Source organism: Apium graveolens, chromosome 7 (genome assembly GCF_009905375.1).
Source record: "Apium graveolens cultivar Ventura chromosome 7, ASM990537v1, whole genome shotgun sequence".
In the NCBI taxonomy this organism is placed as follows: domain Eukaryota; kingdom Viridiplantae; phylum Streptophyta; class Magnoliopsida; order Apiales; family Apiaceae; genus Apium; species Apium graveolens.
The window spans coordinates 205,980,493-206,052,581 of record NC_133653.1 but is presented as its reverse complement, the minus strand read 5'-3'; the positions used below and the strand labels follow the sequence as shown (position 1 = coordinate 206,052,581).

Sequence of the window (72,089 nt, the reverse complement as noted above, 5' to 3'; positions counted from 1 at the left end):
ACTTTTTCAAAGACAGAGATCTTGATACTGCTACATTTCTACGCAGTCATACTTCCAAGATCTAATCTGTTTACTTTCAGATTTTGCTATGATACCACTTGGTAGGTATGAAGTGCAACACAGATGGGGAGGGTGAATGTTTTTTCTTAATTTTCTTGATTATCAAATAGTATTTTTTTGCTTTTGGAACTTAACAACCAGAAATTAATTTATAGTGATAAATGAATCAATGTAAAGACACAAGTAATTTATCAAAAGTCACTTAATTTTTATTAAATTAAATTTGTTGTGCTACAAATCTTTGTTCTTGAATGATAAGAACTTAGCTACTTCTCTTGAGAGAATACAAGATTTCTTGATTTGTTTTGTTACAACTAAACAAATGACGTGTGACATGTTTTATAACAACATGCATCACTAAAATGAACTAACACATATTCTAAAGTGTATTTGTCTACTTCCACCTTAAGTGCAGCAAATCTCCATACAATCTAACAGGTTTGTGACCCTCCTTTGTCCAGTTCATCTTGTTTCTTGATCTTGCATTCTTTAAGATGCATTTGTAGACTTTCCAATTTAATAATAGAATTGTTTGTTGACTGATAATCTTGGATCTCCAAGTTGTCTGTATTCTGAATTTTGAGGCTGTTGTCGAGATTTATTTTATTGTATAGAGAAGTCACATATCGATATGTAAAATGACTTATCAATATCTCTACTTCTTTATAAGTACTATAACTTATCGAGATCTTCAGTTCTCTACAAGTAGATTGACTTGTCGATATCTCGAGTTCTCTACATAGGCTTTTGACTTGTCGATATCTGCAGTTATCTACAAGTAGATTTTCACTTATCGATATCTCCAATTCTCTACATGGACTTTTTTTACTTGTCGATATCTTCACTACTCTACAAGCATATTGACTTGTCGATAACTCTTTGGACTTTTCTACAAGTCATTTTTGAATTCTCGACATATATCTCTATACTTCTTGATATGTGACTTGTCGATATGTGATTAGAACATTTTCCAAAAACAACATTATTCAATTTCAAGCTTCTACATTTCTCTTTAAGGCATGATCAGGATTGATCTTCTTCCAGTGTTTATTCCTTAGCTTGATGGTTGTTCATAGAAAAATCCTCAAGTCTAATCACCTTAACATTTTTACAGAATCAAGAAATACAAACACGAAATATAATAATATTATCATACAAATGATTCTCGGGATTGTCAGAGAGACTTAGTCTTGTTATGTACATGCATGTCTTGCACAACAATCTCCCCTAATTTATGATGTATGTATTATGATGTAGAATGGCTTGTCGATGTCTCCACGTCTCTACATGTATTTTGACTTGTCGATATCTCCACTTATCTATATGTGTAAATGACTTGTTGACTTGTCGATATCTTCACTTCTCTACATGTCAAACTGACTTGTCTACAAGTGAAGTGACTTCTCTACAAGTAAAGTCACTTACATACAAGTAAAGTGACTTCCCTATAGGCCCAAATTGACTTCTATACAATTAAAGTGACCTCTCTACAAGTAAAGTGACTTCTCTATAGGCCCAAATTGACTTCTCGAAATGACTTCTCGATATTTCTTGATCTATGACTTCTTGACATTTGACTTAGAGCATTTTTCAATCTACATTATTATTCTTCACCAAGATGTTTATCTTCATCTAGAGGTATGATCAGGCTTGATCTTCTTCCAGAGATTTATTATTAGCTTGTTGACTATTTACTGAAAAATACTTAAGTCTATTTTTTTTCAACATTTTTACAGAATCAAAAAATACCATTATAGATTTCATAAGATTACAAGTCAACTAAATTTTAAAATTGTTAATATGACTTAGTCTTTTTATGTTTAGGCATGTCTTCCACGACACAAATTACTTCTTTAACAATGTGTTTGTCCCTCGATCACATCGTAATTGCCCGACCATGTAAAAAGTGACATGTTTTATGTAATGCATGACCAATTCATAAACCCCTTTAAAATTGGTACCCAACTTTCTGAATTGATCTAAATGTTATCATCCCCAAAAATTTAACAATAAGACATGATCAAATATTGTTGTGCCAACACAACATAAAGGCACATTTTCGTGATTATATTTGATTGTTATTTGTAATATAATTTTGTAATCGAGATATGTGCGTGCTACAATACTTTTATTATAAAAGAGAATTTATTGTGTTTAGGTTAAAGAGAAGCTACCTGACAGGTAGTAAATTTCTCTATTCAAGCATATCAAAATCAGGGTTTTAACAATTTTCTCGTAAATCTAACTACACGAATAGAAATACTATGCAAAAACAAGCTGGTTTACAAAAAATTAAGATCTTTACCTCTAGAGAATCTTGTTATTTTAATTTTTTTAACATTGTAATTTATATATCATCTATTTTTTAATAATACCTTAGTTAATCATAATATTAAGTTAACCAATTACATCTTTTTTAATTCAATTTTAACCAATAGGAGACCGCACCAAAAAAAGAGAACAATTATATTATAAATATACTATTTCCATAAATATTCTTTATCTATTATAAAATTCGAGGCTAACTAGATTTGTAGGTGATCAATAAAAAAAATTGAATTATTTTAAAACAATAATATAGAACTCCTAAATTTTAAACCAATCAAGTTATATTAAAATATTTCCTTATTTACCATTCTCATCCAATTACACTAACCATAGTTAGTTAATAATTCTAACTAATATATCGGCTTTAATTAATTTAACATATTCATATATTTTATTTTAAAAATTGTTGGGTTATATAATTTTTTTTCCTTCTATATCTTAAATTCTAAAAATTAGATTTTGACGAATTTACAATCCATGCGAAACTCGTGAAATTACATTTATTTTTTAACTCAGCAATAATACTTGAGCTAACCAAATCATTGAGTTAAATAATTACATACTTTCTATTCAATTTTAACTAATAGGAGGCCCCACCCAAAAAATAGAACAATTAGGGTACAATCTACTTCTCCCATACATATCCTTCCTCTATTATAAGTGAGTCTAACTAGGTATGCAATCAACCGATCATAAAATTTTAAATTATTTTAGAACAATAAAAAAGTACTCCTAAATTTTAGAACAATCACACAATATTACAAATTTCTTTATTTGCCATTCTCATCCAATTATACTAACCATCGTTAGTTAATAATTCTAATTAAAAATACAGTAGTTACTTAATTTAATATATTCATATATTTTATTTTTTAACAATCGAGTTTCGTTTAACTTTATTTTCGCTCGATCTTACATTCGAAAAAATAGATTTTAACAAACTTGCGGTTAACGTGAATCTCACAAAATAAACTTTAATTAATAGATGATTTAAATAAATCAATTTAGAGCACCAAGAGAATGACTTAAAATCTTGACCAATCACATTATATTAAAAAAAATCAATTATTATTCTCATTATGTTGTACTGACCACTGTTCCTTAATAATAGTAATTACTCGATTTAACATATTCATATATTACATGTATTTTTTATATATATTATATATATTTTATATATTTTATATATTTATATTTATATTTAAAATATATATAAAAAATATTTCTTCTCACACTTTGATCTGCCGGCTTTCGCTTAATATTATTTTGGCTATATGATAAGTTATATAAATCATATTTTAACAAATTTACTGCCACACAAACCTCACAAGATAATTGTAACGGCCCGCACTTCCGAACTATTAAATCTAAATACAAAACTAAATTCTAATACAATTATTAATCCAAAATCCTATTACAAAAGCGCAGCTAACGGAAACGGTCCAAAAGTCAATCTACTCCAAAACTAAGGTCATCGAACTCCAATGCTATCCAACTCGAACTCTTAGGCGAAACCTGAAATTGTAAGAATGAGCTATACAGCCCAGCAAGAGACCAATCGATCCAAAATCCGAAATCCGATCGCATATCCGATTTGAAATCCGAAATCCGAAATCCGAAATCCTAATTAATGTTCATATAGATTGGGCGGTAATTCTCGATCCGAATAAATAAAGAACGAGATTTTTCTGGCAAACCTGTCCAAATAACTGTTGGGATCGATTTTTTATTTTTGAGTTTTTCAAATTTTTTTCTAAAATGAAATCTTCTATCTATCTCTTCTATATATTATAAGAGGACTAGGGCCTAATTGAGTCATTTTAATGGCTGTGAAATGACAAATTTGCCCTTTTATGTTAAAAAATTATTAAAATGCCATCCTTGCACAATTTTATTTAAAAATAAATATAATCAATGTATCCACTAGGAATTGAACCCCTTACCTCCTTCTTATCTATTTTATGTAGCTACCATACATGCTACAAAACATTTTGAGTTCATTTTAAAATTTTTATTAGATAAGCCATATTCTCTCTTTTTATCAAACACAATTTTAGTTAAACATAAATGAAATTATTGTATCCACTAGGGATCAAACCATTTACCTCCTTATTATCAATTTTATGTAGCTACTGATGCATAACATTTTGGATTCATTTTAAAATTCTTGTTAGGTAAGTCATATTATCTCTCTTTTTATGAATTTAATTTTTGAGTAAATAAATACTAATTTATATATTTTATTGACGTCACTTCCTTTTTTTAATTTAGTTATTATAGTCTCCTTCCATATATTAAAAGAGGGTTATGGGCAAATTAAGTCATTTTAATGACTCCCAAATTACAATTTTGTCCTTTTATGTTGGAAAATTATAAAAATGTCATCGTAACACAATTTTTGTTAAACATAGGTATAGTATTCTATCTACTAAGAATCGAAAGCCAAACTTCGTACTAAAATATTTTATATCACAACCATGGTGTTACATTCTTGAGTTTACTTTAAATATTTTATTAGATAAGTCACATTCTCTCTTTTTATGAAATTGTGTGTGTTACTTTAATGTTTGAGTAAATAAAATGTTGGTTTCTATTATTTATGCGCCTCCTTTTTATTTAGTTTTTGTAGTTTTATTATAAAATTTTAAAAATAAAACCACCTCGTATTTGTTTCACTCACCTCATATTCATTTCCAATTTGTTTGACTCACTTCACATTAATAAATTCTCTTAATTAACCCCGATTTATATATATATATATATATATATATATATACCGGAATGAGATATATATTTTTATATATTTATTAAATAAAGTTTTATAAAAATAGTATTTAAAAAATTATAATAATTTTAATATAATCTATAATTATATTAATCAATTTTTTTACATAATAATATAATATATATTTTTAATTTGTCATTTATTTACATTACATACCACTTTTAATATGATTTGACTTTAAAAATATGAGATATTATCAATGTTTTTATATATTACAAATTAGTAGATTGTTTTTTATTTAAAAAAATATACTAAAATACAAAATTATTATTTTTAATTATTCTCCGCATCCAAGTGGGAATCCCCGTTCCAGCGGAGATCGGTAGTAAAAAGAATCCATGTTTCGGATTCATGGTGTCTTCGGGAATCAGGAGCGTGGATAGTAATTAGGGCTGTCAAACGGATAATTCGGATACAGATCTGTCTATATCCGTATTCGAATCCGAATCCGAAAATTCGTATCCGAATCTAGAAATATTTAAAGAATAATATCTGAATTCGGATTCGATGGATACTATCCGGATACGGATAATATTCGGATCTGAATCCGATTTTCAATCAGAATTTTTAATTTTATATTAAAAATTCAAAAAAATTGAAAAAATACAGTAAAAATTAAAAATTTAATTTTAAAAATTGAAATTAGAGTTAAAGCGATTTAATACTATTTTAATTTATTCATAAATTAATTTTTATTTATATTTTCAATATAATTTTTATCTTTAAATTGTTGAACTCGAATAATTTTTAATATATGTCAATACGGTTTTTACAATTATATAAAATTTATATAAATATAATATTTAAATATATATATATATATATGTATGTGTGTATTTATATACACATGCACACATACACTATAAATTTAATATAATAAATTTTCAATTATATAAATATTTAAATATAATATATTTATTCGGATTCAGATATTATCGGATACATATATGCCTATATCCGTATCCGTATCCGCAATTGTCGGATTCGAACATGAATAATATCCGTTTTGTTTCGGATACGGATAATATCCGCTTTATTTCGGATACAAATGCGAATTTTTCGGACGAATATCGGATTTTTCAAATTTTTTTGACAACCCTAATAATAATCCCGGACCCCAAAGTGACCCGATGCATATCCCTGCAAACAATTTCAAATGTATTTGTTATAATGATATAGTTTTGATGTTTTTTTATTAATTAAGATCATATAGCTTTAATAAATATCTAATCTCAAAATTTTCGGGGTAAGTTAAAATCGAACTATACGATAAAAAAATAAGCTTTCATCACTAAAGTTATCTAATATCGCTCTAATAGTATGTATGAAAAAGAAAAGACGTAAAACAATCCAGTAAAAAGTTAAAATAATCATTTATCGTATTCAAAAATTATTTCTATATAAATACTAATTCATTCGAGATAATATTTCAATATATAAGGAGGCCCATGGCTCGCACGGGTTTTTACGCTAGTCTCTTACTATATATTATCTGTCAACTAAGGGTAAAACGAGCCATTTTAATGGCCGTGAAATCACATTTTTTCCCTTTTATTTTGAAAAATTATAAAAATGCCTTTATTACACAATTTTTGTTAAAAATGAGTAGAATTGTCGTATTCAATAGGAATCGAACTCATTATCTCTTACTTACAAATTTCATGTTATTACCATCAACCTACATAACTTTTTGAGTCAAAATTAAATTTTTTATTAGATTAGCCATATGCTCTCCTTTTATCAAATTTTATTTTTTATTATTTTAACTTTTGAGTGAATAAAATGTTAGTTTATACAATTATCTAGCTGTGATGTAAATTTTGTAGTTAGACAAACACACACACATATATATATATATATCAATTACCTCTTACTTACAAATTTCATGTCATTACCATCAAGCTACATAACTTTTTGAGTCCAAATTAAATTTTTTATTAGATTAGCCATATGCTCTCCTTTTATCAAATTCTATTTTTTATTATTTTAACTTTTGAGTGAATAAAATGTTAGTTTATACAATTATACTAGTATAAAAGCCCGTGCGAGGCACGGGCCTCCATATATATTGAAATATTATCTCGAACGAGTTTGCATTTATACAAAAATAATTTTTTAATACGATAATTGATCATTTTAACTTTTCATTGGATTGTCTTACTTCTTTTTTTTCATACATTCTATTAAAACAGTATTAGCTAATTTTAGCGGTGAAAACTTATTTTTTATTGTACAATTCGATTTTAACTTACCCTGATAATCTTGAGATCTGATATTTATTGAAAGGGGTTAAATATCGATATGGTCACTTAACTCAAGCCCATGTATCAAAAACACACTCTATTTATCGGGGCCTCACTTGCATCACTCTAGTTGACGATAATGGAAGGCCCGTTAATCAGAGCTGTTGACCTGACGGGAATATGACGTGGCAGTGAGTAGTTGGACAGAGTGGACATAACGGTCCGATTTTTGCTACGTGGATATGTAACCTCTGTATAACGGCTATATAAGATATACAACCTCTATATGCATGTATAAATTAGGGTTCATCAACTTAAATTAGTAGAAATGTAAGTCCATCATATATTAATTTAATTCATTGCACAAAATTGAAGGTAACATGTCGACAATCAGAAGCCCCATGGGTAGAAGCAACGATAGTTCATCTTCGGTGAAAAAGGAAGAGCACCAAATATGTTTATGTGGGAGACGAGCTAGAATCTGTGTATCATGGACCTTAAAAAATCCTGGAATGCGTTTTTACACTTGTGCAATTCCTAAGGTAATTGTTTATTTTTTTTAACTTAAGATTTATGTAGTTGTAAAAAGCAATTTATTTTTTGTATATGTAGGCAGAAGAAGGATGCCATTTCTTTCAGTGGTTTGAAGAAGATTTTTGTCCCAGGGCAATGGAAATGATTACTCACTTAAATCACAGGAGAATCTATCTAGAGGAGAAGTTGAAACTTGTTGAAGATGATCTAGCAGAAAGTGTTGAAAAAAGAAAGATTTTGAAGGAGGAAATGCGGTTGTTAGTTGATGCAAGAATTCAGTTGGAGGCTGACAAATCAAACCTGAAAAAAAATTGAAGATCTGCATTGTCTTAGCTGTGATAGGGGTTGCATTTGTGTTAATGCTGATGTAGTTGTAGTGTAGTAATTGTTGATGTACCATGGTAGGTAGTAGTAGTGAATGGTAATTAGTAGTGGTTGGTAACAGTCAATGTATGGTATATTTTGCAATGAATGAAAAGGTCATGTAGACCTAATTTTGGTCTTTGCGTAAATAGCCAAAGTATAATGTTTACTAAAAAATTAATGGTAATGGAAACAAATTCATTCAACTGCATTTAACCATCAATACCAAATAGCAAAAGTGATACCATGTCTTACAATCAGATGGTAAATAGATATGTCTTACAATACCAAAAAACAAAATACATAAGTCTTGGAGAGGAACTTAACATTACATATTTAGAAGTCTGGAAATAGATCCTTCATAATCATTAGATAGATAATCCAGTCTGCTAGGTTAACTGGATCTTCTGGAGTGTTCTTGAATCCACTCAACCTTTTGAGCTTAGTACTCAATCTGAGTCCATACTTGTTGCTGGGAGGAGGAGGAGGTGGTGGAGGGTTTTGCTGAGGTAGAGGATTCCCCATCATCCTTCTAGTGCTTCTTTGTTGTGCATTTCTGGCTGAGTTGTTGCTGGTTCCAGGTCTGACTGGGGGAGTTGATACTGGTGGTGTGCCCCTTGGAGGATTGAAAGGAATTAGGCCTGGTGTAGGCATGAAAAAAGCCTTAGTGCCTATAGTCCCCCTTAGTTTGTCACTAAAATCTACATAGTCTTTTCCACTTTTCTTCCATTCATTTGCATTTTGACCCTTCACCAATGGCATTTTCTTCCTAGGAACTTTTTTGAAAAATGCTAATGGCTCATCATCTTTTAGTTCATCTGCTACCAATGGTTCATCTGTCTCTTTCTCCTCTACCAATGCTTTTCCTTGTTCATCTTCATGCCCAAAATAATCATCTTCAAATAGTCTCCACACCTCATGCTCACTGTGATCTGATTCATTTTCTGATTCAGATTCTGGTGCTAGTGCCTTGCCTTTACCAGTATAAGATGCTTCATTGACCTTGCTCTTCCCGGTTTGTGAAGATTGTGTTTGTGGTTCATTGATTTTAATCCCTTTCACTAGCCTTCTCACAGTGAGTTTCTGTCTTTTTAGTTCCTTGGCTGCTTTCTTCTTTGGAGTAGTGTTTGTGGACTTCCTTTTACTGGCAGATTTTTGCTTTTCATTTTCTGCAGTTTCATTGTTTTCAGCTGTGTCCCTAGCTTCATCTTTCCCTGGGCATTTTGACACTCTATGGCCTTCTTGTCTGCAGTTGCTGCAACACATCACCCTTTTGTTGGAAAACCTTTGTAAGATAACACCTTGAGATGGTGTTGCTTGACTCCTTAACCCTCCTTCCCATGCCTCTCTCCTTCTCAACTTTTTAGGCCTCCTCTAAGCTTTTTAGGTATGTCTGGAGGCAACAACTCCTCAGTAGCTTGAAAGTCCCAGTATTCCTCCCCCTTCATAGCTTCAAGTGAGTATTGATATGTTTCCAAGTATTTTTCCCTCTTATAGTACTCTGAAACATAATCAACAGGTTGGTGCCTCCTTGAATGAATTGCTGCAATGGCATGATGGCAAGGAATGCCAGTTAAGTCAAACATCCTACAATCACAGCTTCTTGCATCCAGGTCCACTGTCACTGATCTTGTGTCTAACTTAACTTGAAACTTTTTATGCCCATCCCATGCAGTAGATCACTTCCTTGACTCAGTGATCAAGATGTCCAAATATTTTTTTAATTTTAGGACAAATCTGAAGGTCAGATTTCATCATGTCATCCATTTTTGCCTCATTCTTGTCATCAACTTGTAGTGTATTTCTTGTAACATAGTTAACAATGGCATAAACCTACAATTTATTAGAGATAATAAAATACAATATAGAATACATGAAATACATAATAAAATGCATGAAACAGATGGTAAAATACAAAATAGAATGCATGAAATACATATTAAATTTCAATTTACCTTTCATTGATTATCCATGAATTGAAACTCTCTGATCATGTTGTTGTCTGTGTTATCAACCAAGGAATGAGTGGAAAAAAATGCCTTACACCACTGTTTTGGATCCAGTTTAGATAAATGTGCATAAACAGCCTTTGAGTGCTTCTCCAATTCTTTCATTGATCTGGTATATGCCACCTTGTGTGTAGCCCAAACAATATTCCAAAAAATCCTCTTCAACAAAGAGCTAGGGAACCTGCACAAAATATCAAATGGTCAGTTATATAAAATATCACAAAGTAGAAAAATAAAATAAAAAATGGTGAGTTTTACCTTTTTGTGAAATTGGAACACAGATGCCTTGTGCAAAATCTGTGTTCTACCCTAGGTAGAAGCTCCTTCACAGCATTTTCAAGCCCTTTTTGCTGGTCACTGATAATAGTCAAGCCCCTGCCCTCATTCAAGTCTAAGTCATCACTCATCAAACCAATGAACAATCTCCATGAATCTGTATTTTCTGATTCTACAACAGCATAACATATTGGGAACATTTAATTGTTCCCATCTCTCCCTACAGCTGCTAGTAGCTGCCCACCAATGATTGTTTTGAGAAAATAACCATCTAAACCAATAACTGGTCTACACCCTTCCTTCCATCCAGCCTTCAATGCAAAATAACACACATATATTTTCTTAAATTTGATAGGGTCATCTGGATTAAGCCTTGTAGTTGAAATCTTCACAGTGTTTTTGGGGTTACTTAGCAAAACCTCATGGCCAAAGTCCCTAACCCTAGAGTAATGTTGCTTAAGACTCTCTGCAACTCCTTCAAGTGCAGCTTTCCTTAACCTGAGAATCTTAATTCTAGGCACTTCAATTTCCAATTCATTCTTGATAGTTTCTGCCATCTCCTTACAACTCCATTATGGATTTTTCCTAATTCTGTCCCCAAATACCTCCACTAAGTACTGAACATTTGCCATTTTGTTATTGTATGGCTAGTGCACAAGTGTGTGTCCACCAGTGTTTTAATTGTGCAAGCATGACCATCCTTGTCCCTGCTACAACATATATAGAAGGGGCACTTAGCCTCACAACTTACTTGACACCTATGTGCATCATTAGCTATAAACTACACAGCTCTTCTTTCACTAACTCCATATGTTCTCACTTGGTCCCTAAACTCTGCCATGTTAACAAATTTTTGACCAACCTCCCATCTTGGAACACTACCAATACTTTTCCTGCTTCTCAACTTTTTCCTTCTTTTTGGATTAGGTGGACCTACATAACCAATCTTAGCATTCTCATCCTCACTTGAAGAAGAGAGGGACCTCATAATTTGAGAATCAAACTCAGACTCCTCACTAGGGGACTTGGTGGGTATATTCATAGCATTATACATACTATCCTTAAATTCCTTAGCATTTTTCTTTATAACTTGTTCTTCCTCATCACTCACATAATCATCAGGAACTAAGCTCTCTTCTTCAGAATCTTCACTGTCACTCATGTTTTTAAAGTCTGGATCATCAGGGTCCTCTGAATCATCACTCAAGTAGACACCATCACTCTCATTATCTGGCTCACTCTGATTATTTCCCGTAACTATTTCAATTTCTAACATTTTATCTACAGGGGGCCAGTCTTTCAAATCAAGAACATATTTATCATCATAAACCAACCTAGTACCATTCTTCAAATGAAGACCATCACACTTGAAATAGACCAAAGCATTAACATCATATGAATATTTTTCAGCAAATTCTTCAAGATCACGAAATGACATAGTATCACAATCAAAATCTTTTATAACCTCTGTTCTTCCACCAACATACTTAATATTAGGAGGTGGTGTAAAATCACCGTGATGGTGAAGGTACACAGTAGTAGGCATGCTGTAAATACATACAAAAAGCATAAATTACATTAATCTAAACATATCAACATACATACACAAACACAAAATCGACCCTTTTTCTTCTCAGTAATAGGTGGGTTTTTCGAATATACCTCTAATTGAAGACAAACAAAAGCACTCTTCACAATGTATGCAGAATCTCCCAATCAATTGAACGATATCGCCTTTTAGGGTTTTTTCGCCCAAATCGCCTCTAGAACCCTAATTTGCTCCAAATGCCCCGATGTGAATATATTAAACCGTTTTTTTATATTTTACCCGTGTTATAATTTAATTCAGCTTAGTTGTATGCCACGTAATATGTCACATGGCGCCACGTCTAAACTGATGTGCATTCCGTTAAAATTTAAACGATTCCCGTCAGGTCAACGGCTCTGACTAATAGGCCTTCCATTACCGTCAACTAGAGTGATGCAAGTGAGGCCCCGATAACTAGAGTGTGTTTTTTGATACATGGGCTTGAGTTAAGTGACCATATCGATATTTAACCCTTATTGGAAGGTATGTGATTCTAATTAATAAAAAAAATTAAAACTATATCATCATAACAAAAATATTTGAAATTGTTCGTAGGGATATGCGGGTCACTTCGGGGTCGGGGATTACTATCTCTGCTGCTGATCCCCGAACACACCTTGAATTCGAAACGGGGATTCTTTTCGTTACCGGTCTCCGCCAGAACGGAGATTCCCACGGGGATGCGGAGAATAATTAAAAATAATAATTTTGTATATTTTGTATATTTTTTAAATAAAAAATTATCTACTAATTCGTAACACATAAATTTTTTGATAATATCTCATATTTTTAATATTAAATCATATTAAAACTGATTTATAATCTAAATAAATGATAAATTAAAAATATATATAATATATAATGTAAAAAATAGATCAATAAAATTATAGACTATTTTAAAATTATTATAATTTTTTAAATACTGTTTTTATAAAACTTTATTAAATAAAATATATAAAAAAATATATACCTCATCCTGATATATATATATATATTTAAACAAATCGGGGTTGATTAAGAAAATTTATAAATGTGAAGTGAATGAAACAAATTGGAAATAAATATGAGGTGAGTGAAACAAATATGAGGTGGTGTCATTTTTAAAATTTTATAATAAAACTACAAAAACTAAATAAGAAGGAGGCAAGTAAATAATATATACCAACATTTTATATACTCAAAAATTAAAGTAATAAAAATGAACTTGATAAAAACAGAGGATGTAGCTTATCTAATAAAAAATTTAAAGTTAACTAAAGAAGTGATGTATCGCAATGGTAGTGACATGAAATATTTGAGTATGAGGTCTGGTGTTTGATTCTTAGGAGACATAATATTATACTTATTTTTAACATAAACTATATGAAGATGGCATTTTTAAAATTTTTCAACATAAAAGGGCAAAATTGTAATTTGACAGCCATTAAAATGGCTCAATTTGCCCCTTGTCCTCTATAATAAAATTGCAAAAACTAAACAAAATGGAGGCACGTAAATAATATATACCAACATTTTATATACTCAAAAATTAAAGTAATAAAAACAAAATTGATAAAAAAAGAGGATGTAGATTATCTAATAAAAAATTTAAATTTAACTCAAGAAGTGATGTAGCGCAATGGTAGTGACATGAAATGTTTGAGTAGGAGGTCTTGTGTTCGATTCTTAGGAGATATAATGTTATACTTATTTTTAATATAAACTATATATGAGGATTACATTTTTATAATTTTTCAACATAAAAGGGCAAAATTGTAATTTGACAGCCATTAAAATGGCTCAATTTGCCCCTTGTCCTCTTATAATATATAGAAGGAGATAACTGTGATGTAAATTTTGTAGTTAGACAAACACACAAACGCGCACACACATATATATATATCAATTATATTGTAATTGTTATGATATATATTTCATAAAATTAATTTTTTTTTAACTTTTTTTTGGATTTTTTTCAAAAAATCATAATTTTTTAATTCAGTTTGACTTGTGTTTATCGAGTCAAAAGTATTCGGTTTAATCCGGAAATACTTGGAATTAGTAATAGATAAAAAAAATCAAATATACGAGAATCGAACTTGTGACTAAATTTTATCTTGGAACCATGGTGCTATAATAAACTTTGATTTTATTTTAAAAGTTTTGTTTAAAAAAATTATATTTTCTCCTTTTTCTAATTTTAACTTTTGAGTAAATAAAATGATAGTTTATATAATTATATAGTTACAATTTAAATTTTGTAGTTAGACACACACACATATCAATTATATTTTAAAATATATTTTATAAATTAAACATTTTTTATACTTTTTTTGGATTTATTTTCAAAAAATCATAATTCTGTTTTATTCAGTTTGACTTTTGTGATTGTCGAGTCAAAAGTATTTGGTTTAATACGGGAGTACTTGGATCTAAAAAAAATCAAATATACTAAAATTTTAACTTTAAAAACTAATTCATTAGGTCATCTCCAAGCATTGCTCTATTTTAAAATAACTTTATCTTCAGATTTCACTTTTTTTTACTTATATTACCATTTCATCTCCAATCAATCCTTTAAATTTTACTTTAAATCTACATAATCACTATGTACAATAATTAAATAATTTTAAAATACACAAAGAGTTGGGCCTACGTGATATAGAAACATGTGAGAGGGTTTATTATAAAACCAATATCTTCATATTTATAGTGTAACTCCAAATTTGAAGTTGCACGGTACTTTCCTTTATTTATAAAGACAGGGTAATCATCGCTGTAGCCCCGTAACTTCATATATAGAGTAAGAAATGAAGTAATATGGCATATAAAGATGTGATTGGAGATACCCTTATTATAGATATGTATCATCTAAAAAATTATATATATATATATATATATATATATATATATATATATTACTTTTAAAGATGAAACCAATCGAAAATATATGAATTACTCTTATTCTTATCATTATTATATACATACTCATGCATAACAAAAAAGATATTAATTATAATTCATTACGGAGGTAAAAATGTTAATTTTGTACAAAATCAGACATATATAGATTACACAACGAGATGAGTAAGTAAATTTTGTAAGACTCTAAAATAATTAGGTAATTGTGTTTGTTCAATATTTTTCTTACCCTCTATTTATTTTTAGACTTCTTAATATTTAATCCGAGTAGAAATAAGTTTGACCCGAGTTAGACTCAAAATCAGGTTTTATTAGACTAAAGAAAAATCAGCTCGTGAATAAGTTCAATTATGTGTACTCGGTCGATATCTTGGCTAAAATGTTCGAGTTTTAGAACAATGAATTGGGTTAGTCGAGCAGTGACACAGAAAAATAAAATACTAAAATTTGATATAATATAAATAATATATTAAATTTAGTGCATTTCATTACTTATATTAAGTATATTTGTAAAATAATAAAATTAGTGCTGAAAGTTTTATTAAATTAGACAACATTCATTTTTACACCCTCATTTTGGAAAATTTATTTTTTATCATGATATTTTTCTGAGTGTACTTCATTTGTTATTATCTTCTAATAGAGAATATTAGTTTTTTATTAGTTTTAAAATGTTTTACACTCTTATTCATTTACGCGCTCAGTCAGCCTAAGTGTTAACAATGGAGAATTGAGATGAATTAGTAATGAATCTGCTTTCTTTTTTCACTATTCATTTTTTTAATCTCAATGAAATAAATAGGAATGGCAATCAACGTCGTCCCTCCTGACCCTGATCGATTCCAGCCCGTTCGGGTCAGGGATTTCGAGAAGTTTTCGGGGACAGGCCTAGCAACGAGGAAGGTTTTATAAAATTTCAGGGATCGGGTGGAGTTTAGGATTAGTATCTCCCCGACCCCGATTATATGTATATATATACATAAGAACATATTTATATATTATATTAATTATTATAAAAATATTAATAAAATATTATTTTATTCTTAAATTAATCTAAAATTATGTTGATCATTTTTTTACATTATAATTTAAAATATTTGTCTGAATTTTAATTTATCATTTCTTTATATTGTAAATCAATTTTAATATGATTTGATTTAAAAAATATGAGATATCACTAATGGATTTGTATAATACGAATTAATAGATTTAAAAAAAATAAAAAAAATACATTATTATTATTTTTAATTATATCCAGAATTGTTGGATATATAAGGAGTTGAAGATTAAAGATAGATTCATCTATGACAACAATGCAGAGGATGATAACTCAACATAGAAAGGACTTGCAAATAATCCTATATCCATTGAAAGCAGTACGAAGATACAAGACTTGACATATACACAATGATTTGGAAAGCTACAGTGAAGAAGTCGTCAACAGAAGTTCGAAGGAAGTTCATTAATATGTTCATTCATCGAAGGAATAAGGTTGAAGATATTTGAAGTAGCAATCTAGATTGATGTGAAGGTCATAAGGGTTTCAGTGCAGCTGATTTGATATGGTAGAAGACTTGACAGTGATTTGTATAGTCTATAGTACGAAGGCCTGAGAGCGGAACTAGTCGCTTGTGAACCAGACCATTGCACTAGGCGTCAGTGATTCGTGAAAGGAAACTAAGTTCTAACATTCGAAAGACTGTCAAGTGAGATTCGTATTCAAGAAAACTGTTCGAAGATTGAAGACGAAGCTCAGAAGACAGGAAGACATGAAGTGGTATGAATCAGGGATTGCATAGATCAAGTTTAAGAATGTAAAAGAGTTTAAGTACAAGCTCAAAAGGAATTCAAGTCAACTTCTATGAGTTACAGGACAACCAAATGGAAGTGCATAGCAAGGAGGAAGATTTGTCTAAGGATGGAAAAGTTTCTAAGGCAAAGAAATTATAGAAATCGACTACTAGAAGTTGAAAATCGACTTCTGACAAATCCTAGCAAGCTACTAGTCGATTTCTATAGCTACTAGTCGAATTGTACAAATCAGAAATGTTTCTAAGGCAAGATTCAAGCAAAATCGACTTATGGAATCTACTAGTCGATTTTGGACTTCAAGAAAATCGACTAGTGTGGAGTTGTCTGTAGAAACTAAGTCAAAGTTCCCTTGGCAATGGAAATCAACTTCTGCACTATTCAACTTCTAGAAAATCGACTTGTGGAGTAACTTGAAAGCTACTAGTCGATTTCCTTGAGTAAAAATCGACTAGTAGAGTGTTTGAGTAGAAATTCTAGTCAACTCTCCTCTTGGAACATGATTCGACTTCCAGTAATTCAAGGCAACTCTAATTCGACTTTTGGATTTCGACTACTGCACATGTTCAGATCTATTTACTTGGATGAGAGCTTGCCACGTCTCCCAGTCTATTCACCTACCTATATCTATCAGTTCAACAGTGAATTGAATAATCAATCACAATCAAAAACAGTAGCGTTGCTCTCGCTTTTTGGAGATTCGTTCTATCAAATCATCAATTTGCGAAGTGAAGTGTTGCTAAATTTTATACAGAATTCTAGTCTTACATAGGAACACTCAAAAGCATTAAAGCCTTGTATTGATAGCTTGTATCCGATATGTTATATTGCTTTTTAGAGTGATAGCGATACACACATTTGATAAGTTATCTTTTGTAGTGTGTAGAGTTATTATTGCTTTGTTTACGTTTGTAACAAAGTTTGTAAGCAACCCACTCGGAGATTTTTCTTAATGATATAAGATCAATCCCCCGAAGCTCCTGTGTTTGTGTTTGTTTTTTATAGTGTCTTTATCCGCTGCGAATTTATTTGAAAAACGAACGATAATACATTCAACCCCCCTCCCCTCTGTATTAACCTAGTGGACCTAATAATTGGTATCAGAGCTTGTTGATCGATATACGGATCAGATCCTTTAGGTTAGCAAGTTTTTTGTTAGATTTTGGTTGAACGGAGACTGGGATAGCTTCTGGTTGTGTATATTGGGTTTATGTTGATTGGTTGTGTTGTGTGACTGATTGGATAGTTGCAGTTTGAGATCTCGTATTGCGAAAATTTTACAGATCTGTAAGAATGAGTTCTCAAAAGATTGGCGGTCTTAAGGTTCCGAAATTCGATAAGGCAAACTACAATCTATGGAAGAAGAAGATGCTTCTTTATCTCAGAGCTGCAAATCACAAATACATTAAGGTCATCGAGAAAGGACCATTTGTATTTGAGATAGAGGATCCAAATGATGATGAGAAGAGAATTCCTAAGAATCCAGATGACTACACTGAGAAGGATATTGAATTGGATAGTCTGGATGCCAAGGTACAACACTTGTTGATGGAATCCATGGATGATGACATGAGCCATCAAATTGTTGTGTGTGAAAATGCTAAGCATATGTGGCAAACCATAGAGTTGTTAATGGAAGGAACGGAAGATGTCAGAGAAAACAGGCTTGATATTCTAACTACCCAGTACGAGGCATTCATATCTCTCCCAGGTGAAAACATAACTTCGGTCTTTGAAAGATTGAACAAGTTGATAAATGAACTGAGCATCTATGGGAAGAGATATGAACAGAAAGGGATAAACATGAATTTTATGTTGACATTGCCCACTCATCTCATAAGTAAAGGAGATTCAGTTCGTGAGCGCTTGGACTTCAAGACTATGTCTCTGGACAAGTTATATGGGAAGATGAAGACTCATGAAATGGAATTGGAACAGAAAAAGATTATATATGGAAGTGGTGCAGTGGACGTGAAGAATGCTGAGTTACTGAAGACAACTGCTCTTGTAGCTAGTAAACACAAGGACTTAGACATAACTGCTGAAAAGCCAAAGACAAATGATCAAGTGCTTTGTGATGCTGAAGTTGATGATGGAAATCTCTCTAGAGACTCAAGGGATTATTATACAATGGAAGAGTTGCAAGATATGAAGGATCCCACCATGGCCAACATGGCAGCTATGTTTGGAAACCTGAGATTCAGGAGGAAACAAGCCTTTAGGGGATCTGGTAGCAGCAACCGGGGTCAGAAATCTCCATCATATTCAGACTCAGGCTACAAGACAGGGATGGTGGATAGAAAGAATGTCAAGTGTTTCAACTGTGGAGAAATGGGACACTTTGCCACTGAATGTAGAAGGAGTCAACATGCAAGAGACAAAGGAAAGGCTTATCAAAGGAAAGATTCTGGAGGTTCGAAGAAGTATCCAGTGAAGTCTTACATAGCTGAGGGTAGAAGCTGGGACGATACTGATAATGAGGAAGGGCAGTTTGGAAATCTGGCACTCATGGCTGACACTCCATACTCTTCAAGACAGGTAATCCTTTGCTCCTACTCACCTCCATTTCATACTGAAAACCTATGTGAGAATGAACACTGCCTTGCTTTTAGAAAGTCTATCACTATACCTGCTGCATCTTTATTTGATAGTATAAAAGTTGAATGCACTGAGAAAGCATGCATTGATAGATATAATTCCATAAATCTGAGCTATTATCACTGTATAGTCTCCTTGAAGAATGCTAATGGTACTGTAGGTGACTGGAAAGAAAAGGTAAAGAAACTACAGGAAGAACTTGATAAGTTAGTTCTTGAGAAAGTTAATATTGAAGACATTAGGAAAAAACATCACTATCTAGAACTTAAGGCTAATAATCATGTTGAGACCATTGCTCAGAGAGATGATAAGATAAAGGAATTAGAAGCTAAGTTACAAGCTTATGCCAATTCTGCTAATCTTGCGAAGGAACTCATATCTAGCCAGGTTGTAAGTGGTAAACTTGGAATTGGGCTAGATTATGATGAGCTTAGAAAGTCAAGTAAGAAACGTGTGGTGGAAAATGAAAAGTTGAAAAAGTAGATAATCCACCTGATACACCACACATTCTGAAAAGTGCTAAGAAACCTTTGTACAAGAAAGCATCTTCTGATCCCTTTGATGAGGATAGACTATTCATTGAACATGAGTTGCTTGTTGAGGACTTAAATGAATTAAAAGATAAAAAGGCAAAGGAACCTAGTAAGTCAGCTGACTCAGATACTGAAACATCTAAGGCTGGACTAGGTTTTAGTTCCAAAACTAAAAGAAGCAGAAATAGAAATGGCAGGATAGGAGGCAATGGCCCTAGAAAGTTATGCAACAATTGTGGATCTGCTGGTCATCTTATTCATGCTTGTAGGAAGGCTAAGGTAGATAATGTTAAGAATGTTAATATGCATAAAATGTCTAGCATGCCTAAATCTCCTAAGTGCAATAATTGTGTTTGCATGCCACGTGTTGTTAATTTCATGAACAATTATCTTGATTCCACACACTCACACACTTCATCGCATAATCATGATAAGCATGTACACACACACACTGGTAGGTCTAAGACTGTCAGCCCTCCTAAGGTTAGGAAAGAGGCACCTGTCACCAAGCCCGGAAGCAAGTCTGCTGGTGCTTCTGTAAGTGACACAGGGACAGTCAAAGACAATGCACATCATACTACGCCTGTCAATTCTGTGAAGCAGAATGTTAAATATTCAAATGCTTCTAAGTCCCCTGGACCCAACTTAGTTTGGGTACCAAAGAAAACTTAATCTCCTTTGTTTTCAGGGCATTAAGCAGAAGAAGGTCATTTGGATTCTGGACAGTGGATGTTCGAGACATATGATTGGAGATAGAGCCCTGCTATCAAAGGTGGTTGAGAAAGCTGGCCCGGAAGTTACCTTTGGAGATGACAGCAAAGGTTATACAACAGGATATGGCTGTTTGAAAATTGGAAATGTCATCATTGAAGATATTTCTCTGGTTGAAGGTTTGATGCATAATCTCCTCAGCATAAGCCAATTCTGTGATAAAGGCTGTGAAGTTTTGTTCAAGAAGGAGAGGTGTTTGATCTCTAATCAGAAGAATGAGAAGCTTACTCTCAATGGAGTGAGAAAAGGTGATTTGTTTGTAGCTAACTGGAATTCTGCTGGAGATGGTCAAGTTCTGTGCTTCTATAGTAAAGCTTCTCCAGACGACAGTTGGTTATGGCATAAGAAGCTCTCCCACTTAAACTTCAAGACCATGAATTCTTTGGTTAAGAGGGAATTCGTGAGAGGTCTGTCCGAGATGGAATTTTGTCCTGAAGGACTTTGTGAAGCATGTGAGAAGGGAAAGTCAAAGAGAGCATCACATAAGAAGAAGACAGTTTCTGACATTGCTGAGCCCTTACAACTTCTGCATATGAATTTGTTCGGACAAGTCAATGTAATGTCTACGTCGAGAAAGAAATATTGCTTAGTGATTTTTGATGACTATTCCAGATACACGCGGGTGTTATTCTTACATTCAAAGGATGAAGCAGCTGAAATGATCATTGATCACATCAACAAGATTAAGTTAGAAGCTGGCGTGCCTGTAAGATGCATAAGATCAGATAATGGCACAGAATTCAGAAATGCAAAGTTGAATGATTTTTATGTGGAGAAAGGCATCTCGAGACAATATTCAGCACCAAGGACTCCTCAATAGAATGGAGTGGTAGAAAGAAATAATCGTACGTTGGTTGAGGCTGCAAGGACAATGTTGAATGAAGCCAATCTTCCTACGTATTTATGGGCTGAAGCTGTTAGCACTGCGTGTTATACTCAGAATCAAACCCTGATCAACAAGATGTTTGAAAAGACACCATATGAGTTAATGTCCAACAAGAAACCATCCGTGAGTTACTTTCATGTGTTTGGAGGAAAATGCTACGTGCTAACGGGCGATGAGCATCTTGGTAAATTTGATGCCAAAGCTGAAGAAGGTATTTTCCTAGGCTATTCATTGGAGTCTAAGGCATACAGGGTGTTTGTGATTGATGACAACAAAGTTGTGGAAAGCCTTAATGTAACTTTTGATGACACCAAGCTCCCGAGTATTCAGAAGGAAGATATTAATGATCACTTAAGTGTGGAAGATCTTTCTGATGATGAAGACGAACATGAGTTTGTTCCAAATAAAGATAGCAATGGAGATGATCATCACAATAATCATAATGGTGATTCAGATTCTGATGAAAATGGTGGAGATGGTTCAGATATGAATGGCAACAGTGGTAACACAATTGTGCATAGTGAGACAGTTTCCGGAACCAGTCCTCAAGTGTCAGATTCTACAGATCAAGATGGCAGCAACTCAGGGGGAGAAGAACAATAAAGAGGATCTGCTAGTCGAACTCAACATAATGTTAATCAAGCTTAATCATCAAGGGCAAATCTGCCTAGAGCTGTAAAGTGGAGTAGATCTCATCCTGAAGATCTCATTATTGGTGATGCTGGAGCAAGAGTTCAGATGAGAAGAGCTACTGCTAATTAATGTCTATTTTTTGGGTTTCTTTCTCAAATGGAACCATAGATAGTAGATGAAGCTCTTGGAGATCCTGATTGGGAGATTTCTATGAAAGATGAGCTCAATCAATTTGAAAGACAGAAAGTGTGGAAGCTTGTACCCAGACCAAAAGATAAATCTGTTATTGGCACTAAGTGGGTATTCAGGAACAAGCTGGATGAAGATGGAATTGTAACAAGGAACAAGGCGAGACTGGCTGCTAAGGGTTATTTTCAAGAAGAAGGCATTGGCTATGTTGAGACCTTTGCACCAGTGGCTAGACTTGAAGCCATCAGAATGTTCTTAGCATTTGCTGCACATTCAAACTTCAAGGTTTATCAGATGGATGTGAAAAGTGCTTTTCTGAATGGTGAGCTTGAAGAAGAGGTCTATGTGGAGCAACCTCCTGGTTTCACAGACCCTGAGTTTGAAGATTTTGTGTATCTTCTCTTCAAGGCTCTTTATGGTCTAAAGCAAGCGCCTAGAACATGGTATAACACTCTCTCTGAATTTCTACTTGAGAATGGTTTCGCTAGAGGTGTCATAGATAAGACTCTATTTCATAAAAAGCATAAAAATGATACCATACTTGTGCAAGTTTATGTTGATGATATTATATTTGGGTCTACGAATGATGCACTTTGTGCAAGGTTTGCTAAACTTATGCAGAGTATGTATGAGATGAGCATGATGGGTGAGTTGAATTTCTTCCTTGGACTTCAAGTAAGCCAGAAGCCAGTTGGTATCTTCATTTGTCAAACGAAGTATATCAGGGATCTTCTGAAGAAATATCAGATGGAAGATTCAACACCTGTCAAGACTCCTATGACAACTGCCACAAAACTTGATCAAGATGAGTCTGGTAAAAAGGTGGACATCACTCACTATATAGGCATGATTGGATCTCTTCTCTACTTGACTGCAAGTCATCCAGATATAATGTTTGCAACATGCTTGTGTGCGAGGTTCCAAGCTGATCCGAAAGAGTCACATCTGATAGCTGTCAAGAGGATCTTTAGGTATTTGAAGGGTACACCGAATCTGGGTATCCGGTATCCTAAAGACACGGGCTTTGATCTCATTGGCTATACGGATTCTGACTATGCTGGTTGTAAGATTGATCGGAAGAGTACTTCAGGAAGCTGTCAGTTTCTTGGAAGAAGATTGGTTTCTTGGTTTAACAAGAAGCAGCATTCGGTTTCTACATCTACTGCTGAGGCTGAGTATATTGCTGCTGGAAGTTGTTGTTCTCAAATTCTATGGATGAGAAGCCAACTCCGAGACTATGGACTTGAGTTGAATCATATTCCTATCTACTGCGACAACACAAGTGCCATAGCAATCTCAAACAATCATGTTCAGCACTCGAGGACCAAACATATTGATATAAAATATCATTTCATTAGAGAGCACATAGTGAATGGTACTGTGGAACTAATTTTTGTTCCCACAGCTGATCAAATTGCAGACATTTTCACTAAGCCACTTGATGAAGCTACTTTTAGCAAGTTGGTTAGTGAACTTGGCATGTTAAACTTGTCCACTTAAAAATGGAAGTTAACATATTATGTAATTTGATTGGGATAAATTTTACAAATCCTATGATGATGCTTTAAGGCCTTGTAAAGTTTATTTACCTATATTCATTATCCATGGATTGAAGCAAATTGATTATCACATATTTTGTACGTTTGTATGCTTAGTGATAATTGGATTTGAGATTTTGATGCTAATTGATTACCATGATCTTATATGTTACATATTATGTGGTAATTGAGTTAGTTTATCTGGAGCTTTGTATATACTTGAGATAGGTTAGTACCCCTTTTCTGTATTGGACCTAACACTCTATCTCAGATAAATTTATTCCTAGCATGAATTGTGTTTAATTGTTTTAAAATCATAATGTCTATTTGACCTGTATGTATGCACGCTCTTGCTCTGATACATAAAATATTTATGCATGTGTACATACTTGACAAAATACTTGAAAAATATGATTGCTATATGCTAGATAACCTTTTATATTGGTTTAGAACTAAAATGAGTAGATTATATCTTCCATCTTTATCACATGTTTCATCCATGTGGCTCTGATATATTCTCTAAAAAGAATTATTCTACTTACTCAATTCTAAATCAATACATGATGCTATTTACCATTGCTACTAACTCTGTTGCTACTTAAGTCTTGCGTTGAATATCCAAGCACAGAAAGCAGCTAAGGTAAAGTTCAGGTATGACCAATCTTTCAGAATGTACTTCAAATTGAAACACCACACAATCACACACTGAATGATCTCTGGTAGTAGATTATGTCATGTGTTCTCTGTGGTTACTTCTAAGGTATCATTCCTTGATCCTTAAGCATTCTGAAACTTTATGGTTTATTCCTAAGGCCCAGTCCTAGTATTCTGAAACTTATAACTGCCCCCAGTGGCTTAGGAAGCTGACTATGAGCCTATCAAACCAATAGGTTCTGACCAAAGTCATAGAACCAAACACTCCTCAAACAGAATTTATCCAAAGCTTTTGCTCTGATACATGAAAACCACATGATCAGTTGCATTCTGAACCTTGATAATTGGAGTTGAGTTGAGTGAGGGAGATAGTTCCAAGCAGCACCACATAAGGAAGGAAAGGTCAACCGTACAACTCTGTCTCTCACAAAGTAGTGGAGTATTCAAATCCTGAGACAACTGTAAAGCCCATTTATATTCTCTCAAAAGAATGTAAAGCTGAAAAAGGCACTGAAACTGCTACTAGAAGCATTCTCTCAACAGGTTGTATTTCTATTGAAAATTTGCCTGTCAGCCAGGGCATCTGAATGAGAGTCACTACCTTACCTCAAATATTTCAATGCACGTGTGAGTTTCACACACAAGGAAGGTTTTGACGGAGCAAGTTTATCAAACCATCTCAAGGTCACTGATAGAACTTGAGATTTAATTTTGATTAAATCTGAGATCCATATGGATTCTAACTCTGATGAGATTCTGGTACTCTGGTTTATCCTAAGACCATTATCTCTGATTCATGTCTAAGTGACATAAGAAGAAATCATTGATCCCTAATGGCATATCATTGATCATTGGTTATCTTCCCAGAATTCAAATCTCGATATGATTTTGACGAAGTCAAAATAGAAACTTGTAAATGAGGACTCAGATATCAACTGGCGAGTTTATAAGGTATGCTTCTTCATACAAGTTGAGGGATATCAGGAATTCTGCCACTTTATAGAATCCTAATTTCCCCTCTCAGAAGGAATATTTCTAAATCTCTTGACTGAGAGTTTTCATCCTTGAAGATGGAAGGCAACTTTTCTATGAAAAGGATTTTCTTGCAGGTACATTCATTGTTGGACTTCTGGAGCTCTAAGTGGAGTGAAACACTTGTGAGGATGAGTTCAAATACTTGAGTGTAGAGTGGAGTGAAACACACTGTGAGGACACTAAACAGAAATCACACACTTGCACTGTGAGGAAATTTGTAGCACATGTTCTTATTCTAGATTGGTTTTATTTGTAATATTCTCAAGAATGCTGTGATGATCTGGGGTTGAAGACTTTTTCTGTATGAGGTTCTCTCCTGTTCTAGTTATGGAATTCTGTTTCTTGAGAGATATAAGGAAGCTGGAAGGGAATTTTTGGTGATATAAGGGTAGTTCTTTTCTTGAGTTGAGAATCCTGGAACTTCTTTTCTCTCTGAATTGTACTTGGTGGGAGATTTAGTTTCTGTAGTCTACATTTGAAGGATTACTCAACTAAGGGGGAGAATACATATGACATAACACAAAAACATTTTTCCCAGTATTGGACAAAGGGGGAGAAATGTGGAACAAAAAACTGGTGGATATCCTTATTTAACTAAGGGGGAGCAACCTTATTCAACTTAGAAGAAGACTGGATAGGTCACCTAAGATATTTTTCCTGCCTACTCATGTTGATTATCTAAGGGGGAGAAATATGGAGATTTTGAAGACGTATCTTTTGCATTTCTACTAAAGGGAGAGAAGATGTTATTCTCTGCTGGAGCTGAATGAGTATGAGTGTAGAAGATATAAGATAGTATTATTTCCAAGTCCAGGACATCAATGTTGAAAGCTGATTGAAGATTTTTGGTTATGGTTAGTTGAGTTATCCTCCAAATTGATACTTCTCTAGTATAAATTTGACTGTCATGTTTAATAGCCAAATAGGGGGAGATTATTGGATATAGAAGGAGTTGAAGATTAAAGATAGATTCATCTATGACAACAATGCAGGGGATGATAACTCAACATAGACAGGACTTGCAAATAATCCTATATCCATTGAAACCAGTACGAAGATAGAAGACTTGACATATACACAATGATTTGGAAAGCTACAGTGAAGAAGTCATCAACAGAAGTTCGAAGGAAGTTCATTAATATGTTCATTCATCGAAGGAATAAGGTTGAAGATATTCAAAGTAGCAATCTGGATTGGTGTGAAGGTCATAAGGGTTTCAGTGAAGCTGATTTGATATGGTAGAAGACTTGACAGTGATTTGTATAGTCTATAGTACGAAGGCCTGAGAGCGGAACTAGTCGTTTGTGAACCAGACCATTGCACTAGGCGTCAGTGATCCGTGAAAGGAAACTAAGTTCTATCATTCGAAAGACTGTCAAGTGAGATTCGTATTCAAGAAAACTGTTCGAAGATTGAAGACGAAGCTCAGAAGACAGGAAGACATGAAGTGGTATGACTCAGGGATTGCATAGATCAAGTTTAAGAATGTAAAAGAGTTTAATTACAAGCTCAAATAGAATTCAAGTCAACTTCTATGAGTTGCAGGACAACCAAATGGAAGTGCATAGCAAGGAGGAAGATTTGTCTAAGGATGGAAAAGTTTCTAAGGCAAAGAAATTATAAAAATCGACTACTAGAAGTTGAAAATCGACTTCTGGCAAATCCTAGCAAGCTACTAGTCGATTTCTATAGCTACTAGTCGAATTGTGCAAATTAGAAATGTTTCTAAGGCAAGATTCAAGCAAAATCGACTTATGGAATCTACTAGTCGATTTTGGACTTCAAGAAAATCGACTAGTGTGGAGTTGTCTGTAGAAACTAAGTCAAAATTCCCTTGGCAATGGAAATCAACTTCTGCACTATTCAACTTCTAGAAAATCGACTTGTGGAGTAACTTGAAAGCTACTAGTCGATTTCCTTGAGTAAAAATTGACTAGTAGAGTGTTTGAGTAGAAATTCTAGTCAACTCTCCTCTTGGAACATGATTCGACTTCCAGTAATTCAAGGCAACTCTAATTCGACTTGTGGATTTCGACTACTGCACATGTTCAGATCTATTTACTAGGATGAGAGCTTGCCACGTCTCCCAGTCTATTCACCTACCTATATCTATCAGTTCAACAGTGAATTGAATAATCAATCACAATCAGAAACAGTAGCATTGCTCTCGCTCTTTGGAGATTCGTTCTATCAAATCATCAATTTGCCAAGTGAAGTGCTGCTAAATTTTGTACAGAATTCTAGTCTTACATAGGAACACTCAAAAGAATTAAAGCCTTGTATTGATAGCTTGTATCTGATAGGTTATATTGCTTTTTAGAGTGATAGCGATACACACATTTGATAAGTTATCTTTTGTAGTGTGTAGAGTTATTGTTGCTTTGTTTACGTTTGTAACAAAGTTTGTAAGCAACCCACTCAGAGATTTTTCTTAATAATATAAGATCAATCCCCCGAAGCTCCTGTGTTTGTGTTTGTTTTTTATAGTGTCTTTATCCGCTGCGAATTTATTTGAAAAATGAACGATAATACATTCACCCCCTCTGTATTAACCTAGTGGACCTAACAAGAATTCTCGTAGGATTTCCCATTCGGGTGAAGACTGGAAAGGAATAAAATCTCCGTTCGGGGTGTAGGGTGGGTTTGGGGATCGGATATCACTTCCGGATCCCGAAATGACCCAATACATATCCCTATAAAAAAACTACAAGTATTTTTGTTATAATAGTATAGTTTGAATTTTTTTTAGTAATTAGGTTTATCTATCTTAAACTAAGTATCCAATATCAAAATTATCGGGGGTGAGCGAGAATCGAACTTTACGACAAAAATAAGTTTTCAGCACTTAAGTTGTCTATATGTTCGAAAAGGAAAAAAAAAGAAAATACAGTGATGACTTTTATGTCATCTCATTTTCATTGCATATTTATTTATTTAATTTTTTATGAAATGTAATTAAACTTATAAGAATATATTATTCATTATTACGTAATTGATGTATGGATATAAAATAGAGTTAAAATAATCATTTACTGTATTTAAAAATTAATTTCTTATAGACATAAATTCATTCGAGATAATATTTCCATATAAATACAGGCCCGTGCCTCGCACGGGCTTTTACGCTAGCTACTATATATTAAATGGCAACACAAGGGTAAAAAGAGCCATTTTAATGGTTGTGAAATTATGATTTTACCCTTTTATATTGAAAAAATATAAAAATGCCATTTTTATAAAATTATTGTTAAAATTAAGTACTATTTTTGGATTCATTCGGAGTCAAACCCCACACCTCCTACTTACAAATTTCATGTCTCTACCAAATGTGCTACATAATTTTTTAGTTCACTTTGAAATTCTTATTTGATAAGGTACATTCTCCTTTTTTATCAAATTATTTTTTTTAACTTTAAATTTTGAGTGAATAAAATGGTGGCTTCTATCTATTATCTATTACTATTACTACTATACATTAAATGGCAACACGGGGTAAAAATAGTCATTTTAATGGCTGTAAAATTATGATTTTACCCTTTTATATTGAAAAATTATAAAATGTCATTCTTACAAAATTATTGTTAAAATTAAGTACTATTTTTATATTCAATAGGAATCAAACCCCACGCCTCCTACTTACAAACTTCAAGTCTCTACCACATGTGCTATATAGTTTTATTAAAAATCAATTTTAATATGATTTGATGTTAAAAAATTGAGCTATTATTAGTGTTTTTTTATATAATAAGAATTAGTAGATTGTTTTAATCATAAAAACTTATTAAAATTACTAGATTATTATTATTAATTATGGGTCTTACTCCAATGAGAACCCCATTATTGTGAGATATGCGATCTAATCCTATATATTCATTTAAATACATCAATTTGATCTTCACCATTCATTTGATATTTAATATTTAATTTTAATATTTTATTATCTTTTATCTGCTTCAACCCCCTATTAACCACCATCACTTCCGGCGTCCACCATTTCCGGCCACCACCAACTCCGGCGACCACCAGAAAATAATCATTGTCAAACATAAAATCACCACTGTCAAATCAAAAATCACCACCTGAAAATGTAATATCACCACCTGCACACTAAAAATCACCAACGAACAGTAAAAATCACCACATCCTACCATAGTTTTCGGCCACCAGATCTAGCCACTGCTTCAATTCATAACTCCGATCACCAAATTCATAACAAAAATCACCTGATTATATGCGTGTACCACCACTATCATCGTAAACATCAACGAAGCAACATCACTACTATCCCATACAACACCACCACACAATCACTATCGCATCACCACCAACACTACCATCTACAGATCGTCAATATATAACGAATCACCAACTACAACCCAAAATCACTAAAAAATAAAAATTAATCAATAAATATTGAGAAAACATACCAAATTTTATTAAAAATTATTGGCAGAAATTAATGGTATTTTTGTAAATAATTACAATTTCGGTACCCAAATATTATACACAAATATACACCTCTGTTAAGTGGCATTTATATCCACTTAGAATGCTTCATTAAGGCTTGAATTGATGTTTTATACTCGAGTTGTTTGTGTTTTTTATTATTTATTCAGTTTTATAAAGACCTGGTTTATTATACCATGCTTCATCGGAACCCACGATGATGATGCGTTCGGTTATGAACTAATCGTTATCGTGGAGTTCTAAAGAATTTACTTATGGATTTCAATAGTTAATTTGTTTCGATATCTTAGTGTGTGGTGATTGTATGATATCCTAGTATTGGTTGTGCTTATTCGTCTTATGAGCGTCGCGAACTTATAAGATAGCGTGTTAATCTGTATTGAAGCGACAGTGAATATAGGGGTTTGGAACTTGCCATGCTAGCATAGGTTCATGTATTTGTTGTGCATGATTCGTAGGTAATTTTAAGCATCTTACTTGCCCTCTGTAATCACGATTAGTAACTTGTGCATTAAACCTTTATGTTGTCAAATTCTATAGACATATAGGGTCTCAACATACTTAGTGTTTATTCAGCTTCTATCTCTTTTGTGGATATCTGGTAGTAGGATAATCGTACAACGAAAGTTGGCGTTTACTAGTTTCGTGTTGTCTGATTAGTTGTCATCACCATTGCATGCTAAGGTTAAGAATAATGACTTTGAATGAAGTAGTAATGAAGTTAGAATCCCATGTTTGTCTCATATAGTAAATCAACCTCAGTTCTCTTAGTTAATTTTTTGTTAGTTAATATCTTAGTTATAAATAATTTCAAATTGTTATTTGTCTTAGCATTGAATAATAACCATACCATCGTTGCATAAAGTGCATTAATTGAAGTTAACCTAAACCAGTCTCTGTGGGAACAAACTAGAAAGAATTCTATATTACTTGTGAACGCATATACTTGCGTGAATATTAGCGCATGTTTTCGTCCTAACAACCTCCTACCCCAAAGGTGGAAAGTAACCAAAGCTTCATTTCATATGATCAGAATCGACTTCATACAATGGTTTCATAACCCCTTCGAGGTAGAGCAGATTGTCGGAGAATAAGCAAGGCTTAGGGCGAATGATCTCATTGCAGGGCTTGGCCGCTCATGCTCATCTCGATAAGAAGACCAGACTCCGCTGAGGTGATAGCTATCTTAGGTTTCAGTAGTCCATTCGCAGTCGCTTACTTCAGCGACAGAGTCTTTATTTACGCTATTCTTCGCATCTCGAGAGTTCGAGCAATTGTACTGATTATAGTTGGGGTTCTTTGGAGATCCGCTTTCCTTCATATAAACGATCTCCATCCCCTTTTATGATGGGGAGTGATGGTGAAGGTTGTGAGGGATGAGTTGCTTTCTTTCTGAAATTATTTCCCCGTTTACCTTATTTGAGTCGAGCTTCCGCTACATTTATTGAACGGTCACAGCCCGCGGGAGCGCCTAGCACCCAGAGGAGCAAAGCTCATTTTCCTTTCAGGGTAAAGCGGTGCATAAACATAAAAAAGGGCTGGCCCGTCAAAAGTCCGGTTCAAAAAGAAAGAAGCTAGGAGAGGCTCTGAGGTCCTATTTTGAGCTCGGACTGTCTCCGGACGCCTTTAGGATGGAATAGGTAACGGGGAGTGACGATGCCGCCCGTTTTCATTTCGTGGAAGTCCCCGACAGAGCCTCCAACTCAAGCACGAAATAAATGTTGAGTCAACAATCAATCATCGAGAGGGGCACCAACCATCAAGCGAGATCGATCCCCACCCTTACACATTTCATTCATCCCCCCAACCCAACACCACCAGATCCATCTCCCCCAACCTGCACCTCATCCCCTCGCCTCCTTCCTCCGTCGCGGCACAACCTTCTCCCACCCCCTTCCACCGCAAACCAAGCCCCACCGCTGCCGCACCAATTTCGAGCACCAGATCTCTCTCTCTCTCTCTCTCTACCACACCCCTGCTCCCCCTACTTATCACTTAAATTTGCCGTCTCCTTTCATCTCCTTAGCCCACTCAAACTTCCAATCTATCCACTACCCCTCCCTTACCCCCATCACCTCCGCCCCGCCGCCTCGCCGATTACGAATTTGTTCATCTCTTTTCTCTCTTTTACCAAACCAGATCCAAAATAAAGTTTAGATCTATTATTAATAAAAACTCCACCCTATGCAGATTTTATTGTGTACATAAAAATGATTTCTAATAATTGTGTTGGTGAAAACATGTTGGTGATGACGATACGGGGCGATGCTAATTTTACTATGCCGAATTTCATTCCAAATTGGCGTATTTTTTAAAATATGGCGATTTTTATTATAATGTTGGTGGTCGGAATTAATGAATGGAGCTGATGACCACATTTGGTGGCCAGAAATAATGGCTGAATGTGTTGATTTTTGTTTCATGTTGGTGATTTTTTGTATTTCGGTGGCAGGATATGATGATATTTATTTTTCGATTGTGATTTTTTATTTTTCAGATGTGATGATTTTTTGTTTGTAATATAATTTTTCGGGACATGACAGTGGCTCTTTGCTGACGTGACAGTGGTCTTTGTTGACATGGCAGTGAATAAAATATAAAATTGAAAATTTTTTGTATGAACTAGGGGCATAATGTAAATTTTAAAAATAAAAGAAGCATAATGTAAATTTTTTAAGTTATTTTCTAGTTTTCATTTTAAACTTTATTTTTATTTGAACATATTACCTATATACACACACATGTATGCACATGTATACAGGCTGGGTTTTTACTCTAGTTATATTATAAAAATATAAAAGTTTATATTTTTGCATATATCTGTATCGAGCGCTATTAAGCTCATCTCAGCTCCGTACTTCGAAATCTAAAACCCTAACTTTCAATTTCTAGGGTTCCAAATTCCCAATGACGAAAGTGTACGGAACCGGAACTCTCGATTTCAAGCGCCACCGAGTCGCCGAGTATCCACTCACTGAGTCAAAGCCTGGTACTAATGTACCGAGTTCAATCACTCTTCTCGAGATTCAAAGAGATAAGCTGACTAAAATCGCCGAGGAGAATTGGGCGAAAAGTGAGGGTAGAAATTTGAAGGAGTTTAGTGAAGAGCTTGTTAAGGAGATTTATCATACTGAGTTGTTGGTGAAGAGTGGGAGGAAAACGGTGCCGTTACAGCGAGTTATGATTTTGGAAGTGAGTCAGTATTTGGAGAATTATTTGTGGCCGAATTTCGATCCCGAGACGGCGAGTTTCGAGCATGTTATGTCGATGATTCTTATGATTAATGAGAAGGTAGTTTTCGGTTTCGTGCTGTTGAGTTTGTTGTCTTGAGTTGCTTTTTATTTGTTTGTTAAGTTATGTGTTTTGCGTGTAGTGAATTGTATGCTCGTCATGATGTTATAAAGTGTATGATTGGTTGCGGAGAGTAGAATGTTGAATGAGATGAAAATTTGTTAGTGTAATTAGAGATTGAAGATAAGGATATGAGAGAGATAGGGAGAGAGGGAGAGAGAGAGAGATTTATGTAACTTATATGGTGAGTGGAGATAGTTGCACTAAAAAAAGCAATTGAACCTATGTGCCTTAAAGTTATAAGTATCAGCAATTGATTTAGATGATGATATTAGGAAAGTTGCTTAAGTAGTCATTTAATGAGTTTGAGTTTAGAATTAATAATTAATAATGAAATGAAGTTAAGAATACTAATTTACATGGTTATGTAATTATGTGTGTTTATACACACACGATGTTAGTATACACCTTAAAACTTGAATTATGATACCAAAAATCCGCACAGATTGTTGAGACTTGGGAGACAACAGTGAAATTTGTAGTAGTTATGATACAAAAACTCTGCACTCAAGGGATAGGTATATATTGCAGGTTGTATGAGGTGATATTGCTGTTATTATCAGATGAAAACCAATATTATACAGCCAAATAGTACATGTTCAGCTTTGTTTTTTTCCAAATCCAAGTATGCTGGTACAATGTTTACTATACTCTATGTAATAAGCCCAAGAGGGATCTTATCTAAGATGGTCTGGTGAATGATACTTACCAGTAAAAGGCTGTTTTTTTTTTGGGGGGGGGTTTATAATAAGAACATGTGAGGCTGTTTATTGAGAAGGGTTCTGTATATGTCATGTTTTTAGATACTTATATCATGATTTTAGCATGCAACTAACCATTCATCTTCCGGATTTTGTAAAATTGGCAGTTTCGGGAGAATGTTGCTGCTTGGATGTGCTTTTACGATAATAAAGATCTATTCAACTCATTTCTCGAGAAGGTTCTGCATTTGAAGGAGGTAAGATTACAGTACTTGGGTGATTAGTATCCAGTGTATTATTTGTATCTTGCTATATCCTCTCTCTCAACATAATTAGTTACAGTTCATTACTTCATTGCAAAAAATAAAAAAATGTCTAATATTGTCAAATTTGACATCTCAATGAAAATTTGAGATGTGATGTTAAATGGCTAATCATCTTTGAGCCCCAGTAAGATGTCCTTTGTCCTGATTAACGCGTTTAGATACTTATATGACCATACTCTCTTGTCCTTATATTATCTTTGGTTTTACTTTTTCCGATTGCATCATGGTTTGTTCCATGAGCAGTTTTGCCATTTGTGAATCTAAATTGTTTGTTACAGAGTCCAATCTCCCTTGTAGAGACTCATACAAGATATGCAAGATAGCTAATACTTTTGTGCATATAGACCAAATACGTGATATATTTCAAACAGGTCCCTGATCCCCTTGAAAGAATTTTGAGGGATGGTGTCAAAGTCAACATATTTCAATTTATTTATCAATACTTGATGTACTGATTTTATCCATGTAACAACTAAGGAGGCCTGCAATGTCAGTTCTGGAGAAGGATAAACTTAGAAACATGACGTGGCAGTCCTACATTAAAACTGAGACATCATGTACTGTAGAGGTGATCTGTAGCATATGAATAATGCACAAGTATAAAATGCTTATAAGTTGTGACGTGTGACATTCTTGAATTTAGTGTCCTTCTAAGCAGGTTAACACCGAATATATATTATGCCTAGTAGTTTTATCCTTACCACATTCGTTCCATCATTATATTTATATACATGCCCGCTGGTTTGCACTTTCCATAGCTGTCACTAGAAGGATTATAATCCGGTATTTGGGTAGCCAGTCCTTCAAAGATCAAGCTCTGCAGATTTTTATTACCCATTTGGCTTACCTTAAGAATAGTCACATGTTACTTGCAGTTCTATTATGACGTGAAGTAGAAGTATTTTTCTTGCTTATAATGTACTCCCTCTGTCCCGTTCAATTCTATACGGTTTCCTTTTTGGGGCGTCCCTCGCAATTGTATATGTTTCAAAAATAGGAAAGTTTTATAATATAATAAATAACTATACCCACTTACATTAACTACTTTATTCCACCACACTTACTTTATATGTTAAATATTTCCCACCAGATACATTTTTTCTTAACCTCCGTGCCACATCTCCCATGTATACTAATCAACGGGACGGAGGGAGTAACTCCTAAAAGCAAGTCCAATAGACTAGCTATTCTTGCTCTTAAATCAAAATTTAACGAATTGGAGAAAAATTTGTGCTCCAACAATGTCTTAGTGGCTACTTAAACCACTAATATTTTAGTTCCACTCTTTAGTTTTAAGAACTCATTCCCTCTTTTAAGGGATGTCTTAACCTATATTTTATAATATAATATGGACCCAATTTTTTTCTCTCTTTTTATGTTATTTTAGTTTGAGATGAGCATTTTCAGTAATATAATATTAAATAAGGATTGAGTATGAGGAACATTGTTGGAGATAATGTTACTTATCCATGTCCTAAACTACTAAGAGCTAGTTTTCCTTATTATATATAAGGAATGACTTAAAAGTCTGTTGGACTTTCTCTAAGAAGTGAAAAAATATTCTGTTAATACTCGAAGTTACATTTAGAGAGGATAAGGTTAATTTTTCAAGTCAGTTTAAAAACTTTAATGTAACAGAAGTATGCTTACAAAATTTGTCTTATAATGTACATACTTCTTACACAAATGGACCAAATAAGATAATTGTAACTTATAAATCAGTTCTAACTTGTAAGGGATTTACGCAGACAAGCCCATGTTCATATCATCTTTGCACCCCTAGACTTGCACTATTTTTGACTAGCACATAATGTATTTATAATTATGATATCTGAGATCTTGAATATGATTGTAGGGAAGAAGCTTGAGTATCGCTGAAAAGACTAATTACCTCCTTTTCATGATTAATGCCTTCCAGGTACGAAAACAATGTTTAATATAATAGCTATGTTTTGATTAATTTGTTGGAATTACAATTTGTATATGATCTTTTATTGATCTTATGATATTTTGGTTGATAGAGCTTGGAAGATGAGGTGGTGAGCAAAACGTTTCTAAGATTAACAAGTTTGCAGTGTTGGCATAGTCTATCATATGGCCGTTTTCAGGTAATTTTATTGTCATTAATTTTTCTTCTGTTTTCATGCTACCCCATTCCTTTGAACAGTATTTGTAGGTTGTTTATATTGCTTCTGCCTTCCGCTGTAGATTGAGCTGTGCCTTAATCCAGATCTGATTAAGAAATGGAAAAAGGTAGCTAAAAAAGCCAAGGAGGCTCAAAAACGAGACAATTCGTTTGATCTGTCGACTGTTCTGGAAGTAAAATTCTTGAGGAGTATTGTTGAAGAGTTTCTAGAGGTGTGTTTTTTAAGCAGTCTGGTTTCTGAATATGCAACTCGATTTTTTAAGTAGTCTGCTTTTTAATACGCAACTCAATTGTATGTATTGAAAAGATCTCATCTTGCATCTTACTACAGGTACTTGATCGTGAGGTTGTTGATGAATCTGGACAAGTTCATGAATCGTCCATCTTGTATTGTGAGAGATTTGTAGAATTTCTTATCGACCTCCTGAGCCAGCTGCCGACGAGGAGGTATGTTTGTGTTGATTGTCAGTTTTTTTATATTATAGTAAAATGTCTGATTGGATTCTATATCTATTTTAACTGATACAGTATACTAGTATAGCGATTCAATAGAATATATATAGTAAATTTACTTTCTAAAGAGTTCCATTACAAGTTTATAAATATATAAATGTTTTGATAATACTTGTAGTACTTAAATTATAAATTTAGACGAGTTTGTAAATATTAAAGATTTTCCATATATCTAGTTTATATCTGTCGGTTATATTGAGCTTGCTGTATAAATACATGTTGCATGTGAAAGAATTGCAGCACCATAATCTCAAAAATTCAAAATGCTATTTACATATTTATATCAATCTTAGAATAGTTCTCTTAGTTTTGAAGGACAACCTTTAGTTATATCTGTGGATTGTATTTAATTGACTTTACCATGTATATTTCATAAGGTCTTAAAAGCGAAGTATAAGATCTTTAGAGCTAAAGTTTTGTGACAAGACATTTTTTTATGGATTTATAAATTAGATTATCGTTTAGTTATCATTACTAGAAGTATATGGAGGAGTGCCCTACTTCCTCCAAATATCAATGAGCGCCAATTCGACATTTATTTACAAGTACTTCCGTGGAAAGTTCAAGGCACTAGATTTATCTGAATCCATGAAATATGTTGGATCGTGGATGTATAATGATCTAGAATTTCTATTTATTTGAAAGAGCCCTTTATTAATGCACAAACACACACAGGCACCCCAACTGGGTTTTGCAAGTCTGAACTATAATATCTATGATTGAGCCTGCTACGAATTTCATGCAAGTGCTTGATAACTGCAAAGTCTACAAGATTGTGCGAACGGCTTTACATTTTTGTTGTTGCAGATTCTTTAGGCCTTTGGTTGCTGATGTAGCAGTAGTTGCCAAATGTCATTTAAGTTATCTGTACAAACATGAAAAAGGGAAGCTCTTTTCGCAATTGGTTGACTTGCTACAGTATTACGAGAACTTTGAGATTGATGACCGTTCAGGGAGGCAGATGACTGATGATGAGGTGCTTCAGACTCATTATGAACGAGTTCACTCTTTTCAACTTTTAGCATTTAAGAAAGTTCCAAAGGTTAACTTTCTCTTCCAATGTATATTTGCTATCTGAAATTTGAGAAAGTTATGTGGTCAATAAATCACAATCTTATTTTCCTGCACGCAGCTGCGAGAACTTGCACTGGCAAATGTCGGATCAATTCATAGGCGTGCCGATCTTTCAAATAAGCTTTCTAAACTTACCGAACAAGAGCTTAGAGATCTAGTCTGTAGTAAGGTTAGTCAGATAATAGACTATTTATATATCATATACAGTGAGTTGGTGATTTCGAATGAATTTATGACTTTCTGTTGACAAATGTATATGACACATAAGCTAATCCTGATATCGAACAGTCTTGGCATCTAAGAGTCAAGATTTGCTTCTATCATGTCTCATATTCCTGTCTTTGTTGGATGCAAATCTGATATTATATAATTTGAACGGGTATAAGATATCATGCTGATGCCACATGCATGCTCACTTGTTCAGATAACCGTGTCTTTAGTACACTTCCTTCGTGCATACATCAACTCCATCCTTTTCTTTTAGTTGCGCCCCGGATTATCTGTCTTTATGGCTTATTATAGAAATACTCCACCTCAGTATATCTATGCATTGAAAATTTGCCGTTCTAGATTCATTAACTTCTTATAGTAAAATATTTACAGCACTTATAATAATTATAGAAACTCATGTAGTGGACTGGAGGTGTAGATTAATTGTGCTGGTGCATTGAACTGATCAAGCAGGCACTTAAAATTCTGTCATTTGCAAGATTATTGAGTAAATTTATTAAAAGCTTATGTTGGGGTTGCAATCACTTCATATATTATTTCTTTTCTTGAATGTATATTTGTTGGCTAACATCTCTTTTTTTTTGTTAGCTTAAACTGGTGTCAAAGAATGATCCGTGGTCAGAAAGGGAAGAATTTCTTATTGAAGTGATGGTATCTTATTTTGAAAAAAAGCAATCTCAGAAAGAAGCAATAAATGCTCTACCGCTTTACCCAAATGAACAGATAATGTGGGATGAAAGCCTTGTACCAAGCATCAATTACTCTGGGGAAGGATGTCTGGCACTTCCAAAGCTTAATCTGCAATTTTTAACCCTTCATGATTACCTTCTTAGAAATTTCAACCTCTTTCGTCTCGAATCAACATATGAAATCCGAGAGGACATCCAAGAGGCAGTACCGCACTTACTTGCCTATGTCAATAATGAAGGAGAAACTGCTTTTCGTGGTTGGTCAAGAATGGGAGTGCCGATAAAAGATTTTAAGATCCGGTCTGTAAAGCAACCAAAAATTGGAGAAGTCAAACCATCATCCGTGACAGCAGAAGTTACTTTCAGCATATCCAGTTACAAGGCACAAGTAAGATCAGAGTGGAATTCACTGAAAGAGCACGATGTTTTATTCTTACTTTCTATTCGCCCGTTGTTTGAGCCGTTAAGTGCTGAAGAGGCAGAAAGTGCCACCGTACCACAAAAGCTTGGTCTTCAGTATGTACGTGGGTGTGAAGTTATTGAGATGCGTGACGAGGAGGGAACTCTTATGAATGATTTCACTGGTCGAATCAAACGAGATGAATGGAAGCCTCCAAAAGGAGAACTGAGAACTGTAACTGTTGCTCTTGATACGGCACAATATCATATGGATGTTACTGATATTGCAGAAAAAGGCGGAGATGACGTTTACGGTACATTTAATGTATTGATGAGGAGAAAGCCCAAGGAAAACAATTTTAAAGCAATTTTAGAATCAATAAGAGATCTGATGAATGAAACCTGTATTGTTCCTGACTGGTTGCATGATATATTTTTGGGTTACGGGAATCCGTCTGCAGCACAGTGGACTAATATGCCCGATCTTCTGGATACAGTAGATTTTAAAGATACTTTCCTTGACGCTGATCATGTTTTACAGTGTTTTCCAGATTATCAGGTATGTTTACTTCTGTTGGTGTTTTGACTGCTTGTACTTTAGTGTTCCGAAATAATATCTTGTAATCACTGTTTATAACTTCTCTGCAGGTTTCTTTTTTGAACACAGATGGCACAGAGAACTCTTTACCAAGGCCTCCCTTTCGTATCAAACTTCCTAGAAATCTAAAAGGCAATGTTCATGCTCTTCCTGGAAATGAGAAGTCTGCTGTAGCATCAGTCGACGCTGTTGACAACGCAGACAATGGTTCTGAGAAAGATACACTGATTGTTGAGGCTTATATCCCTCCTGATCCAGGTCCATATCCCCAAGATCAGCCAAAGCAGAACTCAGTTAGATTCACCCCGACACAGGTTTTAATCGCTTCCCACTTATAGTGGTGTATAATCTATGTATGATATTCCTTGCATGATATATTGATATATCCTTTAATGTTATATAGGTTCTGGCTTGTCCCACTTCATACTAATGGATGTTTCCGATATAATCCTTTTTTTTATTTTGTCACTCTTTTTCATTTTTATATTTTTTTCCTTGATATCTAGTACAATATGTGTTATAACTGCCTTTCATAGTATGACCTCTATTATCTACATAACTCATGTCTTGTTTTCTGATTTTGTCATTAATGGATGCTTTTAATTATACAACCCCTCTCTCATATAATCTTTTTTCCCTTTTTGATATTTTTATGAGATCCTGCTTGTATTTAGAAGAAATTATCTTTTCCTTCTCCGTATATGCTTTAATTTCACAATGAGGAATGATTGGATCATGTAAATTTACTGGGTAATAGTTTTGGTTGTTATACTCGACAAGAAAGATGAGCATTTAAACAAACTACACACTCCCCTGCCAATTTTCATTAAGAAAACATAACCTAGCCTCCCCTTTGCTCTAAACTAAAATGCACTGACCTTACTCATTCGAGTTATGTAATCAGTCCCTTAAACTGGTTGTCTTTTTGCACTCCTCTGTCACCCAGTTCCAGATCCTTCAGAGGCTGACCTAGGCGACAAATTGAAAAAATCTCGAGGAGTGATGCTTATTTTTTTTCGAAAATTAATTTTAATTTCTTATGTGTAATTTCAGTGATTAGGTGTTTGATCATGGGCTTTTTATCTTCCACAAGATTTTTCAATTATTTATATGCTTTTATGTATTAAATACTCTTGGAGACATGTTCTTTTCTTTTGGTCTATAAATTAAATTATAGCTTTTATATATTCCTCTATCCTGGGTTTGTAGATTGGAGCTATCATATCAGGTATTCAGCCCGGGCTAACTATGGTCGTTGGTCCACCTGGTACTGGAAAGACTGATACTGCTGTGCAGATCTTGAATGTCCTTTATCACAACTGTCCTTCACAAAGAACATTGATAATTACTCATTCAAATCAAGCGTTGAATGATCTCTTTGAGAAGATAATGCAGGTTTGATTTAAATTTCTGCAACTTGCCATCTAGTTTGAGCATTATATATGTCTGTTTTCCCCTTTACTTGCAAGTGCCTGAGTATTATATTTCCTAAAAGTATTATGCTGCTTTAATATCTTGTAGTTTCATTTGACAAAGCATATGATATTCATATGACAGAGGGACGTGCCTGCTCGCTATCTTCTACGTCTTGGTCAAGGTGAACAGGAATTAGCTACAGATCTTGACTTCAGTCGCCAAGGCCGGGTCAATGCAATGCTCGTTAGACGGTTAGAATTACTTGCTGAAGTAGAGAGGCTTGCGAAATCTCTGCAACTGCCCGAGGATGTTGGTTATACATGTGAAACAGCCGGATACTTCTGGTTGCTTCATGTGTATTCTCGTTGGGAACAGTTCCTGGCTGCATGTGCTAAGCCTGAGAATAAAGTGAAACCCAATGCTGTTCATGATTTTTTCCCCTTCAAAGAGTTCTTTACGAACAGTCCTAAGCCAATTTTTACTTCCCAGTCTTTTGAAAAAGACATGCGTGCAGCTAAAGGGTGCTTTCGTCATCTTAAAACTATGTTCCAAGAGCTTGAAGAGTGTAGGGCATTTGAGTTGCTCAAGTCTACAGCTGATCGGGCAAATTACTTGATGACCAAACAGGCAAAAATTGTAGCAATGACTTGCACTCATGCGGCTCTGAAGCGGAAAGATTTTCTTCAGCTGGGATTCAAGTACGATAATCTACTAATGGAAGAAAGTGCTCAAATTTTGGAGATTGAAACTTTTATTCCAATGTTGCTTCAGAGACAGGAAGATGGATATGCTCGACTAAAGCGCTGTATTTTGATTGGTGACCATCACCAGTTACCTCCGGTTGTGAAGAATATGGCTTTCCAAAAGTACAGTCACATGGATCAGAGTCTATTCACAAGGTTTGTTCGGCTGGGTATACCATATATAGAGCTCAATGCACAAGGTAGAGCTAGGCCAAGTTTAGCTCGACTCTACAACTGGAGGTATAGGGATCTGGGTGATCTTCCAAATGTGAAGGAGAACGAAATTTTTCATAGAGCAAATGCTGGATTTTCGTTTGATTATCAGTTAGTAGATGTGCCTGATTACCATGGGAGAGGTGAGAGTGCTCCTTCTCCGTGGTTTTATCAAAACGAAGGAGAGGCTGAATATCTTGTCAGTGTCTATATATACATGCGCTTATTGGGATACCCCGCGAACAAGATTTCAATCTTGACAACTTATAATGGGCAAAAGCTTCTAATTCGTGATGTCATTAGCAGACGATGTGTACCATACGATTTCATTGGCCCACCACACAAAGTAAGTTTGACTATAAACGTAAATTAGGCAAGTATTGGATTAGTCAGTACTCAGTAATATAAGTGTTGTAAATTCGTAGTTTCTTTTTTAACCAATAAGCACAAAGTACTTTACCTGTCTATCATATTAAGGAAAAATTTGCTCAGAACAATTTTGAAGATATAAGTTTTACTAAATACAGTGAAAATTGTTTGTGCTTTATTTTGAGATGATTAGTGAATTATCGTGTATATAATCATTGTTCCCGGTTTGAGATGTCCAATGGTAGATAATGGTTGTACTTAAATCATGGTTTTCCTCTCACTCCCATGTTCACTGATGGAATTTTTACCTTAGCCCTGTAGTTTATGCTGTACTTAATATTGTGTTCTGATTTGCTGGCACATTTTCTCTTTCCTTCCATATGAATGTAAATGAGCTTCTCATTTTTTTATAGGTTACAACTGTTGATAAATTTCAAGGTCAACAAAATGATTTTATTCTGCTTTCGCTGGTCCGCACTCGCTTTGTGGGTCACCTTCGTGATGTTAGAAGATTGATTGTTGCTATGTCTCGTGCACGTCTGGGGCTATATGTTTTTGGTCGACGATCTCTGTTTGAACAATGTTACGAACTGCAACCTACATTTAGACTTCTGCTTCAGAGACCAGATCTGCTTGTTTTAAATTTGAATGAAGTTACACCATTTACCAATCGTCATGTGGAGGACACTGGACAAGGCCAACTTGTCAGTGGGGTTGAAGAGATGGCTAGTATTGTCAACTACAAAATGGATCAAGTGTATCAGGTAAGTTTAGTGTATAAATTTGCAATCTAGATTTGTATTTTAACTTTGCATAGGGATATAGGAAAAGAATGTTTGGGACCTTCTTAATGCTAGCAATATTTTATGAAGTATTATATCTTTATTTGAAATTTCTGTTAATTTGTTATTACTGTTTCTCTTCAAACACTTTACACATTATTGAATGGGAGCTCATCCTGAAGATAGGCTTCACTAATAATTTGACTGAAATTGTCAATTCTTCCACGGGGGACATGCATTTTTCACAATAAATAAAAAAACTTTCTCTAAAGTCGTTACTCCAGTACTATACTTACCTCCAGCCAAATATAGCCCAAGACCGGTTGCTCTTTCTTCTTGACCTGTAAAGATGTCCAGGCTCCAGCATTCCCATGCTTTAGCTTTTAAGTAATATCTTTTGGTGGTTGAATTCTGCAACTACAGGATAGTGGTCAAATCTTAATGCCTTGATCTAGTTAGTACGGAACAACCTATCATGTCATATTATGCTAATTTGTAAATATATCCTCCTGCTGTGTTGTGCGTTTTAACAAGTATTGAGAAATGAAGTTAATTTGTGACATTGTTATATATATTTATTTATTAGTTAATATTGTAACCAAGCATAATTTGTAGTTAATATTATACACACACACACACACACACTATGCAACGGATTATTAAAACCTTATTGATTTGATTGTGCTATCTTTTTTATTTAGATTCAATTTTACATTTATTCACATTAAACCACTTAATATAATATGAAAAATTTGAGGTATACACATCTTTGTAAATTCATCAAGTCTAATTTCATGTAGATTGTTTTTGGAGAAATTTATAGGTATTTTTACTTGTTCAAGTTATAGTCAACTAAAACTTCTTTTTTCCAGGCACGAATGATGAGCTTTCCAGCTTATTCAGAAAATGTAGCAATGACGGGATCTGGACAAAACGGCCTGCAGAACTCAACATCCTCAGGTGATATGATGGATACCGATACACCTGCATTGCAAAATGGGTCCCATGAGGAGGATGTGCCAGCTGAATATAAATCTGAAGAACCTACAGTTGTAGAACACCAATCATCGGAAGAGGGAGAGATGCGTGCTGAAAGTCTAAATGGGAATACCGTAACTGAGGTACCTGGAGTTGACAATAATAGCAGTATAGCCCCTGGTAGCAATTTAGATGAGAAAATGGGGAAGGAGTAAAATGCACCAGGCATGCTCATCTGGACTTTGGAAGGAAAATGGCGTAACAACAAAATGAAACTGGTCTTGTGGTTGTGGGTGAATCAGTGGTCAAATACTGCATCGCATGCAAGGCTTAGGCACTGAGATCTGAGCATAAGTACATGAAGTCGGAGCACACGAAAGATGTCTTGTAACTCGACGCTTTATTCATTTTAAAGCATAGCATGTCTCCTTTTGAACTTGATTTCGGAAGAACCATCAGTTTGCAATTGCATACTAGAAATCAGTTCTCTTATTTTGGATGGGGTGCAAAATGTTACAAAGTATTAACTATTAACCCCAAAAAAGAAACCTTCCAACTTTATTTGAGTGTAGCTACCAGGAATGCGGTTAAAATTGTAGCAAAATCAGAGTACTGGCTAGCCTTCAGACGCCAGTTGAAATAGAATTTTTATATGCTTGTTAGTTATTGTTGTACAGATCTTCCAGACATTTTTACATGATATTTATTCCGGTTGTAAGCAGCATAATATCATAAATCCCCGGCCTTATTTATTCCTTTTGTAGCTTTGTTTAAAATGGAGACAAGCAGCCCATTCTGATTGCCACTAATCCTGGTAAAATGGGTCTGGATTCGAAGAACCGAACCGAAATTTATGAAACCGAGATCTGATCCGAGATCCGAATCATACAATTCGATAATTATCCGAAAACCGATTTAAATTGATCCGAAAAATATCCGAACTGAAAATGATTATAAATGCAAGATTCGATTATAACTTGGAACCGATTAAAATCGAATAATATATTACCCGAACCGAATATGACCTGAAATAAGCAAAATTTATACTTTAAACAATTTTATGTTTATGATATCATACTTATTTAATCATATTCTTTTGTAAAAGTACATTATATTACATTAAAAATACTAAATTAAATAAAAAGGATATTTTTTGAATCTCAGAAATTGAAAAAATAATTAAGTTATAATCCGAAAATATCCGAACCGAATTTGATCCGAACAGAATTTTGACCGATTTTAAGCCGAATTTTATCCGATTTTAACCCGAATTAAACCCGAACTGAATCACATCCGATCCGAAACCAAACCGGTTATCCGAATTGTCAGATCTAATTGCCATCATGGTGCACCCTCTCTTTGAAAATGATATAATTCTATTTCACTAATTTTTATGTTCCATTAACTATATAAATCATTTATTCCTCTCTCTCTCCCTCTCCCGTTTCCAATCTAAATTTCAACAAATTGGGCAGGATAGGATGGAGGAAGTAGAGTTGTTTATTAGAACGAATAAAATTAAAGTTGATACGGTAAATTTATGGGTGAAGGATAAATTTAGCCTATTTTTACACAAAATTGACAAAAATAACCAATTTCTGAAAAATTGCCAACTTTAGCTGATGGGATACCCAACTGTCAGTGGAGTATCCACTTTATACAAGATACCCAACTGGCAGTGGAGTATCCCATATATGAAATACCCAACTACCAGTGGAGTATCTTATACAAATTGGGATACCCAACTGACAGTGGAGTATTCAATCGGCCAAAATTGGCCACTTTTTTCAGAATAACTATTTTTGTTAAATTTTTTCAAAAATCGGCTATTTTTGTCAATTTTTCTAAATTTATTTAGTTTGAGAAATAATCAATAATTGTCTTGGGTCTGTTACAAGTACGCATTGCATTCACATAAATCCAAAGTCAAAATAAGGGGGACTAAGAAAAAGTCTGCGTCATCATACAGCCTCAGTATCTGCCACATTTTACCAAAAAGGCTGCCAACACTCTGTTACTACATCATCATAGATGTGAACCCAACTTAAAAGTCGGTAGTAAAGTATAGATAGAATAACCAAACAAATGTACACACATAAAGGATCATAAGCAAACTATAAAAATATACAGATTGGATTAGGAATAAAGGGATGATAACAGGGGAAAGTCTAGTAGCATCGGCAGGGATCAACATAGGAGTAGCACTAATACTAGTATCTCTTTTCTCAATATTTAAAAGACAGCCTTCAAACGCTGATTTATATTATGCTCGACGTATATCTCTCGAGGAAGGCAATCTTTACGCTGATATACCAGTGGTGGATCGTCGTCATTCTCTCATTTCTCTCCGGCGATATGTTCCGTCAGTGCAATGGGTGAAGGATGCGCTTAAACTTACAGAAGATGATATTCTTGATAATTGTGGCCTTGATCGTCTTGTTCTCATTCGTCTCTTCAAATTCGGGTTTTTTTTCTTTCTCGTACCACATTTTAAGTACTAAATTCTACGCACTTTTGATGAGTTTGCTTACTTTTATTGATTAGAATTTTTTTGCTTTCAGAGCCATCATTATTAATGAGGATCAATTAGAAAATGTCACATAGGAGCTTATTGTGCGCCTAATAAATATTTCTTTTGTCCCAATTTATCCGTAATATTTGATTTTTTGTGGTCAAATTAAATCAATTTTGATTATCAATCTTTCATTATTTTTAAAAACTGAAAAATCTATATTATTATATTATAATAGACGAAACATTAAAAGTTTTGTCAGTTGTTACCTGCTAAAATTACTTTATTACCCTTATTTTAATATTTTATTTTTTTTATATTAAACTTTTTAATTTTCCTTTTTAGAACCCTTTTAATTTAGTCAAATTATTATACTAATTAAAATTTTATCATATTAAATTTTAAAACAATATTTACTATAACAATTAATTTAACTATTATTTAATTAAACCGTAAAATAGATATTATTTTATAAATTATAGATATATATATTTGTACTACCAAAAGATAATTTGCTCACTATAATTGTCTCAAGTTAATACAAAGCAATCTACACTTTTCATACGGGTTTAAACAAAATTATTATATTAACCCCGGTTCAAATAAAATTTAAAGAAAATTAAATATACTTAATTGGATTATATTGGTATAATGTGTCTTAGACTAAGTCAAAATAACAAATATTAGTCATCCAGTTAAACTATTATAATATTAAACCGAGTTAAAACAAAATAATATATACTTTCCGGATAAATAATATATTATAAAATTGATCAAAGTTAAATTAAAATTATGATCAAAGATAATTAGACCAACTATGGTAATCATTAATAACCAGCTAATCACCTTGTTCACCTAAAACACGTTACTTAATTACAGTTCCATTCTCTTTAGAATCCATCAAAAGATACGCTTTCAAAAAAATTACTTAATTACAAATAACATAAAATATAGACATATGTTTCAAGTTTAATTATTTTAAGAAAAAATAAAAATCTTATTATTTAATGTAATTAGAAACAAAATAATAACATAAATAAAATTAGAAATAAATATGCATAATAAAATTCAGGATAAAACAAAATAATACATAAAATTCACCCGAAATATTACAACTGAACCGACTAAAAAATTATTTAAATTAAAAGATAAAAGATAATTCGTTGGCAGATACAATTGTCTGGGGTAAAAGAAAATAATATACACTATTAATTCCCTAAAAATTATACGATTCAGCCGGGCTAAAATAACTAATAAAAAAACTAAACATGATTAATTTGATTTGTTGGATGGAGTTAAAACAAATTAATATTCAACTAGACTAAGATAATATACTACTCATCTTGGCTAAAATAAAATTATATTAAACCTTCACTAAAATTAAATTCTAAACAAACTAAATATATATACTTGGATTTGGTTGAAATAATAGGTTTATATAACTATAGGTTTCTTCTATTTCTATAATATTCATACTATTTTGTTACATCGCACTATTAAGATTCGTGGAAGTCAGAATAAAATAAAATATTATATACTATTAAACAGTGTTAAAAAGTATAATACTATTATTCCAAGAAAAAAAATTTAAATAAAAAATATTTAGACCAACTAAAATAAAATAATATATTTTTATACGGGCTAAAATAATTATATCATAAATTCAAGCTTAAACAAATTAAATTAAAGCTGAAAATAAATAGTTGAATTTAGTCATGGGTCTTAGACTAAAATAATGTGTCAAAAGAAGACAAAAATCAAATTAAGGGTAATTTGTACTATGATCAATATTAAAATTTATCTTTTAATTAAAATATTATTATCATTTGTATACACAGCTAAAAATATTAATAAAACTATGAGTCACAATCAATAATATTGTTTTTTATAAGATACATCTTATTTGAAGGATATCACTTACATATAAGGTGTATGTGTATGTTTAATTATTATTAAATAATATTATTAAATATTTTAATTGACAAGTTTTATATTTTAAAATTTCCATTATAAATAAATTAAAAAAAATATTAAAAATAATTTCGGTATCGCACATTTCTTATAAACTAAGAAAATAATTAGACATAAACTTATACTTCCATATCTACTACATTAGTTGATTGATAGATTGCATATGTCCGTATTCTTATTATACATTTTGAAACTCACCCAAAATGAAAGTTTTTAGGAATATATTTACCATATCAACATTAGCACTAACATGCTTATATCACACTAAATCACTAATAAAAAATCACTTCAATCTCCGATTTAGTTTTATGGCATAAATTATAATCATTAAACATTTTAAATCAAATTTATAATTAGATATAATAGTAATTATATAAATTAGTAAAACATTTGAATCTTATCAACAATCTAAGTAATTGTAAATTTGACCTATTTAATTGGGGAGGATAAATATTTTTCAGTATCTAATTACGTGTATAAACTATTTATTTTAAAATCTAATTATTATAATAGTTATTAGAATGTAATGAAAGATATATCCGGTTATACTTATTTAGATATACTTACTTTTTTAACAAATATAATTAATAAAATATCAAAATACAAATAATAAAATGACAGTTATTTAAAACAAAGCACGGGTACATATACTTTCTCAATGATATACTCTTTATAAATTTTTCTCAATTATCTATATTTGTAAAAAATATGTTAACACCTTCCAAAAAAAGTTTAAACAAATATTATTTAATTAAAATAAATAAATCATGTATCCAATATAACTAAAAACTGTATGAATCATTATCCAACTTAATATCTAATAACACTTAACTTCTTTCTTAGGAGGAAACTAAACATTTCCAAAATTAATTTTATTAATTCAAATTATAATATAACAAATTATTTATTAAATCAAGAAAAAATTAAAAAAATAATAGCAAATCATCCACATCCACGTAGGCTCACCCGCCATATAGGCAGGCTACATTTTAACTATAATTCTTAAGTAATATAATACATTCAAAATAATATGTAAATATTTTAACTTCATTTAATTTCAATAATATATAATCACTACTTTTATAATTTAATTTTACAAAATAATAAAATAATAAAATTACAAATATTATAATCACTCCGTGTTATCGGCTAGTTCCTTATACAATCGAAATATGGTTTCGTTTGATTGGTTGGTTAACACCTTTCTAAAAAAATATGTTAACATTTTCCAAAAAAAGTTTAAACAAATATTATTTAGTTAAAATAAATAAATCATGTATTTAATATAACTACAAACTCTATGAATTATTATCCATTTTAATATCTAATCGCACTTAACTTCTTTCAAACACTTCCAAAATTAATTTTATTAATTCAAATTATAATATAACAAAATATTTATTAAATTAATAAAAAATTAAAAAAAAACAATAGCAAATCATCTATATCCACATATTCAAACTCTCACTTTTCTATAGGCCCGCATACGCTATAGATTTTAACTATCTAAATTTTGAATCTTTCATTAATATAATACATTCAAAATAATATGTAAATATTTAAATTTCATTAATTTCAATAATATATAATCACTATTTTTATAATTTAATTTTACAAAATAATAAAATTACAAATATTATAATCAGTAGGCACGGCTTATTGGCTTGGATACTATATGAAAGTTTTTATCAATATTTGGTCTGAATAGATAACATTTTTTCTCTTTGTTTTTAAGTGAGTTTTTCCCCCCAAATATATATGCATGTCATTGGCAGTTATAAGCCAGTTATAGTTCTCCTCTAATTGCCCATTATCAAACTGCAACTTGTCTTTCTCTGATATTTCCATAAACCTTCAAATTTACACGTCCACAAAAATGTATAACATCTAGAAATGGGAGTTCTTGACTTGGGCTCCTCAGTGTATTCGTATGTTACTGTGGTGAATTCGGGTACCATATATGCTTCTGCAGCCATTAATTTAGGAGTAGCCATTCTTCTCCTTTGGCTCTTTGCTATTTTCAAGAGACTACCATGTAATGCCACTATTTACTATGCTCGTGCAATAAATCTTAATCACCATGTTCCCCCTTATCATGATCACTCCTCCGGTTTACGTAAACTTGGTCCTTCTGTTCATTGGATTCCTAATGCTCTTCACATTACCGATGATCAAATTCTAGAGGAGAATGGCCTAGATGCACTTACTTTGATCAGGCTTTTTAAATTCGGGTCTGAATTCTGTCAGTTTAACTCCATGCATTTTTTATGTACTGCAGTTAATTATACCCATGACAGTGAATTTCAAATTTATGCATAATAATATATTGAGCAGTACTATTTTCTCGTCTTAACTTTTTTGTTGCACTGAGAGGTCTGAATAATTCCAATTTTGTTTCATGGTTTGTTTTTGTCTCTTTCTTATTGAAATATCTGTGTAACTAATAGTGATCAGATTAGGGAATTTTGTGGGAGATCAGTCTACTGACTCCTTAAATCACTAGGAGCTTCCACTCACTACTACCAACTCCAAGAGTCACCTAGTTATTTTAGTGATAAGTATTATAAACAATTAGGCTTTTACCTTTTAGTGATAAATCCAAACATCTCTGTAATAAATATTGATTGAATCTTGTTCCTACAAGTTTATATTTTGCTGGATCAGTATCTTTCATTTTTGATGTTATTTTTATATGTTTATAAATTTTAAAATATCATTATAGCAGAGCTTTTTTTTCCCTTTACTATTGTTGTCTTATACATGCTAAACTGCAATAATATAATACAACTAGTGCATGTCAGTTTATTGGCTTGCCTTGTGCATATATGATACATTCTTAAAAGGTTTTGGATATATATATATATATATATATATATATATATATATATTTAGACGCTTTTATACCTGAATACAAATTTGTATCGGACAGGATCAACTTATTTGTCGTCTGCTCTGTCCTTGGTTTATGTGTACTTCTCCCTCTCAATTATTGTAGCAATAAGAGGTCATCTGACGATCCACAATCCATGGATCACTTCACGATTTCAAATATTAGTGGAGGCTCAAACAGGTAATGTTTGTTATGGTTTGTAAATCTGCACTGACATGCACAGTTGTTGGTTAGTCATTCCTCTACTGCAAGATATTGGTATATAGATGTTAGAGAACTACTTGGTTAAACAAAGCTTACACATTTCACCAATGACCTTGTTCTTTCAAATGCACCATTATATATAATGGTAAATTTTAAAGGCAATTTAAAGGCAATTTTTTAAAAATTCAATTTCAACTTATTGTGAATAAATGGGAAGAGCACCTGTTTGAGAATCATCTCACCCAGGTTTAACATGTCAACACTACTGGAAAAGCTTGGTAAAAAGAACTAAGAAAGCCAGTAAAATTACATGCAATTTTTTTCCTGATATAACACTTGAATATGAACTGCTACGTCTTGTAGTTCTCTAGTTCAAAATTATACACCTTTCTCGTCTCACACTCTATTTTATTTCTTTTTTATTTCTTTTGGGAGGGGCAAGATGTAAATTGTGTGCTTGTGCTTGGCATATTTCTTGAATAATAAGATATGATAATTAAGAATGTCGTATAATTTTTTGTCCATTTCCCACGTACAATTGGACGATGCACTTCGGTCTTCAGTCATATTGGCTGGTTATAAAGCTGCCTTTAGACTTTAAGAATGATTTAATCATCAATTAATTGTCTTTTTTTTATCAACAGGCTTTGGGTGCATTATTCTTGCTTATGCGTTATCACGTTGTATGTAGTATACCTAATGCACAAGGTATATCTATCCTCACATTTTGTTAGCATAGTGTGTATAACTTTTAAGGGAAACATTTTTTTTTCTATTATTATCTTATTTTCCTACAGCTTGGGGGAGGGGTGAAGGTGGGAATTCGCTTCTCGACCATAGTATGTTTCTAAAAATGTCTAAGAGACGGATGAGATTAGTTTATTCTGACACTATATAAACTATTTTTGGATTGTTGTTTCTTCCAACAAAGATTAGAGAAAAAATCTTGATTGTTGTGACTTGTGAGATATGGTGGATGGATTGGTCAATGTGTGTTCTGTTTTATATATGAACTACTATGTGTCCTAGGTCAGAGCATACTTGAAAATTGTTTTCAGAGTTGTATAGAGCTGTTAGGCAGATTTTCTATGTTGATACATTGAAACAGAACATATCAAGATACATCTGTAGTTACATTTATGTAATTCCTTTCCAAATAGAATCTCCGATTCGTTTGACTTCACCAAGACAATTTTGGCTTGCTTCAGTTTTTGTGTAGTTATTTTTAGATAAAGTTTGATATTAAGAAAATTGATTATAACAGGTGACTTCCTGCCCCGTGTCATACTCAGGAATACAATCATATCACGGTGAAAAGGGTTCAGCAGCTACGTCTTCTACGGCATCAACCAAATCAGTTCACAGTTCTAGTTAGAAATATTCCTTTCTGCGATGAACACAAGGCTCATGGGTGTTGTGTAGATCACTTCTTTTCCAAGTATCACCCATATACCTATCGATCTTGTCAAATATTATATGAGAGGAAGGATCTTGAAGATCTGTTGGTAAGGCTACAAGAGAACATTTATAAAAACTTTACTTTTGCATGCTCAAATTTTGGCGTGGAAAATTTTTATGCTAGGACTAGGACACTAGGTTTATAATCTCTTTATCTACTGTTGCTTTATTCTCCTTTTGTCATTTATAGACATCGAGTTTAGTGAAATTTTAACATGTTGGCCAAAAAATTAGTTGAGATCGTTAATGAGATTGATTTGTGGTATGATTGGTTATATTGTAAGAAATTGTTTTGAGACATAATGTCATGTGAAATGCACAAGTCCCTTCAGGTTTTCTTCTCTTCCTTCTTCTATCTTTCCTCGCCATATATAAAAATCCCTTTAAGTTGCAGCTTATCCCAAAGATTGGGGAAACACTAACGCGGTGAAATTTTATCACTTAAATTTATCTAGTTGCGCCCAGTTGGAGGATAATATATGCTACACTATATATGTAGTGAAATTATCTTCTCTACACAAGCACCAAATCTAGTTTTGTTATTTATCTTCTAGGCCTAGTCACCTATATTATTTATCTTCTAGTCGTAGTTGCCTAGATTAAAGATTTATTTTGTGTTTTGTAATTATCATATCAAAACTATGTATTGTTTTATTTCCTTTGGCTTTTTCTATGCTCTTCCAGCAAGTAGTTACAAGTAGTTAAAGTATACAATTTTTGGTTTGCGATACTATGTTGCCTAACATTATATATATCATTCACATGTCTGGAAAATATAACTTTATAGCACGGTTCATATTACTTATAGTGGTTCATACAAGTGAAATAACTTAATTTATTATATGTAGAATCGGGCAAAAAAAATATCAGACAAGATTGAAACTTTAAGATTACGATCATTGACTAAGAAACGTGTCAGTGGATCCTCCCTGTCTCAAGCTTTTAATGATGACACAAAAATTGAACGGCTTGAGGGGAAACTTCAAGAACTCAATCATAAGATACGACAAACGCGTGGAACAAAGATGAATGAAGAGAAGGTATATTTTTTTAACAGTCAACTACATAATCTACATGCACTTTGCTTGTTTGCAATTATATGTCTCCAAGCATATATGTTCCCTTCTAATATGCAGAAGTAGTTCTATACCACATATTCAGCTGTTTCATGTATGAACTGATAGGAATTACTGTCTCAGGCTTTTAAGTTTATGTTATATGTTAGAAGTGTTTGGCATTGGGCATGAGATGGGGTTCACTTGGAGTGAAATTTAAATCTCCTTCTGGTTATGTTTAAAGGAAATCACTACTTCTTGATGACAATAAATCAAAGGAATTAATTAGGTCATCTTGGCTATATCCTGCTCAAGTTACTATATGATAACTTGAAAGTTTTATTTCAAGAATGATTCAAGTTTTATTTCAAGAATGATTCATCTATATATTTGGTGGTGATGATCATTGAGGCATTGACCAATGTGTAAACAATATTATTTTTTCAGTAGAATATAACAGTTTTTGCATGTCATACCTAAAATGTCAAAAAGTTCTATGTGAACTGCTATGATGATATCATATCTCCTATATAACGGTATCATGAAGAGCTCATCATCATGTAGCTTATGAACCATTGTGCCAGATGCCGGAGGGGCTAGGGTCATAGTTCAGATTGTGGTTTGTTAATATTTATAACTATAAGCAAGCTGCATTATAATGATATAGACTATAGAGGTAAATTAATGTCAAGCATTTTGTTAATGCAAATGTCATATTTCCCTTTCAGAATCTTAATTGTTAAAACCTAAATATTTCAAATTTTTAACCAAGTTCACCTTTCTACTTCGTAGGAAATGCCTGTTGCATTTATTACATTTAGGTCACGATGTGGTGCTACCTTAGTTGCCCAGTCCCAGCAGCACTCAAATCCACTCTTCTGGACCACTGAAATGGCTCCAGAACCAAGGGATGTTCTGTGGAGGAGTTTGGCGATACCATATAAACGTTTACCACTTTATAAAGGTGTAGTCGTGGTGGCTGCATCGCTGCTTACAATATTTTTCGCCATTCCAGTCACAGCAGTTCAGGGAATCGCGAAATTTGAAAAACTTAAAAAATGGTTCCCTCCTGCCATGGCTGTGCAGTTGATGTAAGATAATTTACTCTTACCTTTTCCAGATTGGTCCAATATTAATTAATCCGTTAGGCTGTACATACTCCTTAAAGATAAGAAAAAATTGTCATGCAAACATAAAGCTTCCATCACTTAAACAGGAAGTATGGGAATCTTGTGTAGTCGGTAACTCTTTCTGTTGTTATTACTAGGTGATCTAGCAAGTCAAAGCCAACCTCCCCCTATTTTTACAATATTCAAACTTTAATCACCCTGTATAACTGTCAGTGGAAACCACATTTGTCATAGTTTAATATTTATTTTTTCCTAATCCCTTGATATGTCCTCTGTTCTCATACTATATGTTTGTCCAGTTCTATATATTTTATCAATGTTGTTATATGTGTTTTGGTGCATATATATATGTCTTTGTTTTTTTTGTCTCAGACCAGGATTACAATCTACAGTGACAGGCTATCTTCCAAGTGTAATACTTGCTGGGTGTATATACGTAGTTCCATTTGCAATGATGGGAATGGCTAAACTAGCAGGATATGTATCGAGAAGTAGAAAGGATATAAAGGCTTGCAACATGGTCTTCTACTTTTTAGTGGGAAATGTATTCTTCCTAAGTTTGTTATCAGGTTCTTTATTGGATCAAATCGGGAAATCTTTTAGCCAGCCCAAGGATTTTCCAAGTCATCTCGCAAGTGCAGTCTCTGCTCAAGTAAGATGTTCAAACTTCTATCCCTTCCAGTTACTTGTACTAGTTTTCTTGTGCCTTCAGTTCGTCGAATATCCATATGTATGACATGTCATCAGGATCTGTCTCTTGTGTTTTTATAGTATATATATCTACACGTATACTACATGATAACTTTAGAGTTCAAATATTCTTATAGTTACATATTCTCGATGTAAATTTTCGATACAACTTTTAGTAGTTAAATTACTTTTCTGCTATTGTTTAAAAATCTCTGTTCCCTTGGTTTTTAGTTTTCAGTTTTCACTGTCAGTCAATGATTCACTTCTCCTGCACTGATTTATTTTGTGTCCTCTATTCATCTATATAACACTGTCTTCTAGAAGTAATCTACTTCTTATATTTTGAAGTATCTAAAGAAATTTGAATTATATCTTATAATGCTATAGAAATCAGTTAATATATTATAAAATTCTTATTTTGTTTTTTCAGGCAGACTTCTTTATGACATATATTTTGACAAGTGGATTGTCAGGATTTTCTTTGGAAATTCTTCAGCCGGGGTTACTTGTCTTGAACTATATTAAACTGCATACATGGGGCCGTGGAAAAAATAAAAATCCTTATCTATATTCACTGCCTTACTACAGAATTATCCCTTTCATCTGTCTGTTTATACTAATCGGCATGGTGTATGCAGTTGTAGCACCATTGCTGCTCCCTTTCTTAATTGGCTACTTCGCTCTTGGATATGTCGTGTTTATTCACCAGGTAAGGATTCCAAAATCTTGAACTAGTCTAGTTAATTAGTTAACAATCTGTTTGAAGTTAATCATACACGGGTATGCTCCTGAATAAGACTGTTCATTGTGATGTTAGTTTTCTGGCTATTATAATGTAGATGGGAGTGTTAACCTTCAATTCTTTGTTTACCTTGCATAGCTTTTCACTAAATTACTCAAGTCTGTTTTCCCCACTTTGTTCATGTTGAATAAAGCGTCTAAACCAACTCATAAATATTACTATCTAGTATTATCCTTTTCTTATGTACCTGACTAATGCAATGACTCCTTTTCTTATGTACCTGACTAATGCAATGACTGATCCACGATATTATATTTTTTCCCTGGCAGATCCAGGAAGTGTATGAAACTACATACGAGACATGTGGTCAATATTGGCCCTACATCCATCACTATATTGTTATTGCACTTGTTATCATGCAAATTACTATGATAGGTCTCTTTGGGATGAAGGCAAAGCCATCAGCATCGTTCGCAACAATACCCCTTCTAATAGTAACTTTGCTTTTTAACGAGTACTGCAAGATGCGTTTCCTTCCTTCATTTAACAATTATTCTGTCCAAGTAAGTTGAACAATTTGAAACACTATTTTCAGTTTAATGATTGAAACCTTGAAAAGTGTAGCTGTCACTTTGGTTATAGATTTGAATATAATACCATGATAGCATTTACCAGTCCTTTGCTTTTACTTTAATTTGAACCCGTGAGTTTATCAAGAACTTCAGAAATTGTTGGGATGTGAATGCATTATGTTTTATTTATGTTCAGGATGCAGCCAAAAATGATGAACTTGATGAACAGAATGGCCTGATGGAGGGTAACTATCGAAAAGCAGTAGATGCTTATTGCCCTCCATGTTTGCAGCCGGTGAGTGTTAATGAAGAATCAAGTTCAGCGCAGCCATTGATTTTGTGACATTGCACTTCTTGTTCGATTTTTTAGAATAATCGTGTTAAATGAATATGAACCCTATGTTTCGTTCTAGTCCATTTGTAGCTGGAGAGTATGTAATCTTGATTTGTCACTAGAATTATAGAGTATTCTGATAGAGTAATGAGCATGATTGTATTATTGTAGACTTTTAGTGAGCTGGAATATAACTCATTCTAATGGAAGCTTAGCTGATACCTTATGCTTTTTCTCTCGTCTCCTTGCTAAGGGTTCAATGGTCTTTTAAATTTCCTCAATTGACTGTAGTCTTTTTGATTAATGAGCCAATTTTATGGATATAAAAAAAAAATTATTCTTAATTTCTGCCCGAGCCTTTTTTTCCCTCTCCTAATATAGTTTTTGCTAGGTATTTTCTCCTAAATCATTTACATACAAGATATAATATCATAGCTAGATGACAAATATACAAAAAATTATTTTACCTACTCAGTAAATATACCTCCTGTTTGCTAATTAGTAGCATATAGAAGCATTTTATTAAAATAACTATATTTATTTGTAGCATTTTAAATTAATAGCATATAATAGCAATTTAAAATTAATACCATATAATAGCATTTTTTATTAACATAATTAATTTGATTAATAATAATTTTACCTACTAATAAAATGTAAGTGTACCAGAACAAGTGAACAACAATGTAGAAGCAGAATGTGAACAAAACCAAAGCACAAATTGCAAAGTTCAAAATCAAACTCAATAACTTCAAATCCAGAAAAAAAGAAGAGAATCTACCAAGTCTTAAACAACACAACAACTGTCAACAAAAAACAAGGCAAATTTCCCCAGGAAAGTTCACCCGATTTCATGAAATCAAGTGAAAACTATCTAATCAGTCTTCCCAAGCAAAGTCAGGAGGAATAACTTGTAGTCCCCTGAAGTCTCCTTTGCAACTGCATGCTCAAGAGTCACACTGTTCCTCTTGTAGTAGAGGTCTTTTATCTCCTCCAGATCAACCTCAGCTCTGGTAACTATCACACGAGTCAGTGCATCTTCATCCGTCCCCTTTTGCTTCAGAGCATTTCGCAGCACCTGCAGTATGCAATGTAGTTATGGAATTGTCATCAGAGAAATGTAGCTAAATTATATATTTTCTGTTCACTGAAAAGAGTCATACCTTCTCATAGTATTTTTTCGGCTCAGTTAGGCATTTGATGGCAGCACGTAATGCAGATAAGAACTCATTAGCTGGGTGTTGGGCAAGATGCTGATATAACACAAAATCAAATTATTTGCCGTCACTCGTCATTTATAACTCTGACAAGCTCGAATAACCAGGGGGGAAAAATGAAGTTCAGAACATAATTTTTTAATTTTATTTACTGGTCATAGTTATGTTAGTATGAGCACATTACTTATTCGCATGGGGAAGAATGTTATTTATGTTCCTCTTCAAACTACATTAAAAAACTGCTTAAGACCACAAGAGTAACTGCTGAATACCACAATAAAAATTGCATTAAACTCCAAAATTAAGTAAGGCAGGACATTACTAAACTATACGGCCAATTTGCGGAATGTATGTACAGGGACTTGTAATATTTTACCTTGGAGATTGAAATGCCATGGTCATCTTTGTAGTGATTTCGAGTTGCCATGAGCTGAGCCTTGCTCCTTGTAGTTATGATTCTTATGATCTCTTCATGATTCACCACCTTTTCTTTGATAGCTTTGTTAAGAACATCAGCCTCGGACTTTGCTAATTTGGTATCGATTTCACCACCATCGTACCTATGAACGCCCACCAATGCAACCAAAAGCTGTAACAAGAAACCAGAAGCCATAATTATAAACTCAATTATTTTTTGATAGTTTTTGATCTCCACAAACACAAGGAATAACAACTTTAGCAAACAACTAAACAACAATAAAAGAGGTAATCTGCATGCCTTGCGCATATCGCCAGAGGTATATGCAGCAACATCTTCTTCCATGGAACGCTTGTAACGAATCTGATAAGCCCGTTTCACAATCAAGAAGTCTTCAGCAGACTTAATGCAAGACATTTCAACAATCACGCGATAGTCTGGAACTTTCTTAATTGCTACATTTACCAGCAATGCATCTCGATCAGCTGGATCAAAAATCCAACGGTACATTGCCTTCTGTATTCATACAAAAACATAAAAATAAATAAATAAAATAGTACTACACTAGTGAACTCAAGTGATGAACTTCTTATATCTACACAACACTTATTAGATCAATTCTTCTACAACTACACACTATTCGTTTATAAGGAAAGTGGTAAGTCTCCGTAGATCATGGACAAAAGTCACAAAATATAAATATTTTAATATCTCACAATCACATTTTCTTTTCGTTCATCGATCTGCTAGACAATTTATCTGACTACACAATTAAGTATTATGAACACCTCGAACCTCAAAGTGTCCGGAGAGCTCAGATTCGAGGCGTTTGATAAAATTTTCTTGATATTTTTCTTCATAAGCTTTCCAGATCAACTTCCTCTGAGCTGCATTTCGGTGACCAAGTATTGCTATTACAGCCTTCTCATTTGTTCCCCAACCTACAAACGTTTCAACAAATTTCATCATAATCAGAAATAAACAATTAATATATTGAGAGTGACAACATTTTAAATAATTCAAATCATGAATATCAGATCAAGTAATGTCCAAAATCTGAAAGTAAAACACTTGATTTATGTCAAAAGAACTCGATCTGAACATTTTTTTTAAATGAACTAAAAATACCTTGATTTATAGCTATATAGGTGGAAAGTGTCAATTTGTTACAAAACAAAGACATGCTTTGGATCATAGAAATAAATCAATTGGTCTACAAGTTGCAAGGGTAACTCAAATTTTAGATCAGAATTCATACAGCGGGGTTTTCATTTTTCAAGCAACTTCTAACAAGGATCTAAAAAAACATGGCATTTTTTTAGTTTTTATCATCAAATTCATCATAAAAAATATATGAATAGGCTCAAGAATTTAAAAATGCAGGGGTAACCAAAAAAAATATGTGCGCCCTAAACATATCATGGATGCACCAAACAATTAAGGGATGTATCACAGTACATACATATCAACCAAAGAAATGTACAACATATATGAAGATACATAAAAAAATAGATGCATGCAGATAGATTTAAACAGAGTGAGAGGGGAGGGGGGAGAGAGAGAGTGAGAGAGAGGGAGAGAGAGGGGGGGAGAGGGGGAGAGAGAGGGAGAGAGAGAGAGAGAGAGAGAGAGAGAGGAGAGAGAGACAGTACCATGAAAGGCCTTCTTAAGAGCTTCAGCATCAGCAACAGCAGAGAAGTTCTCAGGAGCAATGAGAGTGGCCATTTCTTCTTCAGTCAAACTTTTTTTTGTTAATCCAACAAGAACAAGTGCAATGTTTTGTTTCTCTTGGGACTGCCCCTATTTATACACAGATTCTCATAATTTGTAACGCTTTGCTAAAATGAACATTTGGCTTTTTGCTAAAATCTTAATTAGCAAAAATCAATACTGTGAATCTTACACCAACCCGGCCTACAGTTTTTCAAAAATATACAAAATAATATGATTACTTTTTTTAAATACTTTGTTTGATACAGCTGGATATTGCTATAATAAATTTAATTTAAAGACAATGACAGTATAATATGATACTAAATCCAGTATAATTTTGGTTTTTCCTTTAAAATATATACAGCACTAATTTAAATTACCAACTTTTTTTTTTCTTAACGAAGAAGAATTGGTGCATTTTGTCTCTTATATCTGCCTGGCTATATACTGAGATATCTATCTTGAAATAAAAAATGTATCTATAAATTAAAAATAAAGTTTACGATTATCCACAGTAACGCACTGATGCTCCTAAAATTTAATATTCTACGATTAAAAGAGTTATGCTAAACATTGAAACCGTTCTTTGTCATCGTGTAATTAATAATGACTCCGTCCCATTGTTTAACTGATAGTCAAATTGACTGAATTTTGACCGTAAATAAAAATTTATTCTTTAATTATTTTGAAAAACTGAAAAATACATATTAAAGTACAGTAAACATGCTTTCAAATGATATAATTTTTATAAATATTTTCTATAATCCACTATGTAAAGTTTTTTGTCAAAGTTGGGTCAGTTTGACCGTAAAAAGTCAGACAAGCCAGATAAATTAGGACGGAGGGAGTATAACGTATATTATTATTAAAAAAAAACGTACTACATGACTATAGAAGTTTGATATCTTCAAAGAGATTTAGGTATTCGATTCAGATTTTATAGGATTTACAATAACTTATCGATTGTGAATGATTATTGTTGATTTTGTCTGATTATAATTATACGTGAATTTTAGCGGAGTTGTTGAATAAATCCCGTAAAGTTTTTCTGATTTGAGTAGTGATTTTTACAAATTCATCAAAGTCTCTTGAATTTTACTAAAATTTCTGAAAACATAAAATATACTAGCAAATTCTTCAAAATTTACAATTTTATAAAATACAAAAAAAATTCACGGACTTTCGAATACCACCAGATTTTAATGGACTTTTTAAAATCTAAACTGAATACCCCAAATTTTAAAATACCTTTTCAATTCCTATTGAATACCATCAGATTTTACAAGATTTTTTAGAATCCAAATTAAATATTATAGGATTTTCAAAATTCAAAAAATTCTTTAAAATTCCAGTTAAATACACTCCTTTTAGAGAGTAACGGGCCTATACCGGAAAATACACAAATTTATATTTAACATTTATGATAAAACTTACTTTTATTGAACAAAATTCAAATTTTGGAATTCCAAATCATTAAAGATAAATCTTATTTCATCTGTTTTTAAATAATTACCGCTTAACTTTTTGACAGGAGTTTTGAAAACCTCCTTAAAATTATTTTTTTGAATAAAAATATCAAATTGATATTTATATGCGATCAGAGCTCTTTAAAGTATATGCAAGAACTAAAACATCAAGAACCCATAACATATGTGTGAGCATTAGTATCATGGACCAATTAAGCTAGAAGCTCAATGTTAACATTTTAATAAAATAACTATTGAGTTTGAGGTATATTGTGGTTCAACCTATGGTTGTCAAAAGGAGATCCTAGCATTAACTAAATACTACGTATCCCGCCTTAACAATCTATGTCGTAGAGGTATCCACACGAAAGCCAGTACGGAGGAGGCATGTACTAGCACCAAGAACAAACCTGTTTCCCCCTCTCTCTCACCTTTAGCTGCTAAGGTTTTATGTTTTTATTTAATAAAAAACGTAACCCTAATTTTAGCCTTAAGGATGTTTATATAGAGAGGACAAAAACAGTCCCAACCCTAATTCAAGTTAGAATTTATTAAAATCTGAAATTCTATTTATTTAATAATTAAGTCTAACTCAATTATCAAATAAAAACTGAATTTCAGATTTAATAATATACAAATTCGAAATTTATTTATCCCATTAATTAAGTCCAACTTAATTAATAATAAATAATTCGAATTGCATATTTAATTCAAATTATTCAAATTCGAATTTGAATAATATATTCATCCAAGCTTTTTTTGTGTGACCTTATATGTTATTATTACGTTGACAATAATTTAAATATCTCATATTTAAATTATAAACAATGAGCGGAATCTAGTAATACATCATTGCTGCCCCAGTAATAATAATTAAATCGGTGATCGATTAAACATTTCGTGAATAATGCACAACGTAATATAATCCCTTTAACCAAATATTATAGATTAAACTCGAGGAATGTTATGTGTCATCCTCTTCATGGTTTAATCAAAGTTTTCTTGATCAATGAGTAGACTATAATTTTAAATTTACATTTGAGCGCGGCGCCACACATTTCATAGTTTAGCTCACACAAGAGACCAATAATATCTCTCCAAAATTAGGAGGGTTAAATCCCTTCTAGATTATTCATATTTCTCACACGATTCCTAATATACCCAAAGTCCTTTTTTATCATTACCTAGTCTGATATGGATGGAAAATACATCCTAAAGACATATTAAAGGTCGCATTAATAACACTTGGGCTTCTTGTCTAAAAGTTCAATATAGACCTGTCTGGTCCGAACTCATAGCAGACTCAAGACGACCCATGTAGACGAGGCCCACTAGTTGAGGTCGTCAAGGTCCACAAACACAAGTTGTTCACGGATTAGGCCCAATACAGTTGGAAGAGCAGATACATATATTCTAAACGGACTCAAAGTCCTACACAGAAGGTTCTGGAACTCATTCCTTAATAGGACTCCTAATCACCATCTAAGTTGGAGACTTGTCCACCAAGTCTTCCAACAGAAGTCTAACCCTAGACTTACCTCTATATAAAGGGCTCTACCCCTCAACCTAAAACTACGCTTTTGGCTTGATTCTCTACAACACAGAAATACGTAGGCATATTGTAAGGACCGATAGTCCCGAACGCAAGAGCAGCCATTAAAGCTCGAAGCTCACCAACCCTAATATTAAATACTAAAGTACTCAGGTTTTTATTCCACAACGAGCAATCGCATCAGTGCTGGAACTACCACCACACTCAACTTATGCCTCCACCCAAGGAGGAACCCTGGTAGGGGCAACTGAGGCTCAGCCACAAGGGACGAATCCCCCAACTCCTCAAGGGACGAATCCCCAACTTCAGCAGCTGCATGCACCTGTGAACTCTCAACCCCTTGGATATGAGTACTCGACAATTGTGACTACTAACCCCCCTTACGGGATGCTTCTATATCCCAAAGTTGGAGGGAGTGGATATAGCGACTCGTATATATTTGTAATATTTAAATGTGTAATTATTGCATAATTAATTAAATAAAGAATTTTATATTGGTTTTGGTCTCTGTGTTTTACTTATTATTATATATATGTGATTGTTGGGTTGCGTGGATTGTTTGAATGATTATTTGTTGCACCATATCATTTTGTTTCACTTTTAGAAGTGATTTTATGACAACTTATTTTCAAAAATATTTGGATCGTCTTTAAAATTGTTTTATGATTTTATAATTTCAGTAATTATTTTTAGGATTTTATGAAATTTACAAATCAATATTTTGTCAATTATTTATCTTTTTATGATTTTCTGATTGTATTTATTTATAAAATCCATATTTAATTCCAGGATTCTTCAAAAATCATGAAACTCATATTTTATTAAGTTCATAATATTCTGAGAATTTAAAAATTATTTTGGTAATTTTCGGGATTAATTTCACCCGCGCTTTGTTTCGTTTATTGGTTAAAGGCGGGTATAAATCGCGTTTTGAAAAGTGTTGTTAAAATTTTAAAATCTATGTTTTTATAACTCTGGGAAGTACCAAAATGTATTAAGACTTAAAGAAGAACTTTTGGTGACGTCAGCCCCTGACCCCTGGGTTGAGGCCGTCACAGTTGGTATCAGAGCTACAAGTTCAAGTCCCTGATTTAGGTTAAGGATTGAGTCGGAAAGGTGTAGAAAGTGTGTCCTAAAGTGTGAGTCAGCAACTCATTTAGTGGAGCAACCCTAAGAGTCAGTCGAGGGTTCTGACGGCGTTACCCTGGCATCTATTAATATTTTAATAGACTTGTCTTAACCTTGTTGTATCTTCCTTGTATATTTATATTGTTGACAGTGACCCATAGTGATTTCTAGTTCTCCATCTCGGGGGAACCAGTCAGATTCAGATGATTGAGACACTGAGAGGACTTTGGATGTCATAGCTGAGGAGACTCCCATGCCTCCCCCACCCGTTCCTCCAGTTGTATCAGGAGGTGTGTCAGGACCTGGTGCCCATCCTCGTTGGGTACGAAGGTCAGTGTCGGCTGTTAGGGATTTCCCTCCAGGATGTGGTCCCAGTTCTTCCACCTCGAGACCACCTGTTCCTCCATCCGTTCTTTCAGGTGCATCCTCCCTGATCCCCTACCATGTTCACTCAGAGGTGAACCAGTCTTTGATCAGAGAGCAGAGCCCAGGGTTAGCGGCATAGCTTGACCACCGGTTGGGCCTTTTCAGGGCATCCCTGCTCCTTCGCCCGATGTGCAGGAGAGAGTGCGATCCTTGACTCAAGCTGCTGTAGAGAGAGCTCGGACCATTGACCGTTTTATTAGCTCCGAGTTTTGAGCTGTTCAGTATCAAGATCTCGTGAACTGGTTGGTATTTGAGTTAGGATCCATCAGTGGGAGTGGCAGTGGCTATGTCAGAGTTGTTTCAGTGAGATACAGAGCTCAGAGTTGGTTGCAGGAGTTCTGTAGGTGTTTTCCTTATGTATGTTTATTATGTTGCTGTAGCTTGTACTAGGCGGAGGCTGCTATGACAACCAATTTTGTTGTGTATTCCGTTTATTTCGAGTGTTGTATTGTAGTTGTTGGATGGATTTGTAGTGTTATTGTTGGTTTTATTTTCGTTGCATTGTTGTTATTACAGTTATTGTTATTGTTGTATTTGTTGTTGGTTTTGTTAAATTTAGTTATGCATTGTGGATGGACCCCAAATAAACAAGGAAGGGAATATTTAATTTTGACAACATTCTCCTGATGCATAAAAATTTTGCTACCCGGGGGCACAATTTTCATATAAAACCTTTTTGTTGTGTTTCAGGAGAATGCCTCCCAAGAAGAATATCCCGTCCAATTCCTCCAGCAGGAACTATGACGGGGGCCTATCCATGGATGGATTACTAGATTTGTTGCGCCAGTAGACTAATCAGATGGCTCAGCAGCAAGAACAATTCCAACAGCAGCAACAACAATTCCTGCAAGGAGAGGGCCCTGTCTCTTGGGCCAGATTCACTGAGTTATTTCTAGGAAAGTATTTTCCAGATTGTTTTCAGAGTCAATTGGAAGTAGAGTTTTTGGAACTGAAGCAAGGAGAGAAAGGTATGGCTGAGTATGAGGCCAAGTTTACGGAATTGGCCCGAATAACCCCTGAATATATGAATACCGAGATTCAGAAAGCTAGAAGATTTGAACAAGGACTGAAGCCTGAAGTTCGTAGTGGAGTGGTGGCCCTGCAGCTTAAGATGTATACCTCTGTAGTTCAAGCCGCCCTAGTGATTAAAAGTGATCAGAAGTTGGCCTCTAAGGAGAGGAGTGATAAGAAGAGAAAGTTTGATAGTGGTGCTGATAAGGCGGATAGAGAAGAGTCCAGTCAGAAGTTCCCAAGAAAGTTTGGCCGGAATAGGAACAAGAGATTTAGGAGGCAAGGCTTTACTCAGACAAGTTTCGGTGTCACCTCAGTTGCCTCTGCCCCAGTTCAGTCAACCACGCCAATTGTGGAATGTAAGTCATGTGGTAGAAAGCATAGTGGTCAATGCAGGAAGGATGTTCAGTAATTTAAATACGATAAAAAGGGTCATTATGCGTCAGAATGTAACTCAGGGAACCTAGGAGTCACCTGCTTTAAGTGTGGTAAGGTTGGGCACATTTCCAGAAACTGCAAGATTGCTACTCAGGCCAGCGTAGGAGGTAGTGAATCTCAAGGATCGGCAACCAGCACAACAAGAGCTAGAACCTTCAAGATGACCAAGAGATCTAAGGCTCAAGATTCAGATGTAGTTGCAGGTACACTTTCTCTAAATTCCGTGTCTGTTAAAGTTTTGTTTGACTCAGGAGCATCTAAGTCTTTTATATTTAAAGAATATGTAAGTAATATGGATTTGATGTTGGAAGATTTAGTTGAGCCCTTGACTATAGAAGTGGACAATCAAGATAAAGTTCCAGTGAGCCAATTTTTCCCTAGGTGTCAATTAGAAATCTATGAGCGTTTCTTTTCAGTGGACCTAATACCCTTTAATCTAGGAGAATTTGATGTGATTCTAGGAATGGATTAGTTGTCCCAGCATAAGGCAAATATTGATTGTAATAAAAAGAGAGTTTTGTTGTATACAGAAGATAATGTTATGGTAGCATACCAAGGACAGAAGCAGGAAAAGAAATTTCTTTCGGTACTAAAAGCAAAGAAGCTGTTGAGACAAGGATGTGAAGCGTACTTAGCCCATGTCATGGACATCGAAAAGAAGGCACCCAATTTGGATGAGATCCTAGTAGTTAACGAATTTCCAGATGTTTTTCCAGACGAGTTACCAGGATTACCACCTGATCGTGAGATTGAGTTTTCTATCGACCTGATTCCAGGAGCAGAACTGGTTTCAAAGGCTCCCTATTGTATGGCCCCAATGGAAATGAAAGAACTAGCTAAACAACTTCAGGAACTTTTGAATAAAGGGGTAATTAGATCAAGTATATCCCCGTGGGGCACACCGGTGTTATTTATAAAGAAAAAGGATGAAAGCATGAGATTGTGTATTGATTATCGGGAACTGAACAAGCTAACCATCAAGAATAAGTACCCCCTACCCAGGATTGATGACTTGTTTGATCAACTTAAAGGAGCATGTTATTTTTCGAAGATTGATTTAAGATTGGGCTATCACCAGTTGAAGATCAAGCCTGAGGATATACCAAAAACTGCATTTCGAACCAGGTATGGCCATTACGAGTTTTTAGTGATGTCATTTGGATTAACTAATGCACCAGCAGCTTTTATGGATTTAATGAACCGGGTGTATAAGGAGTATCTGGATAAATTTGTTATTGTATTTATTAATGACATCATCATCTATTCAAAGACCAAGGACGACCACGCCGAACACCTACGGATTGCTATGCAAAGGCTGAGGGAAAAACAATTATAAGCTAAGTTTTTGAAATGAGAATTTTGGTTAGAGGAAGTTCAGTTTTTGGGTCATATAGTGGGTAAGGATGGTATTAAGGTGGATCCTGTGAAGGTTGAAGCTATATCTAGATAGGAACAGTCGAAGACTCCGACGGAGGTTAGAAGTTTTCTCGGACTAGCAGGTTATTACCGAAGTTTTGTGAAGGACTTTGCCAAGATTGCAACCCCATTGACTAAGCTGACCAGGAAAAATGAAAGATTTTTTTGGACTGAGAAATGTGAGGAAAGTTTCCAAGAGCTGAAAAAGAGATTAATGACAGCACCAGTGTTAGCATTACCAGATGAGACAAGGAATTTCGTGATCTACGGTGACGCATCTATGAAGGGATTAGGCTGTGTGTTAATGCAACATGATAAGGTTATTGCGTATGTGTCCAGACAGTTAAAACCCCATGAGCAGAAGTATCCAGTGCATGACTTGGAGTTGGCGGCGATAGTATTCGTATTGAAGTTGTGGAGGCATTATTTATACGGAGAAAAATGCGACATCTATACAGATCATAAAAGCTTAAAGTATATATTCACCCAGAAGGATTTGAACATGAGACAGCGAAGATGGTTGGAGCTAATCAAGGATTATGATTGTTGTATCAACTATCATCCGGGAAAAGCTAACGTGGTAGCAGATGCCTTAAGCAGGAAGGAAAGATTAAATAAGATCAAGGATTCTGAAGAGCTCGTAAGGGAATTAGAAAAGCTGGAAATTGAAGTTCGAGTGCCAGAAGGTAATAAAGAGCGTTTATATGAAATCACTTTTCAGCCAGAACTAATGGAAAGAATAAAGAAGTGTCAAGAGAAAGTTATGAACAAAGGATTGGATGAGTTGACGGGAGAAGAAGTGTGTACTCAAAAGGATAGCAATGGTATATTCATATTTTCCTCAAGGATATGGATTCCCAATGTAAGTGAATTGAAGAATGAGGTTTTGTGGGAAGCTCATAATTCTAGGTTCTCTATTCATCCGGGAAGTACCAAAATATATCAAGACTTAAAGAAGAACTTTTGGTGGCCAGGCATGAAGAAGGAGCCTACCGATTGGGTCAGTAAATGTCACGTGTGTCAGACGATAAATGCAGAGCATCAAAAGCCTAGTGGATTATTGTAGCCTTTGGAGATTCCACACTGGAAATGGGAAGAGATTGCTATGGATTTCGTGGTGGAATTGCTAAAGACAAGGTCGAATCATGACGCTATTTGGGTAATTATCAACAGATTGACTAAGTTAACGCATTTCCTCCTGATTAACGAGAGATATTCTTTGGAAAAGTTGGTTAAAATGTATTTGGATGAAATAGTAACGAATCATAGAGTTCCCGTGTCCATCGTATTAGATCGAGACCCAAGATTTAACTCAAGGTTTTGGACTAAATTTCAAGAGTGTTTAGGAACTAAGTTAAATATGAGCACTTCTTATCATCCTCAGACTGATGGCCAAAGTGAGAGGACGATTCAGACGATCGAAGATATGTTAAGTGTTTGCGCTTCGGATTTCAAAGGAAATTGGGATGATCATCTACCACTGATTGAGTTTTCTTATAACAACAGCTACGATGCCAGCATTGGAATGCCACCCTACGAAGCCTTATATGGTCGAAAGTGCAGATCACCTCTGTATTGGGACAAAGTAGGGGAAAAAAATATGCTAGGACCTGAGTTAGTACATCAAACTAGAGATGCAGTGGTATTAATTCGGAAAAGATTGGAAGCCGCTCAAGACAGACAGAGAAAGAACGCAGATTTACATCGGAAAGATATAAACTTTGAAATAGGATCATTAGTATTGTTGAAAGTATCACCCTGGAAAGGGTTGGTTCAATTTGGTCAGAAACGTAAGCTGAATCCGAGGTATATAGGGCCATTCGAAGTTTTGAAGCGAATAGGAAAGGTTGCATACGAGATAGCGCTACCACCGCAGTTACAACATATTCATAATGTGTTCCATATATCCATGTTGAAGCCATATATTCCTGATTCGAATCAAGTAATTGAGTATGAACCGATCGAGCTTCAATCAGATTTGTCCTATGTAGAGCGGCCAATCCAGATATTAGAATGTAAGGAGCGTGTACTTAGGAATAAATCTATCCCTATAGTTAAAGTACTTTGGAGAAACCCTAGGGTAGAAGAGTCTACCTGGGAGTTAGAGTCAGATATGCTTGACAAATATCCTCACTTGTTTAATTAGTTAAGATTTTGGGGACAAAATCTTTTTGAGGGGGGAAGGATATAACGCCTTGTTTATTTTTGTAATATTTAAATGTGTAATTATTGCGTAATTAATTAAATAAAGAATTTTATATTGGTTTTGGTCTCTGTGTTTTACTTATTATTATTTATATGTGATTATTGGGTTGCGTGAATTGTTTGAATGATTATTTGTTGCACCATATCATTTTGTTTCGCTTTTAGAAGTGTTTTATGACAAACTTATTTTCAAAAATATTTGGATTGTCTTTAAAATTGTTTTATGATTTTATAATTTCAGTAATTATTTTTAGGATTTTATGAAATTTACAAATCAATATTTTTTAATTATTTATCTTTTTATGATTTTCAGATTGTATTATTTGTAAAATCCATATTTAATTCCAGGATTCTTCAAAAATTATGAAACTCATATTTTACTAAGGTCATAATATTCTAAGAATTTTAAAATTATTTTGGTAATTTTCGGGATTAATTTCACCTGCGCTTTGTTTCGTCTATTGGTTAAAGGCGTGTATAAATCGCGTTTTGAAAAGTGTTTTAAAAATTTTAAAATCTATGTTTTTATAACTCCGGGAAGTACCAAAATGTATCAAGACTTAAAGAACTTTTGGTGACGTCAGCCCCTGACCCCTGGGTTGAGGCCGTCACAGTGGACACTCTAATATGAGTGAAGCACAAGGACAGATGCCCCAGTACATACGTGGCTTGGCTCCTATTCCGGAGGATCAAGAATTCTCTGGACCTTATACTGAAAGAGACTCTGAATCATCGAACGATGATGTCGCTCCAAGAAGGAGGCGTGCTGGCAAAGAGCCGATGGCTGATACTGAACAACGCTCCAGGAGCAC

At 33.6% G+C, this 72,089-nt stretch overlaps 3 protein-coding genes across 4 annotated transcripts; 2 read left to right on the top strand and 1 right to left on the bottom strand.

The window, feature by feature from the left end:
• The first annotated feature begins 33,008 nt into the window (after positions 1 to 33,008).
• LOC141672873 (uncharacterized) lies at positions 33,009 to 45,485 on the top strand. Its single transcript, XM_074479561.1, has 14 exons — positions 33,009 to 33,491; positions 34,420 to 34,509; positions 36,434 to 36,496; positions 36,600 to 36,686; positions 36,787 to 36,936; positions 37,056 to 37,171; positions 38,045 to 38,279; positions 38,370 to 38,480; positions 39,131 to 40,189; positions 40,279 to 40,542; positions 41,438 to 41,623; positions 41,786 to 42,946; positions 43,383 to 43,733; positions 44,624 to 45,485. Exons 1-14 carry the CDS (start codon positions 33,108 to 33,110, stop codon positions 44,942 to 44,944), a joined length of 4,578 nt encoding a protein of 1,525 aa, XP_074335662.1. The 5' UTR covers positions 33,009 to 33,107; the 3' UTR covers positions 44,945 to 45,485.
• A 1,230-nt stretch (positions 45,486 to 46,715) lies between these two features.
• On the top strand, positions 46,716 to 58,513 carry LOC141672154 (CSC1-like protein At3g54510). Of its 2 annotated transcripts, XM_074478661.1 has the most exons (10): positions 46,717 to 47,193; positions 52,142 to 52,282; positions 52,951 to 53,014; positions 53,599 to 53,811; positions 54,613 to 54,804; positions 55,612 to 55,910; positions 56,322 to 56,601; positions 57,070 to 57,348; positions 57,711 to 57,944; positions 58,150 to 58,513. In XM_074478661.1, the coding sequence occupies exons 1-10, from the start codon at positions 46,880 to 46,882 to the stop codon at positions 58,294 to 58,296; spliced, it is 2,163 nt and encodes a 720-aa protein (XP_074334762.1). In that variant the 5' UTR covers positions 46,717 to 46,879; the 3' UTR covers positions 58,297 to 58,513. The 2 variants fall into 2 exon arrangements, with proteins under 2 accessions (XP_074334763.1, XP_074334762.1); XM_074478662.1 differs by lacking the exon at positions 54,613 to 54,804 and having other exon boundaries at positions 46,716 to 47,193.
• Positions 58,514 to 58,974: 461 nt separating this feature from the next.
• On the bottom strand, positions 58,975 to 61,804 carry LOC141672155 (annexin-like protein RJ4). The gene is made up of 6 exons (XM_074478663.1): positions 61,575 to 61,804; positions 60,718 to 60,863; positions 60,223 to 60,438; positions 59,881 to 60,093; positions 59,451 to 59,540; positions 58,975 to 59,365 (listed from the first exon to the last, which is right to left on the bottom strand). The coding sequence occupies exons 1-6, from the start codon at positions 61,645 to 61,647 to the stop codon at positions 59,162 to 59,164; spliced, it is 942 nt and encodes a 313-aa protein (XP_074334764.1). The 5' UTR covers positions 61,648 to 61,804; the 3' UTR covers positions 58,975 to 59,161.
• Between the last annotated feature and the right edge of the window lie 10,285 nt (positions 61,805 to 72,089).

What these genes read in the sequence shown, in the direction of transcription:
- LOC141672155 (XM_074478663.1), bottom strand. Translation starts at nt 61,647, where the DNA reads ATGGCCACTCTCATTGCTCCTGAGAACTTCTCTGCTGTTGCTGATGCT. An exon ending in CCTCTGGCGATATGCGCAAG is followed by an intron (nt 60,094 to 60,222) that starts GCATGCAGATTA and finishes TTCTTGTTACAG; the next exon opens with CTTTTGGTTGCATTGGTGGG. An exon ending in ATGGCATTTCAATCTCCAAG is followed by an intron (nt 59,541 to 59,880) that starts GTAAAATATTAC and finishes GTGTTATATCAG; the next exon opens with CATCTTGCCCAACACCCAGC.
- LOC141672154 (XM_074478661.1), top strand. Translation starts at nt 46,880, where the DNA reads ATGATAACAGGGGAAAGTCTAGTAGCATCGGCAGGGATCAACATAGGA. An exon ending in TAGTATACCTAATGCACAAG is followed by an intron (nt 53,015 to 53,598) that starts GTATATCTATCC and finishes TGTCATACTCAG; the next exon opens with GAATACAATCATATCACGGT. An exon ending in AGGATCTTGAAGATCTGTTG is followed by an intron (nt 53,812 to 54,612) that starts GTAAGGCTACAA and finishes TATTATATGTAG; the next exon opens with AATCGGGCAAAAAAAATATC.
- LOC141672873 (XM_074479561.1), top strand. Translation starts at nt 33,108, where the DNA reads ATGACGAAAGTGTACGGAACCGGAACTCTCGATTTCAAGCGCCACCGA. An exon ending in AGTGTTTTCCAGATTATCAG is followed by an intron (nt 40,190 to 40,278) that starts GTATGTTTACTT and finishes ACTTCTCTGCAG; the next exon opens with GTTTCTTTTTTGAACACAGA. An exon ending in AAATGGATCAAGTGTATCAG is followed by an intron (nt 43,734 to 44,623) that starts GTAAGTTTAGTG and finishes TCTTTTTTCCAG; the next exon opens with GCACGAATGATGAGCTTTCC.